Raw genomic sequence first — 72,089 nt, 5'->3', positions numbered from 1 at the left:
GTTGCCTCTTTATATAAAATATCTTGTTCACCAGATGCCTAGAGCAGTATTAAGATACCCTGGCACATTTAAATGTCTGTTGAGATGTTAATTTCAATCTTGTAAACATCAGCTTTAATCAGACAGCTTGGTATGTCATGTTTGTATTTTCCAGCAGTGGCACAGGCATTATAATTAAATACATTATTGGGCTCTTTGTACAACTGAACATTGTGAGCCTTCTTTGTTCTCAATGACTATATTACTTCATATGAGTGTGTCTGAGTAACAGTGAATGTTGTTTATAAAGTAGGCACTAATGTACACTCTCTCTTTAGGAGACCTTGTATCTTCATTTGACTTTAGATATCACCAATATGCCAATGGCATCCAGATATATTTAGACACCCCTTCACTAACTGCTGATGCTCAGACCCAGCTCACAGACTGCCTCATATCTATCTCCTCCTGGATGAACCATCTCAAGCTCAACTTGGCCAACACTGAGCTCACAGTCATTCCACTCAAACCTAGCCCATATCTTCTTTTCACCCTTACTATTAATAGCATGGGGTCATCTTTGATTAGTCTCTCTACTGCCAAAACGTTTTGCATCTTTCTCAACAATACAACCTTCTCTTTTAGAAACAACAGCCAAAACACAAATCCATGCCCTTATCCTATCCCTTTAAGACTATTGCAATTTCCTTCTAACCAGTCTTCCTGACTCCTGTCTCTCTTCCCTAAAATCAATCTTAAACTCCACTACCAAGATCCTCCTTCTCTCTCCTAAGAGGAAACCTGTTCAATCCCAACTAAAATCCTAAGCATGGCTGCCTGTTAAACAAAGGATAGCATATAAAATCCTTCTGCTAACATTCCCTCATCCTGCTTCTCACTAAATTTCTTCATTTGTCTCACTGTACGTTCTTGGTCATTTTCTCTGCTCCTCTCAGAGCCACCTTCTTTTCACACCGTCCCCATTAAATCGGCTCTTCTTTGGGGCAACTAATCTCCCCGAACTGCCTCCCGCTGGCTAGGCTAGAATCTAAATCGCCAACGGGATGGCACTTAATTTTACGAAGTCGCCCGAAATTTCCTCATGAGGCAACTGCGGGCAGCTTTGGAAATCAAATCACACCAATTGCAATCCCACCGGTGAATTACATTCTAGCCAGCGGGAGGCAGTTTGGGGAGATTAGTCGCCCCGAAGAAGAGAGCGTGTGTCTCTACCCTTAGGACTGCTCTCTCAAACCCTTCAAGAAAAAAAGTCTACTTTTTGGAGCACTAGAACAGCTAGTCCTGGTACCTATTGGACAATGCCTTTACCTTGTGCACTTTTTCCCTTCCAATTTGTGCCTGTATGTTAGCCACCTGCCCACTTAGACTGTAAGCTCAACGGGGTAGGGACCTCCTTCTCACTGTGTCTCTAACCACATAGCACTTAAGCTCTGTGTCTTTATATGAGCTCTATTAACTGTATATATTTATTATATTTATTGCATACTTTTATATATTGTACTTTTATTTATGTTTTATTTGTATGCATTGTACAATGATGTGGCTCCTTGACAGTGTTTTACAAATAAAGTTATACATACATGCATACAAAACAGTTGGAGCAAGACACATCATGTTGAGCTGCCCATACAATGGCCAATAAAAGTTGCAGATTGAGTTCCTTCAGCCTGAAGGATTATTAAACAGAAAATATACTCCCTTGGTACACTTAGTGATAGGTAATTGATTCAGAAAGACAATATAAGGTAGTATGAAGTACTCACACAACCAGTTTGGAGACAGGATGGACATTACAGTAATTTGGGATCCCATCCAGAGGAAGTCTCCAGGGTATAAGCAAGTAATAATTTCGTATTCAGCTAGGGTCCCTACACTAAGGGTGTCGACTGGGGAACTACTTTTTGATAGTGGAGCACAGGACTGCTCTTGCTCACTAGGCTTGACTATCTTACACCACTAGGGTATTGAAAGACACAACGCAAGTGTGTCACATGTTAACATCATTTATGTGGTCCCTGTACCCCCCTCTCTCTCTGTGTGCAATAGATACCTTAGGATCTGACCTCTTTTCCAAGAGAAGAAAAGAAGCACCACCCAATACATAAATAATAGCTATAATTTGAATTTCTAATTACTTTTACACTTAAGAAGCAATCAACATTTTCAGGAAAATGGAATAAGGGCTTTGTACAGTATGGGACCCTACAACTTACAGGACTCTGATGTTGAAATTAAACTTATAGCCCCACAGTAGGGTTGCAGTTTGCCAGTCCTCGCGTATGTACCAGAGACTGTATGCCACAGATGCACAGAATGATGGGTGCTATTTTAGTTATGGCTGTCCCTTCTTTATATCTCTAACTAAGCACAAGGATTCTTGTTATGGAAATACCAGGCTGGGTTTCTATCTAAGCCAGGGTAGGACAGTACTCTGCCCTAATAAAACTCTGATAAGTTCCACTTCAGGCAGCTGAGATATCAAGAGCTTCCATATTGGTCTACAAACTGAAGTTATTCCCAGGCCACAGTATTTTTAATTTGTCACGTATCACCCAGCATTCTCAAACTTTAGTCCCTAATAGCCTCCTGACCCATCAAATAGGAAAGTGCCATAAATAGCCTCAGTTTTAATTCCCAGACAAGGGTGTTATACAGATGCACAGCCAGCATATTTGTAACGTCAGTATAATATCAGAAGTGGGAAGTTTGTCAGACAGCGAATGGGTTAATTCCAACCCTTCTCAGTACAGGATGAGAGTATGAGGGGGAGAGACATACCAGAATGGTGAAGTCACAAGGCTGCCTGGGCATTGCCCTTTATTCTGGGATCCTGACACTGAAACAGAGCTGAACAAACATACTCACATCCCCCAACAAAGTCCTTTGTGCTGAGAAAATCACTCATACACTGTGTCCTACAGAGTTCTATTTTAAGCTGACACAGCTCCAACAGAAAAAAAGTTTGCACTTGGGGCAATGTATTAAAGGAGCTCTTAGTGAGCTGCCAGCCCTTGCACTGGCACAAACATAGCATTACAGATATTTTCCTTCCAGGGTTTCCACTTCTGCCTGTGCAACGTCTGCCTGATCAGCCCTTATTTGCATCCAGCTCTGGCAGGGTAAGGTAGACCCTCGGTTTATTCTCACTGATACAGAATGCAAGGTATTGTTCATGACACACGCACAGTGGGAGACCCAAACTCCTGCTGAACCAGCATGTGGGCAGCACTAAAAGCATCCAAGCCTCCAAGATACATACACATCTCCCACCACCATGGAATATATTCACCACAGCATTAAAATCATCAAAATAATATTGATCCATTCTTGGACTTTTTGCAACCTCTTCATACTAAATGGTAACAAAATCAGAGGGGTAATTTATCAAATTCCCTGGCACAAGGGCTTGGGCACTAAGGGGTGCAAAGTCTTGCTCGTTATTTCTCATTTGAGTTCTGCCTATACCTTGAACTGAATCAATTAAGCACCCACTAGCTTGCACATCACACACAAGTTAGGCCATACCTCCCCACAGTTATTTTGTGGGGCAATCTGGCATCAAGGACCCCAAGAGTTGAGGTGATGGGGTTGGTTAAAGCAGTGTCAGGACATAACTGATCATAGTCAGGGTGAAACAGGGGTTTCTTTGTTTGTATGTCAGATATGAGGCATATTAAAACTGACTGCACCCCTCAAATGCATGACTGTACTTCTCAGATGAACACTCAATTTTGTGGGTTCAGCCATGTATGTGATGTTAGGGATGCACTGAATCCAGGATTCGTTCAGGATTCGGCCTTTTTCAGCAGGATTCGGATTTCGTCTGAATCCTTCTGCCCGGCCGAACCCAGAGAGGGAAATTGTGTGACGTTTTGTCACAAAACAAGGAAGTAAAAAATGTTTTCCCCTTCCCACCCCTAATTTGCATATGCAAATTAGGATTCGGATTTGGCACATATTTTCCTTCCAGGGTTTAACTTCTGCCTGTGCAACGTCTGCCTGATCAGCCCTTATTTGCATCCAGCTCTGGCAGGGTAAGGTAGACCCTCGGTTTATTCTCACTGATACAGAATGCAAGGTATTGTTCATGACACACGCACAGTGGGAGACCCAAACTCCTGCTGAACCAGCACGTGGGCACCACTGAAAGCCTCCAAGCCTGGCAGATACACACACATCTCCCACTGCCATAGAATGTATTCACCACATGAATTCAGTGCATCCCTATTTGAGTTTTCCCTTCCCACCACTAATTTGCATATGCAAATTAGGATTCGGATTTGGCCGAATCTTTCACAAAATAGTGGATTCAGTGCATCACTAAACTCAATATACCCTAAGGCTTCTGGAGCCAAGTGCAAGGCACATTACATTCCTGTGGGGACACCGGTTATCTCTTTTTAGGCTCAATATATGCCTTCCCTTACTAGGTGTAGTGCTACTAAACCTCTCACACTGCTACAAAAAAAGAATACAGAGGGAGCCAGAGACTCTTGCAACAAAATAAAGATACAAAAAAGAAATTGCTGGCTCTAATCCCTCTCAAGACCAATTAAATATTATCAAAAAGCATCAAAATCTAATCTTGCTTATAAAACATTCAGTGACGGAAAGCCAGCCACTAGGTAGTTCTCACCGAGTGGAAAGGGTGATCTGGGTGTCCAAACCCCAGGTCCGTCACTTGAAAGATGAACAATTCAATTTCAATATTAAAAAAAGGTCAGCAGAGTTTACACTCACCGAATTGGCCAAATGGCCCGGGTGCCGTGCCCCGAACCCGTAGCTTAGGCAATGCAAATCATCCGAAATAAATGTGCACGCACTCCTGCAGCCAAGGCATTAAAGGTTAAAACTTGTAACTTTATTCCATCTTGTTAAAAGATATGCGTCCTAACGCGTTTCATATCAAACGATACATAATCATAGGCAGTTGATTACGTATCGTTTGATACGAAACGCGTTAGGACGCATATCTTTTAACAAGATGGAATAAAGTTACAAGTTTTAACCTCTAATGCCTTGGCTGCACATTTATTTCCAACAAAATAAAGAAACATCTATTAAACATCCACAGGGTTACTCACATTGAGGCCGTATATCAGGCACAGCAATTCAGAGACAGCACCATGTGACATCTCTATGAAGACAGCTTACAGCAGGCAGTTCCCAGGATTTTCTACCTGGGAGCAACAGATGTAAAAAAGAGTTGGGGAGCAACACAAGCATAATAAATGGGTAGTGAAAAATAAGTGCTTTGTTTTGCCATTTGATAACCCATATGTGATCTGGCTTTATTTGGCAGTACATTTGGTTTTTATGCAACTCCAAACCAGGAGTTCAAAAATAAGCACCTATTTGAGGACACTAGGAACAACATCGAAGGGATTGGTGAGCAACATGTTGGGAATGTTGGAAGCCACTGGCTGGGAATCACTCACAGGTTTCTAGTATATCTGGACAATGACCTAGATCACCACATGTTGGATCAGAAAATACACGAAACCTAAATCCCTATTCAGCTAAGTGATCCCTACACTACATGGCACTTTGCCTGAGGGGAGAGCTGCCCCCTTTCTATCCCTCCTGGCTGGAGCATAGGTTGCTCTTGATAACTAGTTTTATCTATCTCACTTTCCTTGAGAACTGCCCTGTCCAGAATACACCTTATTCAAGGGGTCTCTGCTCCTCAACTTCACCAAGGGCCTCACCACCCTTGGGCCTATTTTTTTAAGTGCCAGGCTTCTCAGCACCATCTATTCCCTCCTATAGTGGAACTTCAAAGAGAAAGCGCCACCCTCTGCCCAACACTATATTGAAGTGTGGCAGGAAGTGATCATCAGCCTCAGGGCCAGTAGCACTCTTATGCTAATAATCACAACTAGATAGGTTTCAACCCAGAAACTAGGGAATAAGGAAGTGTTGAGATTTAAAGCCATAGGTGCTATTTAACGTATGGATACCTATATTTTATATATATATATATATATATATATATATATATATATATATATATTGTGCCAGACTTCAATTCAATATGAATGGATATTACCTCTATACCCATTCAACTGGTACAAATATATTGGAAGGAAATACAAATGCCACCTCATCCCTTCTAAATATAGATGCATATTACTGTAACATTCTGCCTGGCTAATTAGCAATTAATTTACATGCATGCTGCAGCTGAAATGCTAATTAGCCATTTAGAATGTAGATGTAATATGTGTCAGGTTTTAAACAGGTGAAGTGGCAACTTTGGATGAAAATTACCTATAAAATTACCTATAAAATCTAATTTATTTGTAGTCATATAACAAACATATACATTGAAATATACATTGAAATGGTTAGTTATTGAAGCCTAAGGTTCTGAATCTCTGATTACTGCTCCGTACTGCGAAACCAAGAACAGCACTGAAATATTTAGCAATATAGATTGTTGTGCAAAGGCAGTTAGGTAAATTGGAATTATATATTAAACCTGATTAGGAGAATCCCGTGAGAGAATCTACTAGGCCTGAGCAATCATTGCAGCGTGCTACAAAATGTGATGTAAAGATGCCATCTGGTGGGGATTTCTGTCTCTGCGGGAAAGCAAGATCTAATGATCATCAGCGCTACTTGGGTAAGTAGCACAAATGATGCTATGGGGCAAATTCACTAAAGGACGAAGTGCCTAACGCTAGCGTTAATTCGCTAGCGTAGCGCATTTTCGTTAATTCGCCGATTCACTAACGGACGCTGGCGTAAATTCGCTAGTGTTACTTCGCACCCTTACGCCTGCCGAATTTGCGCAACGGACGTAACTACGCAAATTCACTGATGCGCAAATTTTTCAGAACGCTACCTTTTCCGCCAGACTTCCTTCGCCACCTCAGACCAGGCGAAGTGCAATAGAGTAGATAGGGATTGCTTCAAAAAAAGTTAACATTTTTTCTAAGTCCCAAAAAACTCGAAATTTTTTTGGGGCTACCCTCCTTCCCCCTTACATTTCCTAACTCATGGCACCTTAACTATACAGTGGGCACATGTGGAGGGCAAAATAAAAGTTTTATTTGCTGTTTTGAAGGTTTCCCAGGCTTGTGTAGTGCTGCTACATATACCTCCATTGTAACATCAATTTGGCGCCGCATGCAAATTAAGCATCGCTAGCGTAACTTCGCTTTGCCTGGCGAATTAACGCTAGCGCAACTTCGCAACCTTACGCTTCCCCTGAGCGCAACTTCAGATTTTAGTGAATTTGCGTAGCGCTGGCGAAAATACGCCTGGCAAAGTGCGTCAAAGCGGGCACTGGTGCAACTACGAATCTTAGTGAATTTGCCCCTATATGAGAAACACTGGATAGCATAATGAATAGAAAATGACACATGAAAAGAAATGGTCCTAGTGATTATTAGTTTTCTAATGATCTTTAATTATCCTTTATATTAGGTCTGTATAAAATGAAGTAGGTACAGGCATCCAGAAACCCGTTATCCAGAAAGCTCCAAATTACGGCAAGGCCATCTGCTATAGGTTCCATTTTAATCAATTAATTCAGATTTTTAAAAATTATTTCCTTTTTTCTCTTTCCTAATAGAGAAAATTGTACTTGGTCCAAACTAAGATATAATTAATCCTTATTGAAGGCAGTGCTGTCAACCTTGCAGAATGCGCCAGAAGGCCCGACAAATTTACCGGTATGTGATGTCAGCAGATGTGATGTTGTGTGCGTGTGCAGAACTACTCCTGAAATGTTCTGTGCATACAAACACTGGATTTTCCCTGAAAATCGTGGAGAATCATCAGAAGTCACCAGAAATTGGGGGAATGTGTTGGAGTGATGGGAGACCAGAGTACAGACAGCAAATTCTGGTAACTACTGAAAAAATCTGGGGGGATAACAACTCTATGAAGGCAAAACAAGTCTGTTGGGTTCAAATAATGTTTAAATATTTTAGAAGACTTTAAGAGGTGGTTATCCTTATAGTAAACTCTTAGTATGTTAAAGAATGGCCAATTCTAAGCAACTTTTCATTTGATTTTCATTATTTATTGTTAGTGATGGGCGAATTTATTCGCCAGGCTAAATTCGCAAATTTTTCTGCGAAACGCCCCAAATTTGCCCATCACTATTTATTGTTTGTAGTTTTTTTAAAATGATTTGCCTTCTATTTCCAGCTTTCAAATGTGGGTCACTGACCCCATCTAAAAAAACAAATGCTCTAAAAGACTACAAATGTATTGCAAATTATTACTTTCTGTGCAGGCCTCTCCTATTCATATTCCAGCCTCTTATTCAAATCAATGCATGGTTGCTAGGGTAGTTTGTACCCGAGAAATCAGATTGCTGAGATTGCAAACTGGAGAGCTGCTGGATAAAAAGCTAAATAACTCAACACAATTAATAAAAAATGAAAAACAATTGCAAATTGTCTCAGAATATATCTCGTTACATCACACTAAAAGTTCATTTAAAGGTGAACAACCCCTTTAAACATATGGAGATCCAATTACAGAAAGATCTGTTATATGGAAAACACTAGGTCCTGAGCATTCTGGATAACAGATCCCTTACCTGTACCTGCCCACAGAGCTCTAAAAGAGAGTAAATTTTTAACATATTACAAGGTCTGTTTAAGATAGAATCACACACTAGTTAAATATAAATGAATTATGAATAAGTCTGTTATCTCCCACTGGACTTGGCACTGTCATTTCCCAGATAAAAGGCATAGCTCTCCCCATTTTACAACTTACCTGAACAATGGGGTACACAATCCCTTTACACCTAGTTTCTGTGTAGCACTGAGTACATAGAATTACAAGGGCTTCTTTATTACAAAATGTCATTGTCAGAGCAACACGCATTGAGCAATTTTATGGCCTTTAATGACTAAAACGCGTAACTGGTCCTTTTTAAATGAGCCCTCAAAGGATCCTGCAGTCCACAAAGTGCAGCACAAACTGACAGTTGGAAGAGACATAGTAAGTAAGTAAGACATATTAAAGAGGACCTGTCACCCAGACATAAGAATCTGTATAATAAAAGCTTTCAAATTAAAGATGAAATCTAATTGTTGTTTTCATACATAATCAGCTGTCAATCATATATATTTTCATTTTCCATTATGCACTTCCTAGATATCACTGCACTCCCCCAAATGTTTTTTACTTGACTAACAGGATAAAATAGGATTTGGAAAAATGTTTTAGGGTAACAGGTCCCCTTTAATAGTTCTTCAAATGTGCTGATGTGTCCTGTAAGAGATGTTTTGAAATGACTGTGATTTTGTGTATTTCACCAGTATTCGACTGGATAACTCCAAGGGAAATGTATAGTACTGCAGCAAGCATGGCTATTAGATATTTGGATAAATGGGTGCTTGCAGAAAGGGTTGGACTGAGTCACTGAGCTGATGGGACACCAGGAAAAAACTCAGTGGGCCCCGGCTCTTTTGGGCCCCGCAGGCCCAGCCCTGCTCCCTGCACTCCCTCTACTTACCTCCCTCCCTTATAGGGTTGCCACCTCACCCCTTTAAAACCGCACACATATGGAATCTACAGCCTGCATGGTTAATTAGCAATTCATTTAGATGCATGCTGTAGGCTGAACTGATTTATGTACAGCCATGCATCATTCATCTAAAGCAGTGATCCCCAACCAGCAGCAGAGCATGTTGCTCTTCAACCCCTTGGATGTTGCTCCCAGTGGCTTCCAATCAGGTGCTTCTTTTTAAATTCCTTGTTTAAAGGCAAGCTTTAGTTGCATAAAAAAACATGTATAGAGCCTCCTGTTGGCTGCAAGTCCACATAGGGGCTACCAATACATAATCACAACCCTTATTTGGAAGCTCCAGAAACTTTTTGCATGCTTGTGTTGCTCTCCAACATTATTTTATAGTGCGGCTCATGGGTAAAAAAGGTTGGGGACGCCTGATCTAAAGATATGAGGTGGCAACCCTACTCCCTGACCCCATCACACTGACATGCTGGAAAAAGGTACGTGCACGCTTGCGGCGGGGAGTGTTGCCGGCAGAGAGGACTTTGCAGCTGGGGGGCCCCAGGGTAGGGTTGCCACCTGGTATTTTACCAGCCTTTCCGGTAAAAATGATGGTTAATCCCAATGTTATTAATATGGAAAAAAGATAGAAATATAGAAAGGCCGGTATTGGCATGGGGGGCCCCTGAAGCGGCAGGCCTGGTGGGCCCTGGTCCCCCTAGTCTGATGCTGCATGGAGTGAATGGAGGAGACCAAGGTGGGCTCTAAATTCCATACTCCATTTAGGAATTTGCAGTTGTCCAGATAGAGGTAGCTGTCTAATTAGGCTGCAGATGAGAAGCAGATAAAAGAGGTGTGGGACTGCACTTCAGAGACCTCTTTGTGCTGGAGGAGGGTGTGAGGCCCTGACCCTGTGGACACCTCCATGAGGTGGAGGAGAGTGTGTGTGAGTAATTGAGAAGTCTGTGTTTCCCCGTTAACTGTTATGGTCCCAGCTAACCTGAATGTCACAGTCCACAACTGCCCAGACCCCAGACTATTATATTTTCTGTGACTCTCTAAGGATGTGAAAGCTGGGTAATAAAGAATCGGAACAGGAAAGGTATTGGTGGTACAGTACTTGGGTGCTGGTGAAACCTTTTAGGGTTAGGCCACAATGGGCGTTTTGGGGAGAATTGGTCGCCTGGCAACTAATCGCCTCGTCTTTGCGGCGACCAGTCTCCCCAAACACCTTCCCTGACTCTATGCCGGCTAAAATGAAAAAACGCCGGCAATAATCACACGCGAAGTTTCCTCGTGTAACTGCGCTGGACAGAATCTGCACGGAGGGGTAAGCAAAGACTTAGGGGCATTTGCCCGGGGTAGCAGCTAGGTTGGGGGGAGGAGGGAGGGGGGGGTCTTTGTAGGGTAGGGGGTAGGGTTTTTTTTAACTTTAGGGTTTAGTTCTCCTTTTAGCCCTAAATGTTTTTTTTTTCAGTGCACTTAGATAATCTAATAAAGTAAAAAAAAAAGAAAAGTAAAACAGAGGGATACACAATTCCCTGATTGTTATTAAGGAAAACTACAGCTCTGTGTTGGCAGTTCAGGATTTCATGTTATTGAACAGGTTATGCCAGAGGCCACAGAGTAACATTTCTCATGGGGGGTTGTTGTCATTTGCTGTATAGATTAGCAGGTCATGCTGGTAGTTAGGCAACCTGCCCATGAAATAAAGGAATGTTGAGAAAACAAGGTCAAACCTATACTTTCAAGGACACACACTCTACTGCTTATGCACATGGTGAGATTTTCTACTTAAAGGGATACTGTCATGGGAAAAAAAATTTTTTTCAAGATGAATCAGTTAATAGTGCTGCTCCAGCAGAATTCTGCACTGAAATCCATTTCTCAAAAGAGCAAACTGATTTTTTTATATTCAATTTTGAAATCTGACATGGTGCTAGACATTTTGTCAATTTCCCAGCTGCCCCAAGTCATGTGACTTGTGCTCTGATAAACTTCAATCACTCTTTACTGCTGTACTGCAAGTTGGAGTGATATCACCCCCTCCCTTCCCCCCCCCCCAGCAGCCAAACAAAAGAACAATGGGAAGGTAACCAGATAGCAGCTCCCTAACACAAGATAACAGCTGCCTGGTAGATCTAAGAACAACACTCAATAGTAAAAACCCATGTCTCACTGAGACACATTCAGTTACATTGAGAATGAAAAACAGCAGCCTGCCAGAAAGCATTTCTCTCCTGAAGTGCAGGCACAAGTCACGTGACATGGGGCAGCTGGGTAATTGACAAAATGTCTAGCCCCATGTCAGATTTCAAAATTGAATATAAAAAAATCTGTTTGCTCTTTTTGAGAAATGGATTTCAGTGCAGAATTCTGCTGGAGTAGCACTATTAACTGATGTGTTTTGAAAAAATATTTTTTTCCCATGACAGTATCCCTTTAATGAAAATTCAAATTACTCCACACAGAATACTAACAGAGTATAAGAGGATTGAAGAGAAATATTTGTGTAACAAATTTTGATTGTGTGTGAAAATGTTAATATTGTGTGCAGTGTGGCAATATAGTTAATAAAGTAAGTTAGTTCTCAAAAAATAAACAATAGAAAGGTACCCCGTCTGTAACAATTAAATTAATATCTAGTGATAGATTAAATCCCTTCCAATAAGATAAGTGATTAACTTAAATTAAAGTGCAGTGCGTGCCTAATCATTTAGTTCATCAACAATTTTAAATAAAAACCAATCACTTCCCAAACCAATTAATTCCCAAGCTAATTCATAAATATTAAATATAAATATAAAGTGCCAATTAGTGCAAATATCCAATGACTGTTGCCCAATTAATAGTGACAATCAGTTCATTGACAATTCATGATTGGGCTTGAATAAATTAAATTAAAAATGACCAAAGTTCATTAGGAAGTGCCAATAGTTATAAACAAAGTGCTTATTAGTAAATTGATGTTCTAAAAAGAATCAAAATTATACTAGAATTGTAAAGTGCCAGGTATTTAAATATCTATTACTAGAGAGATAAGTTAAATAGGAAAGATATAAATCTAATTTAATTATGACCAAGGATTGGGCAAAGGCCAAACAAAGTGCTACGGTCTTACAGAAAAGTACAAGGATATAATGAAAAAATAGAGGGTGGAGCTGTCCCAAAGCTAGCTGCCTATTATTTTCTAAGACTGGGACACCACAAAGAAGAAGGCAGGACAGGGTAACCGAGACTGTGACCTTGTAAATTAAATTGCCCTGATCTTAATTGAGGCTATGTTAAACCTGAAAAGCCACAAATCACCGGCCTCTTAGAATGGGAATTGGTAGATATAAAGTCGACAGTAGCAACAATGGATGAACCCAACTCAATTAAAATGAACCAAAGATAAAAAAGTTTGTTAAAAACCAGAGGCAATAGCAACTCGCCAACACACGTTTCGCTTAAAAGCTTTATCAAGGCGAAAAGTAAGTTAGTTGTAGTACCTCACCCCAACCACTAGGGAGCAATACATGCACAAGCCTATAAAAGGGCAGCCACACCCAGAGTCAGTGTCTTCAATGGGAGGGAACAGCCAGCATTACTGGAGAAGGAGAAGAAGACCTGATGTTGTGGAGTAGCGACAGGCTAGAATAGGTAAGCGAAAAGTGCAGCAGTTACTAGGTGTCTAAGACAAGGTTATGTAGTATGGGTCGCCTATTGCGGCTTGCCCCAACGAGGAGTGTAGTGGAAATAGTGGATCATTCACAGAATAGGGACCCAAGTGAGAAGGATAAGCTAGTCAGAAGGTTAGATTTTTCTAATAATTTGTGTCTGCCAGTAAGAAAATTCCTGCTCAGAATAGCAAAGGGGCACCGAAGGGAGTGTCTGATTGCTGAGCCAGGAGGGGACAGGAGATCCCAGGACTGGAGACAATGGATGAAACGCAGCCTAGCTATCTGGAACTGGAATTGTAATCCTCTGGAGTGAGAGCTTTGTGTATGCACATGGAACATCTGCATGTATAGCCTGTGTAGATTGTTTAGCACATGAGCCTGTATGCATTGAACCTGGATGTACAAATAAAGTTGTGAGTTGCATGTTCATTCAGACGTCTCTGTGCCTTTCATGTGTGGATCCGAGTGCACTGTTGGTTACAAGAGTAAGGGATATGAGTAGAGATGGAGCAATTCTGGTGTATACATTCTACTCCATAAATAAGCTGTTCCACGAATTGCTATAAACAAGCGGTTTCTTCTATAGACATTGAACAATCACTTGGTAGCAGTCGCTCTGCTGCAGCTGTAGTTCAACTACATTGTGCCCATTATAACTGTAAAACAAGCACTTTCTTATTCTGGCAAAAGACAACCCTGAGGTTAAGAGTGAAAATTGCTAGACGGGCCCAGAACCGCTCTCCTGCTGCCAAATGGTTGCACATAATTCTATAGGAAACTTGGAGAAACATCTTACAGACTGCCTGAGCCTACAGTACCTTGAACTGCAGACCAAATTGTTAGTTTGAAATATGCTCCTTAACTGTGGGGCATAAAAGGCACGGATGGTATTTGTAGACAAAAGTGGTAATTGCATAACCGGTGCAAAACTTACTCCAGGAGGGAAATTCACAAAACTGACCCAAAAGAATCTGGAATTAAATTAGAGCACAATGTTCATTATTAAAGGACACAAAAATCTTTAAAGGACAATTGTCTAAATGCACTTATGCTTCCAACACCAAAATATTTTATTTTAAAGGACAAGATAGAGGGATTCACCAGGTTTAGCATTAAGTTAGACAGCTCCAGTGAATCAAATCAGAAACTTCTAGTAATACGGGGGGAAAATGTAGTGAATAAAATCACATAATATCCACCTTTCCTTGTCCTTTATGGGGTGCTGTTTCTCCCAAATACTGTAATAAAATCACCTGTGCGGCGGGGTCGCCCACCGCGCCATCGGTGGGGATGCCTGCCGCGTGGTTCTTAGGCTGGCGCCATCTTGGATCCTTAGGGAGCGCGCGGCGTGCCTGTGTGCCTCTTAAAGTTACAGGCGCGCTGGCGTGATTACGCCAGTGCGCATTGGCGCACGTTTTGGCGCAAATTTTGTCTGTATTTAAAGCCCATTCTGACCCCCAGCCAGTGCCCGTGATAGAACTCTGTTTCTAGTGGTTTCTGAGCCTGGTGCGTCTGATCCTGTTATTCTGTTTATCTTGATTATCCGTGTTTGACCCTGCCTGTATCCTGACTACTCTGAACTCTGTATCCTGACCCTTGCCTGCCTACGACAACTCTTCCTGCTTAACCCCTTGATTGACAACCCGGTTTGACCCTTGCCTGCCTGACGATTCTGATATCCACCTGCCTCGACCCAGCCTGTCTGACCATCCTTCTGCCTAATCCTTTTGTACCGTGACCTTCGGCCCAAAAGACTTTGCTAACAGCCGTGCCCCTTTGCCAGCCAGAACATCTCGCCTTGTACCCCTCGTTAATTCCAGGTGGCACCCAAGTAAGCTGAGGGCTCCTCCCGAAGCCCAACGGTGGTCACACTACTGGTGAAGCCGAGCCGAGACCAGGGTGCTTGGCACTTGTTCTGGTATTGGGTGCCAGTCGCGACAAATACATTCTGTATACAAAATTATCCCTAGCACAGAGAAATAATGTTTCACTTGGTATAAAAGTATTTGTGACCATATACACCGATAAAAAAATATACAAAAGACATTTCTATTAAAGAATGAGAATAAAATCTCATGTCATTGAGATGTCATTATATTACAAACTCCATTCTGTATATTTTAACATGCAATCTGTCTCACAAATGTATATTATTCACATAACAGACACACTTATGTGTAAAGTTACTTACAGAATTAACTATGTAAAAAACACTTGGACATAATATATAATAGTGTAACTAACTAGTGCATGTCAAGCAAGATTTTATTGACACGATTTTATAGTACAGGATTCATTCTTTCAACAAAATGAAAGCTCAGTTTCACAAAACAGAAAATATCCATTCTGTGAAGCAATACTGTCAGTCACAAGGCAACCTTTAATGTCCCCTCTGCTGCATAGTAATAAACATGAACACACATTTCCTCAAAGTGCTGCTGTTAAACACTACTGGTTTTTTATTGAAAGTTATTACAAATGGATAAGAAATATAATGCTACGCTGATAAGGATTCTATAGAAAGAAAAGTATTCCAAACATAAATATAATAATTTTAGGTGATGTGGCTATTCTTATTGTAGTAATCTGCTTATGTGGGCATTTTGGTTAAAGTATAAGTAAACCTTTAAAATAAATGAATGTAAAATTGATGAGAGTGCTATTCTAAGCACTTTTGCAAGGTACATTCATTATTTATTTTGTTTTTATTCCAAGATATTAAGGGATACATGTACTGTTAATATGAATGAATTTTGTTACAACAGCTCCACCTGCTGGTCAGTTTCCCACCAGTCTGACGACCAAGTAGTCAAGGAAATTGTCAGGAGAAATAAAGAGAAATAAAGAGGCTGCTCTGATGTTCTTCTGTCTAGGAAAACAATTTGAAACCTTTCTCACATCTTTCCTAAGCAGAAGAACATCAGAGCAGCCTTATTCTTTCTCCTGTTTTTCAGCAGTTTTCTCCTGATAGGAGCACCGGTCCGAGGGGGTCAGGTAAGTAAAAGCAATCACTTGAGGGTGCCTAACTTTTGTTAACAAGGCTTTCCTTCTCCTTTATTCCAGTTTTGAGAGGTCTAGTAACCCACAGAACCCAATTTGAGATCTCCTTCCAGCAAGCCAGTATATGTTACCAGTGAACTGGTTAGAGCCTAGAATGTATTATTCTTGTGTGTATATTCAACTAGGAAGTAAGATTAGATTTAAATCCTAGTGGACAATCCAGTATTAGCACAAACAAAATGTGGGGCATTTAAATGAGACTTTAAGCATACCTTTAAAGAACTTGATATCTAAAATAAATATCGGAATGCAATATATTACCTGGAATGCTTGGGATATGGAATATTCTCAATGAGAGGTCTGTAAGGGGCAAATCATGGGGCCCCTTGTTCCCTACTAAAGGTGTCCTGGATTTTGGAGATTTCTAGATGCATTATATGTAATAATATTATTCAATAATATTAAACAGCAATGTTTAACATGTTGATTGAGCATCCTTTTTGGCATAGTGAGCAGATAATCTGGGACAACACAGAAGGTGCAAAGCACTATTTATTGACTCTTGACATTATTTAGTATTTTCTCTTTTCCATTTCCCTGTTACATTTTCCATACACTTGTTCTTTTCTGGTCCTCTGAAAAATGTAAGGAAGGATTCAGGCTCAGCCCATGTTGGAATTCTCCCAAAAGGAAAAGGCAATAACTAAACTCCCCATTTAACTTTAATATACTTTAAATATTAGTGAGGCATTATATAATACCCTCTGTGACAATTCTATAGAGACGTCCTATTACATAGGTTACTGAGTAACTATATTATTAAACTTATAGATTTTTCCTTATTTTTATGTTTGGCTTAGTTACTTGTTACTTACAGGTCAATTTTTCAACAAACTGTTCTGTTAAGAAAAATGGAATAATCTACCCTGATGGAACAGAGATCAGATCAATCAGATCTGATCAATGACAGGAATGCTTAGTCTAATGGTACAAGGGACAGACCAGGCATTTTGCAAGTGGTAAATTTAAGAGCATGGCAAAAGAACCAAATTGATCTCAGCTTCATGCTATAAGGGCTCATTTACTGGGAGCAGGTGTTTAAGTGCTAGAGCGCTAAGGTGTGAAAAGTTATACCACTTAAGGGAGAACTAAAGCTTTACAAAGAAGTAAGACGTAAGTAAATATAAGTAAGCTGCACTTTATTTTTGGGGTTCTGTTCCAGCCCAAGACAACCACAGCCCTTTAGCAGTAAAGATCTGTGCCTCCAAATATGCCCTCCAGTCATCCCCATCTTTAGAACTGCACATGTTCTGGGCTGCTGTCAGTTATATAAGTGAAGGGACTGACTCACACTATATTGCCATAGGTGCCAGTAGTACTTGGCCTGGCTTTCACAGCAATTATAGACTGCATCCGTGCTTTACGCCAGATATTCTATCTATTCCTTCCTTTCTTGTCATGACTATCATGTGCCACAGGACAGAAACAACCTACCCATGTGTCACCCTTCTTGTATGCAGAGCCCATAGTTGCCAGCACATCAAACACAGAGAAGTGCAACACTTTGCACTCCATTAAGTTGTAGAAGCAATTGCAGGTATTGGATCCGTTATCCGGAAACGCATTATCCAGAAAGCTCCATATTATGGAAATTTCGTCTCCCATAGAATCTATTATAATTCAAAATGTTAAAACGTATTTCCTTTTTTTCTCTGTAATATCAAATTAGTACCTCAACTAACATATGATTAATCCTTATTGGGGGGGGGAAACAATCCTATTGGGTTTATTTAATGTTTAAATTATTTTTTAGCAAACTCAATGTATGAAGGTCCAAATTACGGAAAGATGTAGTTGCATCTAAGAGCTACAACTTGGGGATAGCTTCAATGTGGCCAAATAATATGCTGCTTTATACCTGTTTTGGCAATTTGCACATTGAGCCCTAAACCAAGTTAAATAAAAAGCCAATGAAAGTGTCAGCGCTTGCACTTGAAAGATGATCACTGCTTAAAAAGCTGTGTGTGTGATTTCAATCGTGAATGACAAGCGTTGGTGCTTAAGCTTTTGTGTGCCATATGCCTTAACCGTCCTCCATGGGATAATAATCCATCATATATACTTTGTAATAGCCATTGCTTGTGGAACTTAGTTTCATTTATGAGCAACCTCATGCCTCTTTTAAACTTATTGTATTTCTGAGATGACATATTATATTCCTTTACTCTCATACAGGAGCATTTACTATTTTTATACCAGCAGACAGTCATGACCTGATGGACTGCACATTGGAAGCAAAAATGATGTACCTATGGCATATATATCTGTACTGCATAACATAAATATGGGAATTTCTTCCTTGTAAAATGATCTTTGATCTGACGTTTAAGATTCAGGAGCTTTATCTGGCTAAAATGTGAAGTTATCATGTGCAAGAAGACAATAAAACATTATGGTGGTGTTGATAATATTATTTTATTACTGGATGTTGGGGACCTTTTACTCATATTTAAATGATTTGACTTTGAAGTCGCCTTTCACAGAGAGATAAGTCAGTTTGTCATAGCCGTGGCGGTTTGGGAAGGTGATATCATGTCCGTCGGGAAGCTTTACTTCAAAATTATCTCCATTGAACTTGATGGATATCTGGAAAAAAGGAATTTGATCACAGTTTCAATGGCAGTCCAAGTAAAGTGATTGAAAGAGAAGAACAAAGACATACACGTGGAAATCTGAATGTATAGAAATAATATGGGTTGTTGATGGAGCATCATTTTGTTCATTAAAGCTAAAGATTCCAATTAAGTATCAGTAGAGACTCACAAATTTATGTGAGGGGCCTAAGTGCACTCAGCCTGAGCAGTCAGCATAGGAAGGAAATATTCTGTGTGATTTTATAGAAGACATATTCAGACCCCACACAGGGAAAATAAATACATTTGTGGTTTATTATCAAAATGTACTTTCACATAGTAGTATTTTGCATTTTGTGTCGAAGTTAGCAATAATTCATAGGTCTTTGTCAGTTAGTGGGAAATGAACTAGGCCAAGAGTTAATTGCATCCTAAAGATGAACTTGATTATTGAGTTGCAGGACAGGCTGGAAAATCAGCGAGTGGTTTAAAAAGGTCAGTAAAAGAATGATGGTGTAAAATTTGGGAAGATGTAAAATCAAGGAAATGCATTATGCTTTATGTATGAGACCACAAAAAGCAGTGGAAAATGTGGAAAAATGTAAAGTCAGCATATGTAAAGCTGAGCTTTCACTGGTATAGGAAAGGTAAACCTGGTTTATAGATTTAGACTGAAAACAGTTTTATAGACTTTTTATGTGACGCGTACCCCAAACCTCATGCAAGTCAGTTTTACACATTTGTATTGATACTTTTGCTCCCAGTAGGCTTTCCTCTGTATATAACACTATTACACACATTAATACTAAACCAGTGATGGTTTAATTACTTTGATGCTCACCTTGGCCTCTGTTCCAGGTGTGAAGCACATGTGCCCTGACCTCTGTTCTGACTCCCAGTTGTTGCTGCGTTTGGAGTTGCACACAATTGTTTTCTCATGTAGGCGAGGGTTGAAATGTAACCCAACATCTGTTTCGCTGCGGCCTAAGTTGAAGGAGAAGCTGCAGGAAGTAGAGAAAGATGAGGCCCAGTTAACAAACAAGCATAAACCCAAAGTCACAAGCTCTGCTCATGAATTTTTTTTTTCTTTAAGGAGAACTAAAGCTTAACTAAAGACGTAGGTTAGATATGCTGTACATTATGTTTTGGGCTTCTGTACCAGCCCAAGGCAACCATAGCCTTTTAGCAGTAAATATACTGTATATGTCTCTGAAGATGTCCCAGTAGCTCCCCATCTTCTGCTGATTCACTGCACATACTCTGTGCTGCTGTCACTTACTGAGCTTAGGGACTGACTCACAATATACAGTACACATAGACTATAAATGTCACAATATAAGGCTTAATACAGATAATTACTACATGAAAGATTAGAAACCAGTGCAACTAGCATCAGAATTGAATAATCAGCACTGTTGCATCAGCCAGCGATCTTTCTAACTCACACTGTGGTGTTGACCAGCTGCTATAAACACCATTGTGCCAGCACTAGGTCTAACAACATTCTGGAGTTGACCAACTACTATAAATCAGTTTGCCTTTAAAAATAATTTAAAAAAATGAGGTATTAGTACCACACTTTGGCCAAAATATGTAAGCTTACGTGCCACGTCAAGGCCCCTCATTGTACATGAGCCCTACACGCACGTACTTAATTTGCGATGACCCTTAAGATGGCCATAGACTCAAAGATCCACTCGTTTGGCGACATCGGCAAACGAGCGGATCTTTCCCCGATATGGCATTAACGGCATGGCTATATCAGGGGTAATTCGAACGTTCGGCTGTATGGCCGAACGATCGAATTACGATACGCCAAGGGGCTCTGACAGGTCGGTCGGTTAAAAATCAAACCTTCCCGATCTATATCGTGGCCAGATATCGATCAGAAAGACCCGTCGTAAGCCCCCATATACGGGCAGATAAGCTGTCAAATTGGTCCAAACGACCGATATCGGCAGCTTTATCTGTCCGTGTATGGCCACCTTTAAGCGTAGCTTCTCAACAGCTGCTCAGAGTCCACTGAGAATGTGAGGGTCGCAGACATTTTCCAAGATGGTGACCCCCTGCGACAAGTTTGAAAGTTCTGGATCATTGCTGCTATTGAAATGCTGAAACTTTAGGCTGGTGCAATAAGTGCAGAATATAAAATATGGCATTGTTGGCCATATTCATTTATAAGGTTTAGTTCTCCTTTAAGAATAGATGCTTTTAAAGCTATGCACATATGAGCCCTATGATTTACAGAATTACTCATTCAGTAGGTAACGAGGCAGTCCCTCAATGTGACATCATCACATGAAGCTCTCATTTCCTTACATGAGCATACGCACTGCATTTTCCAGCAAGATCCAACATTTACAAGAAATCCCTGGATTATGCCTGTCATGAAAATAAACAGGTCGTTCTGGCAATATAAGTTGATTTAGACAATCTTATAGTATTAGTACTGTGATGTGAAAATGACTCACTTCTTAGCATCGCCTGCGAGTGTTCCCTTAATCTTCAAAGACTCTCCACGCTTCAGTTCCAGGTTTAGAAGCTCAAATTTCTCCTGTACGGATACAAAAGGTGAAATAATTTTCTCAAAATAAAGGATTTACCTGGCTGAAAAGCAGAGGACCTTGATAGGCTGTTTGGTATTATTTAAATGCTATTCATAACTCCTTTCTCCCCTCTCTTTGAGCCAAGGGAGAGAAAACACATTAAAGATACTCACACCAGATAATAACCTTTTTAATTATCTATCATAACTTTGTCTTTGCATACTATTTATAATTTTGCCATAAAAGTATTTGCCAGATGCTTTTACATTACCTTTCTTACCCCCATGTCCCTTTATGAGGGGGCTGCCATATTTGTGCAGCAGGAGTCCGTTAGCATAAGAAACTCTAACTGACAAGTTAAGAAGGGACAGTCAGGTTGGCAAAACCGTCAGGTTTAGGAACTTCAAGTGACAATTACTTACAAAAGCAGAACTGCTGAATCAGTGCAGAATCAGTGAAAAATCATCAACATGGCCTATAGGTAACCTTTAATGTAGATCAATATTTTGAAAACAAATTTTTTAGTGTCAGTATCACTTTAAATATGGTCAGATTCAAAAAAGTTAATAAAATCTAACTTTTAAGAGCTTTCCCAAATGAACAGTTATTTGTTCACATTTTTAAAAATAATTGCACTTTTCTCTGTAATAATAAAACAGTACCTTGAAATTGATCCCAGCTAAGATATAATTAATCCTTATCAGAGGCAAAACAAGTCCCATACTTGTAATTGATTCTGAGTTCTCCACCCTTCCTAAGCTTTCTGAAACCAATGAGCCTCTTTGAGTCTAATATGGCCTATAACGAAGGACGATAGCTTACAGGGAATGGGATTCAAAAAAAAAGGATTGCAAAGTTTTACATTCTAAGCACATATTTTTAATATTGCAAAACCCATTTTAGGTTAAATCTTTAGGTATAGTGGTGATTTTACTCAAAACCTTGTTTACGGACATTTAAAAGGAGGTTCAATGAATTTTCTCTACAATTCTTACCTTCTCCTCCCTAGCAGTATGTGTGCAAATAATGGAGAACAACTTGACATGGGATGACATAAAAACAATTGTTCTCAAGGAGAGAGCATGAAGATAATTATACACTGAATGGATCCCATATGCTCTCTGAGGCATGAAAATAATAGAGGGAGGCAATCATCTGCCAGCAAAACCCTGCTACAGTCACAGAGAGGAAAAGACAGAAGAACAAAAGAGGAGCTACAAAGTCATATACTGTATGAGGATGAAAGAGTGGAGAACTCATAGAAAGGGCCATAAGAGGTGTGGGGAATAAGTGGGTCACTGTGTGTTCAGTACAAATGGATATGGATGACATTGATGGGTACAGTTGAAAACTCAATAGCTGCCATTCTCAGTGGAAAATGGCAACTAAGATTAAAGTCAAAGATGGAGTTTTACCATCTTCTAAAAAGGTCCCTCTTCTACTAGAGTCTCTTGATGAATAAGGTTATCTGTTTTCAGTTTTATCACTTTTGGATTTGGCTAACACTGAATCCTAATTTGCACGTTCAGATATTAAAAAAAAATGCATTATTTCTGAACCATAACTGATGATTTAGCCTGATCTTTAAAGGCATGTGATTTTCTGAGATGAATTCAACGTAAAGAATCGGCTAAATCTGAACTCTTCAAAAATAGCTGTGATTCTTCTGCCGAATCCCAAACTAAAGTAAGACCTACTGTACGTGGGAGATGAATTGTTATGTATGGAACTAATTGGAGATTAAATCGTATGTACAGAACTAATACACCTCCTACTGTAATATATTTGGATAAGACAATCAGCATGGTAACATGTTCTGAGGATGAATACATTCTTATAATACACAAGGGAGTACATCTCCCAGCATGGGGATGCCCAATAATCAGGTTAGTACTGTATTAGTATAGTATTTATATCTATATTGAGAGACCTTAATAGCTACAATCCTACATGTCGATAAGAAGGCAAATGGCAACCGCTGCTTTAAAGAATCAGTTAATACCCATGTTCTAGATAGGTATAATAAACAGTCATTGTCTTGGGAATGATTCTGCCAGTTTTTCTTATTTAATCTATATCTCCAATTTTTCTGTTTTACTAAACAGCACAGAATAGGGAAACCAGAATTTAATTTTAATCTTGATCCCAACTCCTCTGTTCTTCAGAGCTATTATGGGAGAAGAATAAGGCAAGATATTCAGATTCTCTTTCCTGCACAATGAACTCCTTATCTGTAACGCTGAGACACGTTGAGCAATTTTGTGAAGGGAGGGACTGATTATACAGAGCTCTTTATCGGCCTTTAAACTAACTCTGCTGATTGTGGGTTAGGAGTTTAGTAAGAGCAAAGACAATGATTAATTAGCCTAAGACCAAATTAAATATATAGCTAGGATATGTACTGATCTTTTAAAACTTCATTCAGCTGTATGTTTAGTTTAAGGGCAATGACACACAGGTTGTACAGAGTCTAAAAATACTCTGCTATTGCTGCAGGTAGAACAGCAAATTGAGCAAACATGATTTCATTGACTTAACAAAAGTGAATTCCAACTTTGCCAATGGCACAGTATTCCAGACGTATTGACATAACAACCCATGTGTCATTGCCCTAAAGGTCTGACATCCATGACAACCAATCAGCAATCAGTTTTTACAAATCTACTACACATTAGAAAATGTAAGCAGTGATCGGATTTGCTGCTTTTAGTAACTGACCTAGTGCAGTTAACACTCGTGTCAGTAAAACTAAAAAAAATCTGTGTAAGGAAGAATTTACAGCTCTCTTATGGTTGTTTCCCTGACATCACTATATACTACTACTGCATCCAGTATTGAGCAAACAATTTTCTCTTAGGTGCTGTATCATAGGATCCAAAAATACTGGAATTTCAGGATTTCATTTTCCTTTATATGTACTTCACATAAATCATAGGCAGCTCCCCAAAGAGGACATCTACAGTATATCTTTATTTATTCTATCTATCAATCCTTCCTCTATCTGTCTGTCTATAAGTCCGTCATCTATCTGTCTGTCTATAAATCCATCATCTATCTATCCATCCTTTATCTATCTATCTATAAATCCATCATCTATCTATCCATAATCTGTCTATCATCTATCTATCAATCCATCATCTTTCTATCGGTCTATCAATCCATCATTTGTCTATCATTATATCTATCTATATATCATCATATATCATCTATCTATCAAGAGCTTTTCCCTAGAAATACTTTAAATAAAGTCGTGGTAGTTACAGCAGGGGTGCCTGCAATTATCGCATTGGGATCTAGCAAGATCTCAAGGGTTACACTAACGTTAAAAATGTAACTGGATTGCATTACACTGAGAGAGAGCAAACTGTGTTTCATTTCCATTTTACAAGTCACTATTTTTAAATATCTAATTCGGAAGCATAATTGAGATGTATATGGACAATATTGGTGTGCTGTGATCAAATGGTAATGGTAAATCCTGATGTACTTTTGGATGCTCCTGACATGCTATCTATTGTAGCAGAAATCAGTACAGTTAAAATGTAATAAGATTTCTACTTTCCATGAAAACTAGCTGTACGAGTTGATATTTGATATAATAGTGGTGAATGCTGACTTATTACATTATTTGTGTACACAAAATTTACATTTTGAACTTGACATAGTGATCTAGTAATCAGCTTACCAAACCAAAAAGGAATAGGCATGAGCCTTGCATTACTTACCGACATGGTGAAGAGTAGGTAGAACCAGCCCCAGGATAACTGCTGTTCAAATTAGCCCTGCTAGTTCACTGCCTATCATATATATATATATAATTATATAGCCCACCTATGCATAACTTCCACATTATCCAGGTTACATATTAACCACTATGGATCCAGGATGCTGTAAAACTCGGGACTTTGCACTGGTGATATCACCTGTCATTCTATGCAAATAGTATTTCACCATTAAGGGGATACTGTACTATGATTGCACAGTGGATGTATTCAACTATGAATGGGGTGAGGTTATTGGCATGAAGTGAGAGATAAAATGCTAAAATGCTAAAATGTCACTGTATATCTGAGTGCATATGTGGCTATCCATTTTTGCCCTACAAAATGCTAAAATTGACGCAAAACTGTGAATGCTTTGACATTAATAAAGGTACTTACCCAAAACTATAGCAGTGTCAGTGATCCCACCATCCCGTTCTGAAGAATTACACATAACTGCACCTACTGAGTCCAGTGAACTCTGGAATTACTGCCAGTTTGGATCTCTTGGTAGTTCTAGGGTTCAGTTAGCAAGTTGCATCAACAGGTAAGTGCCAGATAAATCAAATGCTAGTACCAGTATTAAGGTCACTAGCCCAAATTATTGCTATTCCAGCACAAATCTTGAGCATTTGAACACTCGCCTGAGTGCTTTCAAGCTCAGTGGTCAGGGGTGGCAAAATGCTCAATTTCCCATAGGCTTTCATGGTACTCATCTTGGCACTGCAGTGCAAATATGTGTCAGGCCTTATTGCACCAGAAAAGTCATGGAAATGAATGAAAGTAATGCTCACACTCGTGCCATTGCACAATCCAGACACAATGCACTTGTTCCTCTGCAAATGCAAAATGTGTAGAAGTGATGTGCGGTTGTTTGCTGAGACCTTACTCTGGCTTCCAATGGTCATCAGCCTCTAATTAAAGCCCCCCTTTTGTGATTTCCGAGATGGCCAGGTCAGGCACAGGTCTATAAATAGAGCTTCCACACCAGGTCAGGTAGGGTTCGAATTTGTCAAGGCACACACTTTACTACTGTTTGGACCTGCTATCTTACCCGACCTGCAAGTAACTTATCCACAACCCGGACTGTAACCAGCTGACCATCAAGAATCAGGAAGTGCTGTCATTGTAAACTGGAAGTGACATCATCGGAAGTAGGCGTGGTCAGAAAAAATGAGTAAAAATCGATATTAAGAAGACTCGCGGCCCAACCCGCAAACCTGCAGAACCGCCGACCCGTGTCTATACCTGCACCCAGATCTTCTACCCAGATCTTCTACCCCCAACCCGCAGGGTACCGCATGTTTTTGCGGGTCGGTCACTGCAGGACAAATGTAAACTGTGTTCTGTCATACCATAAATACAACAATGCTGGCAGGCATAATGAAACTTTCCGCTCAACTCAGGCGCTCAAAATCAGACGCGCACATTCAGAATCCGTTAGCGTGCTCCCTTTTTGCATAATCACCATCACCAGTAGGGCGATAAGATAGAGTAATTTTGCGATACTCATAATCGAGGAGATTACTAAAGCTAGGTATTCTGGATAAGAATACTCAGGGCACTATTACTTTATGACGTAAGTGTGAACTCATTTGCATTTTAGTGTCATAGTAAGGGCCCCCTCAATGAAAGAAACCGTTTTGGCAAAGTAAAGGATTTTTTAAAAAACTGCTGTTTTTTAATTTTTTGTACAAACGGACTTATGCATATATGCATTTATGTATACAACTGTAAAATCCAATAAAAGTTATTTAAAAAGAAAGAAAGTTGATGTGTCAAAAGCACAAAATAACTGCATAAAAATTAGAAAGCATTTTAACTGACTAAAAAAGCATTTTCTTGTAAAATTTACAGTTATTCCAACAAATTTACGCCAAATACTGTACATTTCAGCCATACTAAAAATTTTAATGACTGAAAACAGCAATTTTAAGCAAGTGTTAACTTACTGTGTGAATTATGTCCTCTTTAATTCATATCTATGGTAGTTTACAGATCAATAGTCTTATCTCCCATATTTGCCTGGTACTCCACTGCACAACTGTGGGGAAAATACCTAGAGCAGAGGAACTCTGCCAAGTGCTGTAAAACAGTTGCAATGAGCAACCGTCTACATTTTCTATTTCAAGATAATACTGTTACAGACACATTGGGGCACATTTACTAAGCTCGATTGAAGGATTCGAATGAAAAATACTTCGAATTTCGAAGGTTTTTTTGGGTACTTCAACCATCGAATAGGCTACTTCGACCTTCGTCTACGACTTCGATTCAAACAATTCGAACTAAAAATCGTTCGACTATTCGACTATTCGATAGTCGAAGTACTGTCTCTTTAAAAAAAACATTCGCCTACATACTTCGGCAGTTGTTAGCCTATGGGGACCTTCCCCATCACTTTTCTAATCTTTTTTTGATCGAAGAAAAATCCTTCGATCGATCACTTAAAATCGTTTTTGATCAAACGATTTTTATTCTATTTACTTCGAGGGTCGAATTCGAGAGTTTATTAACCTTCGATATTCGACCCTTAGTAAATGTGCCCCATAGAATCGCATATATATTTCTTGCTGATAAAGGTATTGTTCGGATATTATTTAAGATAATTTTTTAATGTTGTAGGAAACCCCCCAAGATATTACACAAAATGCATTAACTATGATGGGTTATTATATAGTAATGTTATATCTTGTAGGGTGATTTTTTTTTAACTTCTAGGAGCATGCAGCAACCCTTTCCTATCAGCACTATCAGCAATATATTTAACTTTGAGTAAAAAGTGTAGCCATGAGCCTGATTCTATAAAGGCACTATAACCATACTGGCTGGGATGTAGATACTGACTGAACGCTTACTACGCTACTCTACTGACCTGCTCCTCAACTCTTCTCTCATTACCTCCTCACACGCTCGCATTCAAGACTTTGCAAGGGCTGCACCCCTCCTCTGGATTTCTCTCCCACAGTCTGTCTGACTTTCTCCCAACCTTTCCCCCTTAAAACACAACAAGATCTCTTAAAACACACTTATCTAGAGAAGCCTACCCTCACTCTGTTTAGCTACCAAATGCAAGACCATATGCTACATCTCTCACCTGGGTACTGATTGTTATGTATGTAACTCTGTATGTTATATCTATGTAATTCATGTGATTTATTTGTATAAACACATTTATTTTACAGCGCTGCACAATATGTTGGCGCTCTAAAAATAAATTAATTATAATTATTCATAATAATAAGTTGCAGCACCCAATACCAAAGTTCTAAATGCCCCTTTAAAGCCAAGCCCCATCTTATGTCGTTCAAACCATCTATAATATACAAATCAGCTGTACTGTTATAACATCAAATAAAGGAGAAGCAGTTAATCAGTACCAACTAAGTAATCACCAGGGCTGCATACTGCACTTTTTTACACATCCCTTTTGTGTATTTGGGACTAGGGATGCACCGAATCCAGGATTTGGTTCGGGATTCAGGCAGGATTCTGCCTTTTTCAGCAGGATTTGGCCGAATCCTTCTGGCAGGCTGAACCGAATCCAAATCCTAATTTGCCTATGCAAATTAGGGGCGGGAGGAAAATTGCATTACTTTTTGTCACAAAACAAGCAAGTAAAAAATGTTTTTGCATATGCAAATTAGGATTCGGATTCGGTTCGGTATTCAGCCAAATCTTTCGCGAAGGATTCGGCCGAACACAAAATAATGTATTCGGTGCATCCCTACTTGGGACGCATTAACCATCCCACCTACTGTATTTCTGTTCTGTCAACTCCCAGCCACTGGGCTTATTAGCTCATGAACAGCAATACTCCCAGCCTGTAGAGATATTGGAATGAGACCTGAGAACAGAAAAGTAACAAACCAGTAGTAATATAAAGTGACCAAAAGAGGATTAGCATTCTACTATTGCCGATAATGTCTAGAATTTATTCACAAATTTAGGTATGTGCATGAAGGGTGAGGCCAGCAACATCGGGTCTGCAAAAGCACCACTGAATACTCTTTATTAAGGGTTTTAAATTAACTTTTAGTATGGTATGATAGAGTAATATTCTAAGGCATTTCACAGTCGGTTTTAATTTTTTTGTGTTTTATGATATTTAGCTTTTTATTCAGCAGTTCTCCAGGTTGCAATTTCAGCAATTTGGTTGCCAGGGTTATATAGTACACTGGCAACAATGCATTGATTTGATTAAGAAATTGGAATAGGAGAGACCTTACACAGAAAGATAAGTAATACAAAGTAGCAATAACAGTACATTTGTAGCCTTAAAGGGCATGTAAAGTCTAAAATAGAATGAGGCTAGAAATGCTGTCGTTTGTATACTAAATATAAACATGAACTTACTGAACCACGAGCCAAGGGGGTCATCATCTTGTAACTTTGTTAAACATCTTTGCAAGAGTATATTGGAGGTAGGTTTCTTTTTCATTAAAGAAAGTAAAAATGGGATTTTATTGTTTTGCCTTTACATGCCCTTTCAAGAGCATTTGTTTTTTGATGGGACCAGTGATCCTCATTTGAAAGCTAGAAACAATCAGAAGAAGAAGTCAAAAACAACTTTAAAAAAGAAAAAATGAAGGCCAATTGAAAAGTTGCTTAGAATTAGCCTTTCTATAACATACTAAAAGTTAACTTAAAGGCAAACCACTTCTTTAGCAAGTGAGAGAATACAGGGTTATGGAAGATAGCAGCAGCTCATAGTACAAACTGATACAGAGACTGGTTTGCCATCTTGGAGTCAGGAAGGAATTTTTTGCCCCTCTGAAGCAAATTTGAGAGGCTTCAAATGGGGTTTTTTTTGCCTTCCTCTGGATCAACTAGCAGTTAGGCAGGTTATATTCAGACATAAGGTTGAACTTGATGGACATGTGTCTTTTTTCATCCTAACTAATTCATGATGCACCAGGCCAGCAATTCTAGGATTCTCATGATGACTTGGGTCAAACTGACTGCCTATAGTGAGATCATTATTTCTCAAACAAGTAAAGTCAGATGTAGAAAACTGCAAGAGAACATTTCAGACAGCCCTTGGGTGGATAATGCATATATCATTCCTGAGTGGATGTACTGCTTATAGCAGAGATTACATTGTGGATTTCTGTACATTCATATTATTGGCGCACAGTTCTGGATATATTGTAAATTTACTAACTAGGGCATTCATTTGTGCACAATTGTACAGCAGTACAGTTTTCTACCTAATATATTGTGGGGCAAGTGCATTAACATGATTTGTACTAGTGCACAATGCATAGCAGTCAACAATTTCCATTTGAGTGGTGTAGTGCAGTAATTATATCAATAGGAAATATGATAAGCCACAGTGGGTTTATGGAACCATGCAAGCCCCTAGTGCACTGATGGAACATTTTCTAAATACATACATTATAGACTTTGCAAAAGACAATCAATAAACATACGTATAGCAATTCTGCTGTCTGCAATTAGTGCGTAATACCAGTGGTGTTATTGTACTCTGGGGCCCCTGTCCATGTCACAATACCATTACCCAACTATCCCCGTGGGCCCCCCAATGGTCACATGGTTTGCTAATAAGTAAAGTCACTGGTCTGTTATTACACAGTCTGCTCTAATATAATGAAGAGAAGCTACATTTAGCAGAAACATCACTCAGTAAGTGAAGATCTGCTTCTGCCCATAATATAATATAATATGCCCATTATAATGGCTTGATACAGAGTCAAAAAAGCACGACTTACACAATTTGTCACAATGAAACAGCATTAAAAATAACATATGTGTGCAGGGATAGGGCTGCCACCTGGCTGGTATTTTAACACCCTAGCCAATAAACATGATGCTTGATACCAATATTATTTATGGAAAAGTAGAATAAGACATATAAAGGCTCATTTACAATGCAGGGTGCAGTATGGGACAAAATAGGCATCAATTGGGCATTTCTCATTTACATAACAGTAGGCAAATTACAGACTAGGTTATTGCAAATTAAAATCTTTTTACTTTACTGAAACTCTTAAAAAGTTGGCCCCACCTTATTACAGGTTTTTGAACCCATTAATTCCTTACCTTTCTTTACCTAAACTTCTACAAATACAGTTCTATTTGTGAAACTACCAAGATGGTAAAGATACTGGGTCTCATATATAAATGTAGAGCAGAGCATATTTATTTGCATAGGATTATTTTGCTCTTGTTTTCCCCTAAAGTCTTAAATACTGCATTGCTGTGCCAATCTTTTTTTTGTGTGAATTACGATTAGCTGTGCATGGCGCACAAATATATACACAAATGACTTTAATAAGATGGATGTATGCATGAGCATAGCTGCTGTGTGGGGTTGTTGTTGTTGTGCATGAATATAGCATTAGTTGTAAATTTGTGTTTTCAAAAGTGCACTTTGCGCTTTGTGTATATTATATTAAACACAATTTATGCAAAACACTCAAAGTGCAAAGTACATGCAGAAAATATGTCTGTGTGCATACATTATGAATTTAAAAATTCCACATTTAAAAAGCTCTTAAGGACACTTGCAGTGCTAATACAAATACACAATTATATTTGCTCAATAAATACACCAATCTTAGCCAGGTTTAATCTTCCCAAGATGCACAACACAGGGCTCATTCTCTAAGACAGAGATAATGGATATATTTAAGGTTGCCACCCTTGCCAAGTTATAAACCCAGACCAAGGGCATTTGCAATGATATTGGCACCTCATGCGACCAGTGTCATTACACACACCACCATTATCATCATGCAGGAAGCAATGTGCTGATGTATAGGGTGAGCAAGATGACGTAAGGGGCCTCCAATTCCGGGGATTTATGCTTGGTTTTCAGAATGTTGAAATTGGGGCTGAATGTTTTGACTCAAACAGCTGGCTGGGTAAAAACTGAACAGGTGGCAACCCTAGATATATTGAACAGGGTTCTGTTATGTTTTGGGTAGCCGAGGATGAGTAGAGTATAACAGTGCTTTATTAGCAGAGTCATGCAGGCATTACACAACACTAACTTTCACTTTTAAGCTGACAGGAAGTATGCACAGTAACTCATGTAGACAGTGACACCTGCAGGCCATTTGTATAAACACCACAAAATTCAAATTTTTATGGCCATTAACCCTATCATGTACAGTGAGGCAAAGGGCACACAAGAGAAAATGGAGGCGGAGACAAGTCAGTGTGCTCCAATCCCCGCTCTGCTGTGTCTCTGCATTGATAGGCTCAACATGGGTGCAGAGCTGATATTGGAGCTAAAACACATTGTTTCTTTTCCATACGAATATCTGATCTTGCACAAAAGCCAATGCTCTGTCATTTTCTCCGCAGGCAGAGAGAAACAGAGGTTGTGTTCTATGTGCCCCTAGCCTGAGTAAGTCACTATAGCCTCAAGTCTTTCAAGCTCACCCACTGGCAAAGTAACCCAGGAAATTTACTACTTATTATCAGTTGTTTACTTTTAATTTCAGGCCCACTCCTATTGATCATTCTGACTTTCAGACTACTAGGTTGTTAGAGTAATAAAGTTACGTAAAATTAAGAGTAACGTATCTTAGAATTCTGCTGTGTACATAATACTAAGTTAATTTTAATGTACTGAAAAGGCTAATGCCAGACGGGGCTAAAATCGACATGCTGAAATATACCGGCTGAAAATCAGCCCCTACGTGGGCATTAGCCTGCTCTTCTGCCTGCACCCGGAACCATTCTGTTGACTTGGGTACAGATATACTAGGATATTTTGGCGCAAAAATGCAAACTTTTGTGTTTCTTCACTGAAATGCCTGCATCCAAGCCAACTCAACAGATCTGGATCCAAGCAGGAAAGGAGGCGAATGCCTGAGTAGGGGCTGATTTTCGGCCTGCATTATTTCAGCAGGCCAATTTCAGCCCCTGCCTTGCATTAGCCAAAGAGAACAACCCATTATACACTACTTACTCCTTTATCTGTTCCAGTGCAAAATATTGATAAAGGTGCAATTAACTAATGCTTATTGCTGTTTGCCATGGGAGGGTTCCTTGGGCAGTTGTTTAAAATTAAACTTACTTGGATGATAGTAGGTGAGATAGCAGATAATAAAGTTCAGATGTTGAGTAGTATAACAGTCCCTTTGCTCTTCCTTGCCTACAAATACAGGATCCTGAAATGTCTGTACCTAGGAGTCATTCACGTGATATAGTTCACCGTAGTAGTAAAACATTGGAAAAATAAGTGATGAAAGGCATGGCAAATCCTGTTGACTCTGTTCAAACAAAACCAGATGTGAATAAGTGTAGGAAATTTTCAGACCCAGTGGTTTAAAGCCACCCTTTGCTCTCTAAAACATATTTCACACCAGGAGTTGCAATTGACCCCTTATATTTCTCCACAATCAAAAATTCTGTGAATAGAGATACAGCTCTACATGTAGGCTTAGTAAAATTAAATGTTTTTTTTAATCGTGCTGATCCAAATGTTTCGCCTTCGGGCAAATGATCAAATCACATGGGTGCCTGTGCCTTCTTACTGGGAGAGGACACCACCTATGATCGTCATACAACATGATTTTCTAGCGTTTCTGACTTAATTTACATCCCAATAAGCTGCCAATTCAATCAACAGTAGACAAGTTGCCAATCACCATCAGACAAATAGGGCCATGAGTTGCCATCTAGTGATCAAGCTTGTAGTTTCACCTTTGCAGAAAATGGTAAACTATAGTGTGAAAGATATATATATAAATAGGAAATGCTATGAAGTATGGGGCTGTCATTCCATAACAAGTTCATCAAATTTCAAAACTTTTTTGTAATCTTAATAGGAAATGAGTCTTGAGGGGCTGATAAGCACCTATATCTTGATTGGTTGGTAATTGGCTCTTTCGCCTTGTAATCTAACACAATGGTGTACTTGAGGTAGAACCGTGCATGTACCATTCTTGGCTACAATTATGAAACTGGATCCAAAGTCCTCATTGTGAATCAATAGTCTGCCAGTGCTTTATACATTTCTGAACTGTTATATACAATAACTTACATTTTATTAAATAAATGGAGTCTATTTCATTGTAGAATACAAACCTACATTTAGATACACTGTAAAAAGGAACCATAGTAAAGATAAGCATTCTGAATAGTTCTGCATTGCCCAAGTGAGTGATGACTGAAAATGTATGTTGCAATATTCAGAAATGTAAGTAATTCCACTTGAAAGGCAGGAGGTAGGGGAGGGTGCGGAAAGAATTGGGTACAGGAGATATAGACACATACAGACAGCCATGCAGGGGCCGATCAGATGGAGAGCGCAGGAGAGGGTCACACGCAGTATGGACTCATTTCTATTCTTAAGAACATTAAGTGCACAAACGATCAAAAAGACAAGAGACTGCAGATTATTATCGCTTGCCAGACCCCCAAAATGAACAGTTGCGTAACCAAGGTTGGACTGGGCTGGTGGGCCACCGGGAAAAAACCCGGTGGGCCCCGGACCGATCCTGCCCTGCAGTCAGGACCGGATTTACGTAGTGGGCGCCCCTAGGCCCACTGCCGTCCATCGCCCCTGTGCACTCCCCTTTATTCGTGCAAATTTTCATCATCTGGACCGGAGCAATGGGGATTGGCGCATGGGATTTAAAAAATTATTGTATCTCCAGCACATCCCCAGTGTTTTTGAACCAATGTGGGTGAGGTTGGGCAGCATGCCGCCCCCCTAAAATCCTGCTGCCCTAGGCCCGGGCCTAGGTGGCCTTTCCACAAATCCGGGCCTGCCTGCAGTGGTGTGGGGGCCCCGTATTAGAAGTCCCGGTGGGCCTCTCACACCCCAGTCCGACCCTGGGCGTAACTAGAGTGCGCCGGGCCCCCCTGCAAAAAAATCTTCAGAGGGGCCCTGCATATTCTGATCCCCATCCTCCCACCCCGCTCCAACTCTGTTCACTCCCCCACCCTGACTCAGTGCCAACTTGCGCCACCATTCTTCGCCGCAGGTAAGAGAGCATTTAGGGAGGAGGGGTTTTCTTATTAGCTATAGGCAGGGCCGCCATCAGGGGGGCCCCCCTTGCGTCGCCGAAAGACAACAAAGCCCTTTTAAATGGCAAGTGACATAGCTGTGGCTGCTCTAGATTGTTGCTGCTCGTTGATACTGTGCGCACTAACCAGCTATACAAATAAAGTTGTGCTTGTTGTGTCTGGGCACGGGTTATGATGGGTAGGTCACAGGATTGGAGGACTCTATGTGCTGCAGATGGCAACAGGAAACTGGCGTGATATCCTGGGACTGAGACTGACCTCAGTTCCCTGTAGTTCATTGCTGCGTGAAATTACAGGCCGTGGCCTCAGCTCTGCGCTGCTAATGCACTAGTTTTGTTGCTTTGTGGGATTGAGTGTTTCAGGCTGCCTACATCTGTTCATTACTAATGTTATAAAGTGTGTACCTGCCAATAAAGCCACAAATCTACAGGGTGCACTTCAGCCTTCACCTTTTTTCACCTCCTTGAGTAGCCACAGATTTTGGAACTTTGCAGTTTTAACCCTTTCATTCTCACCTTGTAGTACATAGGACCAGGGGGCCCAGAAAATTTTGTTGTACGGGGCCCGTGATTTCTGATGGCGGCCCTGGCTATAGAGGAAGCAGACTGGGCCCCCTGTGCATATATGGCCACCTTAACACTCATATTCATCCAGAGGCGCGTAACTACAGAGAAAGCAGACCCTGCAGTTGCAGGGGGGGGAAGGATGTATAGGGGGGCCCATGAGGTCCTAATTAATGAGCAATTTCAACATATATTGGTCAAAAAGGACAACCTCTAGATATGTAAGGGGCCCTAAAATGAATTTGCTGTGGCGCCAAGTAACATCTAGTTGCACCACTGTATTCATCCAATGGTGAGCATGAAGTGATATGACTTGTGCATGAACAGCATACTAGCAGCTAAGTGTTATGTTGTTACCAGGCAAGTGCCAATAAAATTGTATACGTGTATAGGAGGATTACCCTGTACATCCGGACTTCACCTTACTGATAAAGAGCAAGATAAAATCTGCACGTTGCCTTGCAAGGGAAGCCATATAATGCAGGAGTTAAAAAAGATCTATGTAGGGCAGTGAGCATGTTATTCACTAAACCAAATAAAATGGACTATGGAAGGCAACATGGGAATGGTAGAGTTTCCATAGTTACAAACATTTACACCTTCTGCACAGAACAACCTATTATCCCATTTTTACAATATTTACACTATATAAGGAGTGTTTGTTTAAAATGGTTAGTGGTCCCCAACCAGTAGCCGTGAGCATGAACATGTTGCTCACCAACCCCTTGGCTGTTGCTCCCAGTGGCCTGAAAGCAGGTGCTTATTTTTGAATTCCTGGCTTGTATCGGGGTCCGACTGGGGGGCCCGGGCCCACCGGGACTGCTGTCCAGGGCCCCCCTCCGTCCCCCTACTGTGACACGCCCCCCCTCCATCCCCCTACTGTGACACGCCCCCTACTGTCATGCTCGGCGCACATGCAAGAAATATACGCTCTGCGCACATGCGCGAACGGCGCTGTGTGGTACAAAAAACATTTTGTAGAACCGAATATCAGGAGAGGGCGTCTGGCCCAGAGGGGGCCCATGAGGGTCGGGGCGACCAGGTTTTTTCCCGGTGTCCCACCGGGCCATTCCGACCCTGGCTTGGAGACAGGGCTGCTGTCCAGGGCCCTGTTCCACCCCTTACTTTTATGATGCGCTCGGCACGCATGCATGCGGTTGCGCATGCGCGAACAGCGCACTGAACGGTGCACTGAAAAATTTTTTTTTGGAAATCACAAACATCGGGAGAGGGGGTTCTGGCCCAGGTTTTTTTCCCAGTGTCCCGTCGAGCCAGTCCGACACTGCTTGGAGGCAAGCTTTGGTTTCATAAAAATCAGTTGTACTACCAAATAGAGTCTCCCGTAGGTAGGGTTGCCACCTTTTCTGGAAAAAAATACCGGCTTTCCAACAGATTTATCTTTTTTCCCGATTAATAACATTGGAATCAACCATCATTTTTACCGGCCAGGTGGCAACCCTACCTGTAGGGCCTAAACACGCAATGGGCCTGGAGAGAGCAAAAAAACAGGTAACTTTTGAGCGGGTAGGGGTGGCCGAGGGCCACCCAGCCGCATTATGGGGACGTGTGCGTCCCCATTCAATTACACCAGCAGCACCGGCGCTTTTTCGCCGGCGTGCTGGGAAGGGAAAGTGTAGGCGGGCGATAGGACCGTGCGGCCGCATGGTCGGACCGCGCGGCCTAGGGGCGGCTGGCAAACAAATCCGGCGCTGGGAGTATTACAAATTTACCGGCAGCTACATCGCCGGTAAATTTGTAATACCGGCCCAGGCCTTGCCAGGTGTTTTACCGGCTAGGCCGGTAAAATACCAGCCGGGTGGCAACCCTACCCATAGGCTGCCAGTCCACATAGGGCAGGGATCCCCAACCTTTTGAACCAGTGAGCAATGAACATTCAGAAGTAAAAGGAGTTGGAGAGCAACACAAGCATGAAAAAATGTTCTTGGGGTGCCCAATAAGGGCTGAGATTGGCCATTTGGTAGCCCCTATCTGGCTTGTCAACCTACATTGAGGCTCTCTTTGGCAGTACACCTGGTTTGTATGCAACCAAAACTTGCCTCCAAATATGAAATTCAAAAATAAGGACCAGCTTTGATGCCACTGAGAGCAACATCCAAGGGGTTGGGGATCACTGACATAGGGGCTACCACATAGCCAATCACAGCCCTTATATGGCACTCCAGGAACACTTTTCATGCTTGTGTTGTTCCCCAACTCTTTTTAAATGTGAATGTTGATGACGAGTAAAAAAAGGTTGTGGATCTACATCATACCAAAATTGAATTTAAAGGTGAAAACCCCCTTTAAAACAATAATAGTAACATCTTTGAACACAAGGGTGGCTGGGTCCAGTGACAGTGACCACCAATTATTTTTATCTGCAGGCTACAGGCAAGCATTAAGGGAACATTACTAATGGTGAAACTATACAAAGCCAGTTAAAAGATTTCTATAATCTATTCTATAACATACTAAACGTTCACATAAAGGCGAGCTTTCCCTTTAACGCACCCCACCAACAAAGGTGACGTTTTCTAACGTTGCTTTTGCTGATTTTGGTCAGATATGAACATACAAGACAGGCTTCCGATTTGGTTCTGTATTTTACAGTGTCACTTGTGAAGGGATGAATCAGATCAAACCATGTATTGGGCGTATTACTACTTATAAAAGCTGCCTCAGACCCATTCTGCAGCAATAAGGTTCACTGTTGAGTTGCATTTGCTCTTTAAATAGTCGGCGCGATTATTATCTAGAAGGCGTGGAAAGTAAACGCAAGGTGCCATTCTGGCGGAAGTGAGGTTCCAGCAGCGTTCGAACCTGGCGGAAGTAGCGTTCAGAAAGCCGGAAGTAGTGGGTGCTTGTCAGTTCTGAGGATGGAGGAAGAGAGTCTGGAGGTCCAGATTAGTGAGTGTCGGGTGCAAAGAAAATATAATGTTCTTTCGGGGGGCGTTGGTGTCTGTGAACCGTGCGGCGCCGCTCGGCTGCTTCGTAGAGCCACTTCCGCATTACATCAGTGACGTCAAAAAGGCTTCTTCCTTTATATCGATAATATTGACGTCACTTGTGTTGTCGACGTATTGCGTTGGAGTGTTTTTCTTGGCGTGTGACTATTTGGCTCACTTTAGTGTATTTTACATTTGTCCCGCTCGTAGCACCCGTTTGTTTTTGTAGGTTACGTTTTTGTGCCTTGTCACCATAACTTCGCCTTTCATATACTGGGCCAGTCACTATGATCAGTATGGCAGCTCCAGCTGGGAACAAAACATGCAATGGAACCTTCCTGCTGTTTCAGTGCATGGTTATCACGTGGTATCACATGACTTTTCGTGCTGCTATTTTTTGGCAGCAGTAATGATATAAATCTCCCTTTTTGCAGCCTGTATTCAGAAATACTGGGGGCGGCCCAGCCTAAAGCGAGTTAGGGTGAGAGTTATTAGGAGAATGACATTAAGCTCCCTTACTTTCATTTGGAATCTTACCTTTAAAGTTTAATTATAGTAAAGTTTGGGGTGAAAATTCCATGGAACTGTGAAAGATCAGATATGTTATTTCATTATCAAGTTGATCCAGGGACTAGTCCGATTGCCATTTTGGAGTCAGGAAGGAATTTTTCCCCCTCAGAGGCAAATTGTTAAGGCTTCAGATGGGGTTTTTGCCTTCCTCTGGATCAACTAGCAGTTAGGCAGGTTAAAGTAGAGTTCAAAGGTTGAACTTGATGGACGTGTGTCTTTTTTCAACCTAACTTACTATGTTACGTGTAACATCTGCAATATCAGTAACATTGTGATGATCCAGGGTGCCTTGACCAAAAAGTTGCACCTCAAAGTGCGACTGAAAATATACAGATCTACGGTATAGGTAGCCTAGTATGCTAGGCATTTGGATCACCGGTAGCCCTTGAGCTCTCCAGCCAGTGTTGCTGCAAATAATTCTGACGCATGAGTCAAAAATGTATTTATTACGATACACAGGATCTATTTGACATCACTAAATCACTGCACACTTAAAATGTATTTGTCCGTAGATCTATATGGGCACAAACAAAGTGCATCTACAGTCAGACATATATATATATATATATGTGTGTGTGTGTGTGTGTATATATATATATATATATATATATATATATATATATATATATATATATATATACATATATATATATATATATTGACTTCAATTCAAATTTAAAGGGGTTGTTCAACTTTAAACTGACTTAGTATGATGTAGAGAGTGATATCCTGAAACAATTGAAATTGATCTTTTATTTTTTGTTTTTAAGTTATTTAGCCTTTTATTCAGCAGCTCTCCAGTTTGCAATTTCAGCAATCTGGTTGCTGGGTCCAAATTACCCTAGCAACCATGCATTGATATGAATACGAGACTGGAATCTGAATAGGAGAGGCCTGAATAGGAAGATGAGTAAAATAAAGTAGCAATAACAATACATTTGTGGCCTTACAGAATATTTGTTTTTATATGGGGTCAGTGGCCCCTATTTGAAAACTGGAAAGAGTCAGAAGAAGACGAATAATTTAAAACATACTATACAAAAGGGAAAATTAAAACCAATTAGAAAGTTACTAAAAGTTAACATATAGTGAACCACCCCTTTTGTAAATTGTTGTGTTTATTACACTGGAGGGCATTATGGATTTAATGTAAGGCATGTTTACATTTCTGTGCTGCGCCTCAAAGGCAAATAGAATGTAAGGAAATGCCTGTCCACATAGACATGAACAGAACATCTAAGTGCTCAGAGTGACTCTCCAACTGCTTTTGAGCTGTAGTACCAAGTATCCAGTGATGTGTAGAATTCTGAATTTGTTTGTATTGCTTTGCAACAATATAGACGGGGTCTCGTGCATTATAGAACTTTAAGGCACTATGTGCTGCCTCCTGTTACTGGTCAGTAGTGAAGGGCAAATCTGACCAGTTTCACTTATGCGAAAATTCGCCGAAATAGAATTGAAGTCTATGACAAATTCTTTTGATGTGCAAAGCGGTGCAACCTTTTTTTTTTCACCCATTGGAGACTATGGGTATCATTTTGCGCCGACACTTGGTGAAATATTTAGATCCTACTCATCTTGTCAGTTCTCTGAATTGTGATTTCTAGAGGTCAACCAGCCCATGTTCTGTCCCCAGCAGCATGTGATTTTCTTCCTGTTTCAGTAACTGTCTGCTGGTGGTATGACTGTGCTTCCTTCTCTTTCAGACCGGGCCACAAACCCTCTTAATAAGGAACAGGATTGGGATGGTGTTCAGGCCTTTTGTGATCAGCTGAACCAAGAGCTTGAAGGGTAAGGATGCAGGAAAAACACAGACCATGTTAAATACACTGCAACATATTTTATTGCTATATGAATGAATGATTTTATATATTTATTTGTATGTCATATCATCTCAAACTTCTACATCGCCCTCTTTTATGGCTTCTTTATTATCAGTTCAGATGCATGCTGCAGACTTCTGTCTATGTACAGAACTTGACTAATCAGCTTTGAAGGAATTCTACACTTGCTGAGATATAAATATTTTATGCATGTTCTATATCTTGCTGTACACATCTAGTAAAAGTGGTAGCTCTTTATTGCACCATATTACGTTTTGGCCAAATAGAACCTTTAACAACTATGTGGCTCACAGTAGAATGCCCCAGTTTTCTTTTTATTTATTTTTTCCACTGATCAACAGAAAAACACTTTCATGACAATTGAAAACAGATTGCTGCATAGAGTTTAAAACACAAAATAAGTCATTGTTACTGTTTGGCTGCAGTCACATTGTTGAGTCTGTGCATATGTGCCGGTCCATATTTTTATATAGGGGGCCCGTGGCTAGGGTGTTTCCCCTCAGGTGCTTAAATCTGGCAGCAGAGCTGAGGTTGGGGGGGTTAACCCTTTCCTTCATGATGGACAATATGCAAACTTGGACTGCTTGCCACCCCCACTTCATGATCAGCGCATGTGCAGTAGAGGTTCAGTGCCTAGTGCGGACAGAAATACAGCTCTTCATATCTGGACGCTGTCATTTTCCCCCATTCTTCTTGCAAAACTGCTGAGGCCAGCAGCTCCAACCTTTTTTGCACTGCAGACCAGTTTCAAGTAAGACAATTTTTCCACAGACCGGTGATGAGTGGAGATGCGTGAGTGTATTTCAGGCTTACCAAAAAAGATTGTCCAAACAGTATTTTGGTCCTTGTCGTGATCAGTAGAGCGCTTCCTGGGCTTCATCATAGCTGTTGTCATAGCAATGGAGCACTAGGGATCTAGGATTGCAGGTTTTTGCTGCTATTATAGACTGCAGCCAGGATCAGACGCGTCCCGGTTCGGCATGGTCCACTACCGGTCCGCTGCCAGGTGGTTGGGGACCCCTGGCTTAGGTTGTCTCATAGTAGTTCATGCATAAATGTTTGCATAGAGTTTATGAAGGAACAACTTTTATTTCAAATCCAGCCACGCCTTCTCTTCAGGAAATCAGTATTGTTGTTTTTAAGCCATTCTTTTTTAGTTCTTGCACACTGCATTAGGTTGAATGAGGTTCGCAAGTGAACAGACTTTCTCAAGTCTGTCTCTGTTGCATTGTGATCTGGTTGGACTCTGACTATTTCAGGATGTTAACAGGATGTTCTCATTAAGCCATTCTTTGGCTTTATGCTTGGGCTCATTGTTTTCCCAAAGCTAAGGTTTCTTGGAGACTGAATCAGGCTTTCCTGCAGGATGGCACAGTTTTCTGCTGCATTAATTTTACCCTCTATCCACAATCCTTCTAGGGCTTGCAGTTTTCTACTCAACCTGTTTTGGCCAGTTGCATTGCCTGGCTGATTTACTTCAATGCTCAGCTCCTCTTTCCCAGCTTCGTCTCCACATTGCATGTAGAGAAGATGTTTTCATACAAAAGCCGATAGGATGGCATGCTGTGTTTGGGGGAAATGCACGGTCCTATTGGCATTTATAAATACAGTTACTTTAGTGCAGGAGGCGGTTGGAGAGGCATATATGGGGGGGGGGGGTTGAGTAGGTGAATATATAGAGACGAGATCAGAGATATAGGGTGGGGCAGAGTTATGAAGTGCTTTGACTGTCAGGGTCATTAATTAGAATTTTATTCTGAAAGGTAGTGGAAGCCAGTGCAGTGAGTGGCATGGCAGAGGAGGAGCGGTTTCTGAGGTTTATGAGCCTTGAGGCAGTGCTCATTATAGACTGGAGAGGTGACTGGAGGGGAAGGCCAATTTAAAGAGAGTTACAGTAGTCTAGACGTGATATGATGAGAGAGTGAATAAGAATTTTGGCAGCATCTTGGTGATCTTATTTTGGATATGTTCCCTAGCTGGAAGTGACATGATTTAATAACTGACTGGATATGAGGAGTGAAGGACAGGGCAGAATCTAGGATAACCCCAAGGCACTGGGCCTGGGGAGGTGGAATGATAGTGGAATTGTTAGCTATGATGGATACTTCCGGGATGTTAATGGTGTTTGAGGGAAGAGAACCATTTCTATTTTAGAGAGGTTTAATTTAAGGTAGCGTTGCGACATCCAAGTAGAGATAGCGGACAGGCAGGAGGAGACCAGAGTTAGGAGTTCTGGGTTGAGATCAGTAGAGGAGAGATAGATCTGAGTGTCATCAGCATAGAGGTGGTAGTGGAAACCATAAAAATTGATTAGTTTGCTGAGGGAGGGAGTAAAGAGGGTGAATAATAATAAGGGGCCCAGGACAGAGCCTTGATTGAACCCCAACAGAAAGAGGAAGGGGAGAACATGCTACAGGCCACAGTTGTAATCTTAGTCTCTTTAATCTCAGCCACTGAGGTTTGTAACTCCTATAGAGATGTCATAGGTCTCTTGTTGGCCTCCATTGCAATTCTCCTTCATGGATACTCACCTACTTCTAGTGGGTGGCCTGTTCTTAGCAGATTTACAGCTGTGCCATATTCTTTCCATTTCTTAACTTTCTTAACTTCTTAATCTGTACTGATTTACATCTCCTAGTTACATACGGTAGTTAAATTGGTTTGAAAAAAGAAAAGTTTATCCTCTCCAAGTGATCCCCTGTTCACATATATACACATATAGACCTAGCCATACATTAAGATATATATATATATAAACTATATATACCAGTACCAATTCTAGACTCCTGCAAGGGTCCAACTTGAAACCCAGGCTTGACCTGGTCCCACAGCCTTCATTTTTCCTGCTACCCAACCCACAAATGTCTCATAGTTTTATATCATCCATCCCTTCTATCAGTTTAGTTGCATATATCTGCACTCTCTCCAGCTCATTTATATTATCCATAAGGACTGAAGCCCAACACCACACTGCATACTCAAGGTACCTACAAATAGGCAAAATGATGTTTTCATCCATAGAGTTAATGCTCTTTTTATTAGTTGCCACTGAATGACACTGCCTAGAATTACACCATTTGTTATCCAGAATCCCCGGATCTTTCTTGATTAAGGATACCCACACACAAGTGCATAGCCTTCCACTTATCAACATTGAACCTGATTTGCCAAATTAGTGAAAATTCTTCCAATTTAGCCAAATCCCTTTGCAAAGTGGCAGCATCCTGATAGTTTAGTAAATGTAGTTAAAGTGTGCTTCAAAAGCGGATTAGGCTCCTTGCAGCCCCGGGTGCAAGCCGTACCCCCTGCCAGGGCAAAGTATACATGTATCAAATAAAGCAGCAGCACTCCGGTATCTTTGAAAAAATGAAAGGGCTTGACAAAGGGCCTGCGTAGCCCGAAACGTTGCATATGGCATTTGAGTAAAGTTATTCATTTTTTCAAAGATACCGGAGTGCTGCTGCTTTATTTGATACAGGCATCCTGATAGTTTTGCACAATTTATTTCCAGGGCAATATTCCTTAATCTAACACCTATAACCTTCTGTGCGGTACTGTATTAAAAGCTTTAGCAAAGTATAAGAAGATCACATCCACTGTCATCCACTGTTTTCTTACCACTGATGTTACACTAATAAGCCTCAGGCTCACAACAGGAATCCTTTTTAGTGGAAACACATTAGCAGTTCTCCAATCTCTTAGCAACATACAAGACCGCATAGAATCCTGAAAAATTAAGCAAAGGGTTTGACAGGAACTAAACGCTTTTTGTACCCTGGGATGAATACCATCCAGTTCTAGACCTCTGTTTACCTTTACATATTCTAGTTTTTTTATTTCCTCCAGAGTCAACCATTCATCAATAGTAATATTAAAAGAACTGGGTCTATTAAAAGGGAAGCTTTCATTAGCTGGTTCCTCAGTGGTAGAGACAGACAAAACAATAATGGTTAAGAATCTCTGCTTTCTCTCTCTTTTAATCAACAAACTTTGTTTTCCTGATAATAAGGTTCCCATCCCTTCCTGCTTAATTTTTTGTTTTTACTATTTACATGTTTAGAAAATAAATATGGATTAAGTTTAAGCCTCACTGCAGTATACTCTTTCATCTTCATTTTAGCTTATCTGAATCCATGCTTTATGGGCCCCCTTGTACCTGATAAACGTTTCCACTGTTCCAAATAACTTGAATGCCTTAAAAGCAAGTCTTTTATTACAAACCTCAGCACCAACACTTTTATTGAACCACAAAGCTACAACATTTCTTTCTTACAAGGGGAATATACTGACAAACATATATATTAACATCCCATTTTCCTTCTGTGTTTAACCCTGTAAAAAAGCCTTTGCCAATTAATATATTACATAGATACCCTTACACTGGTAAAGTTTGCACGTCTAAAATTTATTTAACTTACTCCCTTATAGAGTTGTCTCTGCAACATTTTGGAGACCATGTTATGATCACTATTCTCTAAACACAAACGCTAGAGATTAATTCAATGTTATATGTTATTATTAGATCCAAAAGAGATCATTATCTAGTAAGTTCCTGAATTACCTGCGATAAAAAGTTGTCATTTAGCATATTTACAAACCTGCTGGCTTTTATCAACTTGGACACCCCATTAATCCAGTCAATGTGTGACATATTGAAGTTACCCTGAAAACTTGCCTTAGTTGTAAAGCCTCTTCTGTTTGTAATTGTGTTTTTTGGCCAGTCAGAGAGCTATAAATCTAACAAGCTTACTCAGACTAGTCACTAACATTACATCCTACCTAGAGAAAAGCATGCTCGTTCTTTTTTTCGTGCCCATTATACTTGGGTGTTAATATACTTCCTCTTAAAAATGAGCATGCTAGAATTTAATTTGTGAACTCAGGAGCAGCCATTTCAATGTTTGACTTTATTTATTAGGACCTGTGACAGTCTGTTCTTGCTTGCATTTCATCAGACATCTAAAATTGTGTAATTCCAGTCCTTCAGGCATAATTTCTCCTCTTGACTTTTCCATCAGGCCACAGCTCGCTACTAGACTTTTAGCACACAAGATCCAGTCACCGCAAGAATGGGAGGCAATGCAAGCACTTACGGTAATATGTCATTATTTGATGCCTGGCACCTTTCTTTTAATACTTACAACGTGGAATTAACTGTACAAATATTATCTGTACTCTAGCTTTCAAATCTCTCTAGTCTTAAATGGGTATACGGTAATTGTTGTGTGCTTTTCTTGCTTTGTTTTTGTTTGATTGTTTGCTATGGCTGTGTTGTTAAATGAAATTCACTGTTTAGGCTAATGACCCTATGCTTTTCTCTGCTTTTTTGTGTGCACTGACTGGCTGGTTATGTGCCTGTCCATGCAAACACACATTAGTAGCCGGTTTTATCTGATTATGCCTTTTTGTTTTATTTAAAGCAACAATGTCTACTTTTACTAGACTCCTAGGTGACTAGGTTACTTCTATGTGGGGCCCAGCTCCCTTGTACATTATTGCTGCAGCTAAACTGTCATCGTGGCTCCTGCTGCGGCATCCATAACTTTTAGGTATTATAAGGGCAGTGCTAAGTGAGACAGACTTCCAAGTGGCAGCTTTCACTAGCAGGGCTACTGCTAACCAGGGCTGTTATTAGAAATGAAAGAATAGATGTAGTGCACAACACCAGTTTATTCATTGATTTACTAAGAATATCATAGTTTGCCTTGGCTATGATTAAAAAATGGTAAAGTAGTGGAACCTAATGGTGTTTGTGCTCCACCATGCAGAAATCAATTGTAGATGTTTGTAGTAAAGACCAAAATGGCAGTTGTGCTGTTTGGATCTTTACTACAAACCTTCAATGTGTTCATTGTTTTCCCTGTTTGCAGCTGTGCTGATAGGAAGACTGGTACCGTACATAATAAAAGGCAATGACTTTAGTTCAAAGTCAAAGCAGACTGCAGGCTCACTTTTTAAAATTATATAAAAATAATTTTCGGCATAAGGAAGTGGTTAACCCTGTTGCAGATAATATACTGCAAATACTAACATCCCTGCCTAGTGCTTATCATTGATGATGTCATACCACATTATCATTATATAAATGCATACAATATACATTTGACACAATAAAACACAGGTTTTTCTAGCGCACTAGGACATTTTTTTAATACCTTCAGAAAGGTCTCACATTCCCCCTCCTTCCTAACGCTCTGTAATTATTGCGCATGGGCATTAGGTCCCCAGTCTGGTGCATACACAAGATTTTGAGGTGATGCACAACTTTTCTCAATAACAGTGTCCACAAAATGGCTTCTGCCTGCTTGCTGTGACTGTGTAATTCCAAAACTGAAGGAAACAAAATGTAAATAATAAATGTACTGTAAGTACATTTTATTTTGCTCAACTAACGTGATAGAAAAGAATTTGGAAATATTTCTTAGGGTGACAGGTCCCCTTTAATATCTTTTCAACGTTTGACCAGATATTGGTCAGGATGTACTACATCAGTGTGTGTAGACAGTTTATCATAAGCTCTTTCATATGATCCAATTGTTGGCGTAAGGGCCAAAAGATTAGATCAGCCTGATTTGGCACTTTGTAAAATACAAGTTGAGATCTTATATAAGTATAAGAAGAGATTTGTAAGTGATAAGAGGCTTGAGGTGGAATAATAACAAAGGAAATATATGTCCAGGGACTCTTGATATAGAAAAGGTTAAACTTGCTCCTACACTTTTGCTTTAGAATAGGCTTACACTTGTGTTTTGCTAAAGCACTCATGTTGTCTCTGCAGTTTGTGTCTGAATTAGGCACACACATGTGGTGAAGGAGTAACAATAGCAAACCATAAGGCCAGTTCTGTCATGGGCAAATGTTTTATCTGTTACTTCTCAGTGTTTTATGTGAGTATGCTAAGGATTGAATGTCCGCTAGATGTCAAATCCTTGGGTAACTCAAGCTTAATTGTAGAAATGAGGGGCGATTGTACATAAGGGTGCTGGCACACTATAATATGTGTTTCCAATGTTTAGATGTGCATGGAAACAAATGTAGTAGTATAAAATTAAGATTTCCGCAAATAAAAGTTATTGCATACATCATCTGTCTGAATCGTGGAAAAATTTCAAGAAAGACAATAGTAATAGCAAGTAATCGGTTATAATAGCAAGTCATTTTTTTGAAATTAGTTTCCCGTGTTAGCACAGATCTGAGCAAAACAAATCTTGCCGCCTGCTCTCACCCTTATAAATGGCATTATTTTTTGCCATTAAAGAAGATGTCCACCCAGAAACTTTGAATAATAGAAGAAAATTAAATTTTCGTATTACTTATCTAACTTATAATTATATTGTTTACATATAAATTATACATTTACAAATAACTTTAAAACTGCTGACAGTAATTAATGCATTATGCATAGTTGCTTAGAATGACATTGGGGATCATTTATAAACACTGGGCAAATGTGCCCCTGGGCAGTAACCCATAGCAACCAGATGATTGCTTTCAGTGGTCGCCCTGCAGCTGATTGAAAAAATCTAATCACTGATTGGTTGCTATGGGTTACTGCCCAGGTGAAAATTTACCCACGGTTTATAAATGAGCACCATTATCTTCTGTTCTTCTGTACTCCAGACTAAAGGAATGAGCTGCCCACAATACAATGTAAACAAAACCCCCTTCAAGCTCCAGTAACAGAAGATAAGTACCCTTGGGGGCATTTAAATCAAAGTAATACTGACACTTTCTAGCCAATTATAGGAATGTGTCTGTATCACTTTAACATTTAAAATTAGATTTTATGTTTTAACTGTTTTTTTCAAATTTTAGTGACTCTACTGTTGTGCTGTTGACCTAGTATTCTGTATGCATGATGCCAGACATTCTTTTCCTTTGTTCATCTTATTTAGGTTCTGGAGGCATGTATGAAGAACTGTGGCAAACGTTTCCACAGCGAGGTTGGAAAGTTCCGTTTCCTCAACGAACTTATAAAAGTAGTTTCTCCTAAAGTAAGATATAGAATGTAAAATCTCGCTCTCCAAAGGGGCTGTTCACTTGAACTTTTAGTATGATGTAGAGAGTCATATTCTGAAACAATATGCAGTTGCTTTCATTTTTTATGATTTGTTGGTTTTGATTTATTTCGCTTGTTATTCAGCAGCTCTCCAGTTTGCAATTTCAGCAATCTGGCTGCTAGGGTCCTAATTACCCTAGCAACCATGCATTGATTTGAATAGGAGAGACTTGAATGGAAAGATGAGTAATAATAAAATGTGTAGCCTTACAGAGCACTTTTTTTAGATGAGGTCTGTGACCCCCTTTTGAAAGCTGGAAAAGAGATAGAAGCGGACACCAAATAATTATAAAACATAAATAATGCAGGCCGATTGAAAAGATGCTTAGAACTGGCCATTCTATAGCATACTAAAAGTGAACCACCCCTTTAAACCCATGTTTCTTCCTGTTTGTTTATGCACCAAACTTATTCATGAATAAAGCATATCTTAGCAAGTCCTATTTTATTTGAGAGGTTTTCATTTTGTATGTGTTGATTCATGCGTTAAATTTTCACCCCTATTTATTGTCAATTGAATAATAAAACTGTTGAAAAGTAACTGTTGCTTAGTAGCTTATTGATATAAAGCGTCTGAAGCATATATACGGTTGTGTTCAGTATAATAGCAGTCCAACATCATTAACTTGATAAATCACTGTTTTTGGTATAAATTATATTTCTACATTGCAAATAATTTTCTGTTAGGTCTAGTAGAGTAATAGAAAATCAACAGACTCAACAGTCATGACATGCATGCTGCTGATTCTTTGTAATTGAATCATTAATTGAGGCTTGTTCCAAATAATAGCAGTGTGTTCAATTAGTGAGGTCATTCATTCTGTGAAAAAAACAGCCCTTATTTAAGGAACGAAGGAGCAAATGTTGTGCTGCTGGTTATAGTGCATTTCTCTCTGAACATCTGAGTAAAATGGCACCTTCCAGATATTGTTCAGAAGAACAGCGTACTTTGATTAAAAAGTTGATTGGAGAAGGGAAAACATATAAAGAAGTGCAGTCATAGTCTGCTCAGCTAAAATGATCTCAGATGCTTAAAGCATGGCAAATGGCAACCAAAACCTGAAAGAGGTGGAAGAAAACTGAAAACCGAAAACTACCATTCGAATGGATAGATGAATAGCTAAAATGGCAAAGCCAATGATCAGCTCCAGGAAGATCAGAGAAGGTCTAAAGTTACCTGTGATATTGTTACAATTAGAAGACGCCTATGTGAAGCCAAGCTATCTTCAAGAAGCCCCTCAAAGTCCCATTGTTGGAAAAAAGACGTGCTGAAGAGCTTACAATTTGCCAAAGAATTCATTGACTTGCCTAAAAATGGTGCAATGTTTTGTGGATTGAAAGCAAATTATTCTTTTTGGGTCTAGGGGCTGCAGACCGTTTGTCAAATGACCCCAAACACTGAATTCAAGCCACAGTACAGTGTAAAGCTGGTGACACAAGCATCATGTTATGGGGATGTTTCTCATTCACTTTTTTTAAACACACTGCTATTATTCTGAACACAATTGTATATTTTTTCCAGGACAGGGTAACAATAAATTATATTTAAATACCTACAAAAACATTTTTAATGTCGCTATTACTGTCCCTTAAGGTATATTTGCATATATTATTCCGATTGAGTCTCCCTGGCAAGGATTCGGTCATTACAATGTTTCAGATTCCTGTCTGTTTCAGATGGGGCAGACTAGGATATGTGAAATGTGGGTAAAACAGCTGAACTCTACATTACCTATGTACCTATGCCAGTTATACACTACAGTATGCATGTGTATGTGGAGACCTCATCTAATGGAATTGGTAATGTAAGCAACATCATCCTTGCCAATATTGGTCCCACCACATCTTGTAGTGACATTCCTAACAATGCCACACTTGCTACGTTGTGGCAACAGTTTAGGGAAGGTTCTTTCCTGTTTCAGTAGTATAATAACCCCATGTCCAAAGTAAGGTCCATACAGAATAGGTTTGCTGAGATGGGTGTGAAAGGCAGGCCTTAACAGTGGAAAATCAAGTATAAAACCTACTTGAAAGAGTAGCGGACAAAGGCTAATTAAGAAGCAAATGAAGGGCCAACATCGTATTAACACCCTTGGTTTTAAAATGAGTTGTTGGACAGTAGGTGTCCATATATTTTTCATCCGTATAGTAAGAAATGAAAATACTCATTATACATTTACATTTAAAGTTTGTTTGACTTTTTAAAAATTTGCATTATTTGTAATATATTTTTATTTAAACATACTGTAATTTTGTTTTCCACATTAAGTTGTAAGCATTTTGAAGCAAGTGAAGTGAAGATATTGGGGTGTGACCCATGATAACTTACTTGATGGCCACTAAAACTAGCGTCAATTAAACTACCTAGTCTGTCCTTGGTAGGCCTGAGGACAGGTTTGAAAACCTATGAATTAGCTAGTCCAAACAATGTACTGATTTATTATACTGAGTCAGGATAAGATTTATGTTGTTTGTTCGCCTTTTTCTCTGCAGGCTACAATAATAATCCAATTATCCCTTCTTTCTTACAGCCAATTAGATTTGCAATTAGATTGGCAAGGTGTAGGAGTGCAAGACTAAATTTTTATCTAAATTAGCAACACACATCTCCGATCTATAGGGCTGTTTTATCTTCAAATGCAGTGATTTTGCTGAATTATTATGGCCAATTATTATTAACTCGTACATTTAAATCAATACTTTCTTTTTAATCAGTCCTTCTGATTAATAGCTACACAATGTTTTTTCCCCTATAAAGCCTACTTTATACAAACATTAATAATGCCTGTAAGTTTGCAGTAAATAATTTTTTCTGTTTTTGTGTCTGAATAGTATCTGGGCAGTCGCTCACCAGAGAAAGTGAAGCTAAAGATTCTAGAGCTTCTGTACAGCTGGACATTGGGACTTCCCAGTGAAGTTAAGATATCTGAGGCTTATCAGATGCTGAAAAAGCAAGGTGAGCCGGTACAGTTCGGGAACAAAGGCATGCATTTGTTAACCTTTATTATGATGTAGATAATCATATTCTAAGACAATTTGCCATGCTTTTGCATAGTTTTTATTTTTGGTCGTTTTTGAATTGTGTGTATATATATATATATATATATATATATATATATATATATATATATATATATATATATATATATATATATATATATATATATATATATATATATATATATATATATATATATATATATAATATATATATAATATATATATATAATTTTTTTTTCTAATTAAAATAATTTTTGGGGGGTGAACCATAAATAGTAGTGGAAAGGGACAGACAGAAAGTGGATAGAGAAATTAGGAAGAGAAGGAGGTCATGGCCAGAAGAATAGAGGTCAGATTTATTCATGTTACACAGTTAGTGAAAAATAGATAGTGGGGACTTTGGGAATGACTGCATTCAGCATTTGCATAGGTTGTTTCCGTCTTGATATGGACTGTGGATGGGAGGTTGTTTTTCTTCTTTCAACTCCTAGTTTTTTCTGGCATACATGGTAAGTAGTGCAATATGTTTTTGACATTGGGTGAGATTAACCCAAAACTGCTAATTTGGGAGTTAGAAACAAACCATAATTGATGACTTGAGTGATTATTTGGGTGGTTTAAGATCAAAGTTGCTTTGCTAGGGGCATGTCAACGAAGTGTAGAATAAAGCGCATATTCAAAAACTATAAGAATTGGAAAATGACAACTAATTGAAATGTGGCTAAGAAGAGGACATTCTATAACATACTAAAAGCTAATGCAAATGCCAATAACCCCTTTAATTGTAACTAATTGCTTCTTTGCAGGCATAGTAAAGGAAGATCCAGTACTACCACCAGATGCCCTGATTCCACCACCCCCACCAAGGGCCAAGAATGCAATTTTTGATGATGATGAAAAATCAAAGGTGAAGCATCTAATAAGCCGGTGCATTTAAATGAGAGATTCAGAGCTGTTCTCCCAGTTATCAGATTTAGCGAGTACTGTTCCTGTTATCCCGATTTCTAGGAATGATCCGAATCTAGGATTTAGTTTAGGATTCAGTTGAATCCGAGCTCCTTTTGCAGGATTGAATTAATTAAAATTCAAATGAATCCTTAGTTTTTAGCTGAAAATTAGTCACATGACTTAAAAGCACTGGGCAACTTCTGATTACTCAGAGTAAAAATAAAATGCACTGCTCTAAATACAATCAACCTACATCAGATCACCCCACCCCTTTTAAAATAATTGACTTATTGCTTTAAAGGAGAAGGGAAGGCATCCTGCACTTGGGGGTGCCAAATGTTAGGCACCTCCAAGTGATTGTATTGACTTACCTGAAACCCCAGGCTGGTGCTCCTATCAGCAGAAAACTGCACCGGCCCAGGATTATACCAGTGAGCACCACGGAGTGATCCTCTTCCGTCGTCTTCTTGCTTCAAATTTCCCAGGGCAAACCTCCTGCGCGAAGCAAGTGGAAAATGGAAAAGAAGCGCTCCGTGGTGCTCACTGGTATAACCCCGGGCCGGTGCAGTTTTCTGCTGATAGGAGCACCAGCCCAGGGTTTCAGGTAAGTCAATACAATCACTTGAGGGTGCCTAACATTTGGCAGCCCCAAGTGCAGGATGTATTTCCTTCTCCTTTAAAATAATATACTTAAACAGCAATGTCAAGGTCAAAGAGCAGCACAAACAAAACCCATGGCTGCACAGAGCTAAAAACCCAAAAACAACCCTAACATGTCCTATTCTTTATACATTCACATTGGAATTGTAGGTCATATTTGCAACCCAAGAATATTTAACACCATCTGTAATTTAGGAGGGGGGCAGAAGCCTTATTATAAGTTTCACTGAAGACACTGTATGCAACAAAGATATCCATATGCTATGTTCTTTCTAAGGTTCTGTACATTTTCTAATTGTTTACTTGAGGTTATTTGAGTAATTTAACAAAAACAATCTATTTCCTCTCTTTACCCTTCTCTGGAATCCTAGATGCTAGCTCGTCTGTTAAAGAGTACTCACCCAGAAGACCTTCGGGCTGCTAATAAACTCATTAAGGAGATGGTCCAGGAGGTAAAATAATCTAGACAAGGCATGGCTTTATGGCAAGTTAGTTGATAGGATGTCTTATTGAGAATGAATAATCTGCACTGACTGTCTTTGCAGAATAGGTCATGTGTTTAGAATGCAATTCTTTACTACTTGAGTGAAGATTAATAAGCAGATTTCATCAATGGCTGTTCCACACATACATGACAAAATAAGATAATGGTTTTGCAGGTGCTGCTATAAAGATTAGTATTCCCTTTAATTTTGTTTCATAGGTTTTGTCTTGTTGGATAACGGTCTTCATATCAGATAGCTGTCTTTTTCAACCTCAAAAAGCTTTTGCCAAAATAAATGTTAGCTTTTTGCACCACTTTTTCTTGTCTTTTAACTTCTTTCCCGCACTGACTTTCCCTTTTTTTGCTACTTATATTCACCCCTCTCTTGACTTTTCTCTAAGGACCAGAAGCGTATGGAGAAAATTTCCAAGCGTGTAAATGCCATAGAAGAAGTGAATAATAATGTGAGGCTCCTCAGTGATATGCTGAGCACATACAAAGATGGACAAACCTCAGAGGGCAGCGAGGACTTAATGAAGGTAAAAGCACTAATAAGTCAGGTTAGACTGCAGCATCATTGACTACAGGTTATATGGCCCAAAAGAAGCAACGTGTGTTGCTCTTTTTACTTTTGTAGGGAGTAGTTGGTACGCCTTTGTTGTGTGATTGTGTTCTAAAGATCCTTGTTCGATTCCTTGTGACAACTGCTTGTGACTCAGAGAAAGTTTCTTAAATGGGTTGTAAAGTCAAAAACAATCATTCTTGTGCATGTTATGTAGACCAAATAAAGAAAATTTACAATATACACTTATTAAAAAACTATTACAATTAGAATTGTTTGTTTTATTATTGCCTGACATCTCTTCTGCTCACAGCTACTCTAAACCTCTGCAGCCGGCAGCTGGCAGTTTCTTCTGTTCCTCCCAGCTGCCAATAGATTGAATGCAAGCATGCAGGTTTACGAAGAGAGTCACAAGATGCACGCTCATTGCTGACATAGGAATATCAAAATTCCCAAAAAACTTTTTTAAGCATACTCTATAGTTAAAAGCAATGTTTTTATTCAATCATATTAAAACATGAAAACAACCTGTTTTGATATTTTATTATGATGGAATAAATTGACTATACAGCATGCTTATGAAAGTTTTTTGGGAATTTTGATATACCTCAGTTTGGTCACTAGAGGTCTATAGCGTGCCACAAATTAACATTTACTAAATATAGCTCTGTATCCAAGGTTTTTCTATGTGACACAATAATATACCTTAAAGTTATCTTTAAGTGTGTTGTAAAATGGCCATTTCTAAGCAACTTTTCAATTGGTGTTCATTATTTATTTGTTATAGTTATTTATTATTTGCCTTTTTATTCTGAATCTTTCCAGCTTTTAATTGGGGTTCACTGACCCCATCTAAAAAAACAAATGTTATCTTAGGCTACACATTTATTGTCATTGCTACTTTTTATTACTCCTCTTTCTATTCAGGCCCACTCCTATTCATGTTCCAGTGTCTTATTCAAGTCAGTGCATGGTTGCTAGGATCATTGTACCCTAACAACCAGTTTGCTATAAAAACAAACGAGAGCTGCTGAATAAAAAGCTAAATAACTCAAAAACCACAATTATAAAAAAATTAAAACCAATTGCAAATTGTTTCCGAAAAAAACATTGTTTTGTTAGTTTAAAAAAAGCTTCATTAGTCACGCTGTAGGTAAGGCGATGTCCGTCAAAGGCATGAAATTAGTGTTAATGCAGAGACTGAAACATGCCCCCTCATCATTTGGCACAAGACGCTGCAGAGAAAAGAGCTCCCATTAGGTGTGTTTTTTTTTTAAGCTGTTTAAACTGCTTTGCCATCCAAAATTCTAAAAAAATAAAAAAAATGTTCTGAGCTTTTTTATGTCCGCTTTATATACTTTGACTTTAGATCCTCTTTAATCTCCTAGTGTTCTTGTACCTATCTCACTCTCAGAGGGGCAAATTCGCTAAAGGACGAAGCGCCTAACGCTAGCGTTAATTCGCTAGTGTAGCGCATTTTCTTTAATTCGCCGATTCACTAACGGACGCTGGTGTAAATTCGCTAGTGTTACTTCACACCCTTACGCCTGGTGAATTTGCGCAACAGACGTAACTATGCAAATTCAATAAAGTGCGCATTATTCTGAACGCTACCTTTTACGCCAGACTTCCTTTTGCCACCTTAGACCAGGCGAAGTGCAATAGAGTAGAAAGAGATTGCTTCCAAAAAAGTTAAAAAAAAATTTGAAATTTTTTTTGGGGCTACCCTCCTTCCCCCCTACATTTCCTAACTCATGGCACCTTAACTATACAGTGGACACATGTGTAGGGCAAAATAACAATTTTATTTGCTGTTTTGAAGGTTTCCCAGGCTTGTGTAGTGATGCTACATATACCTCCATTGTAACTTCAATTTGGCGCTGTATGCAAATTAAGCATCGCTAGCGTAACTTCGCTTTGCTTGGCGAATTAACGCTAGCGCAACTTCGCAACCTTACGCTTCCCCTGAGCGTAACTTCGGATTTTAGTGAATTTGCGTAGCGCTGGCGAAAATACACCTGGCGAAGTGCCGTGAAGCAGACGCTGGCGCAACTACGAATCTAAGTGAATTTGCCCCATAGTGCACCAATCATGGCTGCCTTGGTTGCTTTAAAGGAAAAAACAACTGTAAAGCATGCCAGGCCTCCAGATAGAAAAGCTCTATATAAATAATTCCGCCTTTCCCCTCCATCTGTATAATTAAATATGGATTTTTTCATTCTCATCCCTACAGGAGCTGTATCAGCGATGTGAAAAAATGAGACCCACTCTGTTCCGGCTTGCCAGTGACACAGATGACAATGATGAGGCCCTAGGTAAAGGAGTGGCCAATTGTTTCTATATATCAGTTATTAGAAAGTTCTGCCTTTTCTAAGCGGAACTGATTACTCAAGTTTGGAATGCTGATTTTATTTCCCGCTATGCTAAGCTGTGGATCCCACAGGATTTATATGGTGCAGAATTCATGATTCATTAATTTTTTTTAACACTTTTGTTTACAGTAAGGTTGAGATGCATTTATTTTTAATTAAAGCCAAAATAAAATAACTGATTTGCAATGATACAGCTATTGGTGTTCTTCAACTTCTGTATAGTTCCCTCAATAGACTTACACACTGTTAATATAGAACAAAAATGACCATTACCTATCAATGAGTGGAATCTTGGCCAATAATGTATTGGATATAAGCTTAATTGTAGAGTAATTAAACCCTTTTTAATTAATATTAATGTTATCATGCACCAATAATGTTGAAATGCTGTAACATGCATTGCTTATCTATATCTGAAACATGAACATTTTTTTCATATACTTGCCAATACATTATTGTCGATACATTGCCTCTGAAACCATTTTTTAATTTTTTACCTCCTCCATAGTTTTTTTACCTGCAATTATGAACTAGCATAAACCATATTCTTACCTCCTCTGCAGCGGAAATTCTGCAGGCCAACGATAGTTTGACACAGGTCATCAACCAATATCGGCAGGTGGTCAAAGGAGAGGAGGTCAATGGTGAGGCTGCATCCTCCAGTTTGCCAGGTAAGATAAGTCACACACATCCCCAAACGATGAAAGAATTTATATGTTTGTATTTTTTACCTCTTGCATGTTGGGCAGTTTGGGTTGAAATATTTAGGGTTTGGGTGGGTGGGTCAGACTGGGGAAGTGCACTACACCTCTGCTTCTAAAGATTATCTACCAGAGGTGGATACAGAAACAGTGTACGGTGTAGGATGCTGTGGGTACAGATTGGGAGTGGGTGAATTTTTCCTGACCTGCACATTACTAGCATGGATCATTTATTCTGTGATCTTTTAATCCCATTTAGCCAGCTCATCAGCTTTGCTAGACCTCTCGGGTTTGGACATGACACCGGCTGCAACACCTCTGTACCCTTCAGCACCAGCCCAGCCCCTGCAGTCCGACTTTGGCCCTACTGCACAGGCCTCCAACTCCATATCGCTGCTAGATGATGAACTCATGTCACTAGGTGAGTGAATCTCCAGTCTCTGCATTTTTTAAACATTAGCATGCAGTGCACTCTATTTGAGTACATCAATTATATATTTGATGTTGCCCTTTTCTTTTGAGTAGGTAATTGCATTAAAATAACTGAATGGTTATTGAAAAACTGTATCATCATATGTGGGGCTTACAAACTGGAAGGAGAACATATTCTAGGAATGTTAATTTATAGAAGGAACTGGAGGTTGGAAGGAGAGCACAGAGTTATGAGCAGCAGGTTTAAAGGTTTTGTTTGAAATACGTCTTTGAACTCTCTGTCCTAAGCTGCAGGCACCCAGTGGCTAGTTGGTAAACACAGTTTGCTTATAATATATGTTTATATATAATTTTCCTTTCCACAGTGAGAGCTTTGTTCACTTTAGACTGGATACATTTGTTACAGGCTAAAGTTGCATACATTTTTTTGGGTGAGGGTACAAAACATTAAATATACAGAGGATCTACTTGATCTACTTTATTCCCACAATGATAATTAACATTTGTTACTTGTGTCATACTACAGAGAAAGTAGGTATTTGTAGCTCAACTGTTTTTTGAAAGCTTTGGGATATGAAAGCTTCAGATTGATGTACTCTTTATGCACCAGCCCTTTGAGTAGCAGATTTGCAAGAATTATGATAATGATAGGGTTGAAATTTAGGCATAATAGGCTATCTGGGTACAGACATGATTTTGAAAAACAGAACCAACTGCAAAGTGGCACAATAGTGGCATCTTGTCAGACAGAGTAAGCCTTCATTATCTTGAAGATCCATATTCATTAATTCCTTTCTATGTGGTCAATCCACTCCATTTCACTCTTCTTGTCAGGTTTTCCTTTCTATTCGAGGTTTCTGCTTCCACACATATATGACTATTTTGTTTAGGGATGCACCAAATCCACTATTTTGGATTCGGCCGACCCCCCGAATCCTTTGCGAAAGATTCGGCCAAATACCAAACCGAATCCGAACCATAATTTGCATATGCAAATTAGGGGTGGAAGGGGAAAACATTTTTTACTTCCTTGTTTTGTGACAAAAAGTCAAGCAATTTCCCTCCCCGCCCCTAATTTGCATATGCAAATTCGGTTCGGCCAAATCCTGCTGAAAAAGACCGAATTCTGGATTCGGTGCATCCCTAATTTTGTTAGGACCAAATTACGCTGTTTTTGACAATACTATCCAGGAGGCGTATGCATGAAAATGAGTAGTAGAACTGATACAGATGATATAATCGCCTAGTTTTCTCTGTCGATCATTTTCTTGCAGGTTTAAATGATCCAGTAGCCTCCGCACAGCCCTTAGAATCCTCTGCGTGGAACAACTTCCAGGTAATTTACTTTCACTGGTGTTTCCCATAATGGGTCGAGATTAGAAGTCACGTACCCTTGAACAACAACCAAAGGCCTCTATCTTTGTCAGTGTCCAGCAACCATCATATAAGGTTGTGTCCTATGCACACTGATGTATGTAGGGGATGCAACCAATGGGATTTGCAAGCTTTCTACCAATACATTTGAAGGAATTTGATAGATATTCAAATCTGGGTGTAGATGAGAGGGCGGTGGGCCGGCTAGACCCTGGAATGCCCCCTGTCTCTCCCTAATGGAGACCCTCTTCTCATACACAGAGATCAGAAAACAAGGATTTTACCTGGTTAGTGAGTAGATCCATTCTGATGAAGAGTTCACAGTGATTGTTTTGTAATAGTTCTATATATTTTAAAGGTATCATTTATGCCATTCATGACTTTTTTTTTTGTGCAAAAACATGTTTATTCCATAGATACATACTGACATCTGCTGGATGTCACTGATCTTGTAATCATACTGCTAGTTTTGAACAAGTATTCTGGACACCTATAGGCTGATTTGTTACATCACACTAGTCAGGAAGCAAATTGCAAGTACAAAAATAAAATACCAATAATTCAACTTTCCATTTTATGTAATGCAGTAAGTTTTCTAATTATTCAACATTCTGGAAGTCGAAAAATTGTTCTGGCACTGCTTTTACTTCCTCTATTAAGTATTCAGAAAATTTCCCTTTCTCTTCCCCTCTCCAATTGTGTAATTTAACCCTTACAATACAGCCTCCAGAAACCATGACCCCTGCTTCAAATGAGAAAGTAGCTTCCTCCCACCCTCAGCCTCCTCTCACCCAAGGTAGCAAAGCACTTGAAGACCTTGATATCCTAGGAAAGACACTTCTTCAGCAGTCTCTGCCACCCACTGTGCATCAAGTACGATGGTGAGAATATATTAGTCTGGTCATTTTTAAACTTTATTTCACAAATTATTTCAGATAATAAATGAAAGTCACTGTTATAGGCATCGTAAATAATTCAACTAGGGATGCACCGAATCCAGGATTCAGTTCGGGATTTGGCCTTTTTCAGCAGGATTCGGATTCGGCCAAATCCTTCTGGCCAGTGGCGGAACTACCGGGGGGAGCAGGGGGTGCAATTGGGCCAGGGCCCCCCGGCAGCTCGCGCACAGACGATTTCCGGCCGCAATGGCCGATTTCATGTAAAATAATCAGATACGGAGGGGGGGGCGGGGGCCCGGCGGCATGTCCCGCACCGGGGCATGCCCCCCTCCAGTTACGTTACTGCTTCTGGCAGGCCAAACCGAATCCAGGGAGGGAAATCGCATGACTTTTTGTCACAAAACAAGGAAATAAAAAATATTTTCCCCTTCCCACCCCAAATTTGAATATGCAAATTAGGATTCGGCTCGGTATCTTTCGTGAAGGATTCGGGGTTTGGCTGAATCCAAAATAGTAGATTCGGTGCATCCCTAAATTCAACCAACTGAAAACCTTTTGTATTGTAAAGTGTCACCTTGTCCTTTTAACTTGTAGAGAGGTCCCTTCCCCTTGTTAGCCTAGGGTTCTCTTTCTGGTGATTCCCTTCCCATGCATAATTAATGCAATACGAATTGAGGATTTTTAGGTCTACTGTTTGTTTATTTTACTATTTAGACTGTGTTATCATGAAATACATGTGTCTATGTATTACCCTGACTTTACGTTGCATCAATATTGTAACGTTTTCCTTTTGGGTAACATAACAGCTGTTGCTTTGTTATGAATAGTAAGAGCTTGCTTGGTTTTATGCTGGGTATGGACTAGCAGCCTCTGCAGAATCAGTGCTGGTATGGAAGGCAAGCTCTTTTTGATTGGAACTGTTTCTAGCTTATCTGTCCCTGATAAGACTTGCTCATGGGGCCATAATCAGCTGGTATGGCCCAACTGTTTCTAGTATTTGGTAATTGGTTCATGGTAGATCCAGTCATTTAGGTCCATACGCATGTATAGTTGCACATGTACTTTGCTGCACAGAGGGGACATTAAAACATTGCTTGATGAATGTAAAGCCATGGTGTTTTTTGCCTTCTCGAGACCACAATGGGCATACAAATTGTTTTGTTAATCTATTTTATCTTGAATTTCAGAAAGAATTATATCATGCTGTCCCAGCTATTTTGATTGTTTTGAGATGGTACAGTTTTTAATAATTTGCTCAGTATATTGTTGCAATGTGCCATCAGCACAAAAAAAAACAAATAGGTACCACATCACCAATATTTCAGATTAATATACATAGGACGGTGACTTTTTTTATATGTATGCAAGTATTCTTGCCATGACATCTAGATGCTAGATTTAGTTCCAATGCATGTTTGCTACTCTTCCGAAATATATTTTGTTTGCATGTGCCAGTTAGCCAAAGAACTCCGCTTAGCTCTACTTATCCAGACTGTAATTTTAGAATGCTTTATTAACAGAGGGGTTAAACTGAATTGAGTCGCCTCTATAAGTATGAGGAACTTGTGTTTTCTGTATTTTATTTCTTTTACTTTGTTTTCGGTTTTTACCTTCTTTGGGACTTTTATTATACCATTACCATTTGGGTTTAAATTTCTACACTAATATTTTTGGATATTCTATGTTTTGATTGGAAGCATTTTGACATTACTTACAACTTACTTGTTTCTTTTTATGCATATTTTTTTTTTTTTTACAGGGAAAAACCCAGTCACAAGCCAACGTTGCGTGATCTCCAAACCAAAAACCCTCCTATTGCACATGCCTCACAGTCTGTAGTTGGTCAGTCTGTTGGCGGGGAACAGCCTGCTCGGTCTCCTGAGAAAACAGAAATCTCCCTTGCAAATGTCAACGTGCTCTTGGAGTCCATTAGACCAAGTAAGTGGAATACAATTTGTCAACAACAACAACATGAATCTTTCACCTGTTTGCCTTCCAACCTGCCTTTCAAAGCCTCACTTTTATTTTTATGTTCTTCCTCATCTCTGCAGGTTGTATCCTCCCTGTCATAGTGTATGACCAACAAAGTTTTCGAGTGTTGCTTCATTTCGCCAAAGATCCCCCTCCTGGAAGGCCGGATGTCCTTGTAGTTGTGATTTCCATGCTGAGTACTGCCCCCCTCCCCGTTACTGGAATCAGCTTTCAGGCCGCTGTGCCTAAGGTAACAACTCTTCCCTTGCTGTTGTGATTCCTAATTTATTTAAAGGAAAGTAAAGCTAGTGTGGGTTCCATTTTCTTTAAATGTCATGCAAAGTTATATTTGCTGGGGCATTCCAATGTAGTTTTTTTATTTATTTTTTTTGAATGTTTTATTTTTCAATTTTCCAAAAAAAAAAAAAATGTTTACAGTAACAAAAAGAGGAAAACTAAAGAAAACGGAAGGGAGAGAAGAAAGAAGATAGAGCGAGGCTAGGGTTCCAGTTATTTTGTGCCTAGATAGTACCTGAGTTTCATCAAATATTTTGCAGGTCTAGCCAGGTGTCCCATATAGCTTTAAACTTCTCCAGGCAGCCTCTCACCAAGTAAGTGAGTTTCTGGTGTGGAAGAGAATCGTTCACCAGTTTCCTCCATTGCTGCAGGGAAGGGGGGATCAAGGTATTTCCAACACATTAGGATTGCCTTTTTGCATAATGAAGCAATTGTAGGTAGCACAGTCTAGTGTACGACAAGAGCTGTAGGTCCCCTGTTAGAATTCATAGATTTTTGCTAAGCGGTAGGGGGTGAAATATGCCCTGTTTAAAAACTTGATTTGCATATATCATAGAAATAGACAACTCTGGGACTAACTTAAGAGCATTTTTTCCTCATCTAGCTCAGGGATATCCCTATGCCATTTCACCCTGTTTTGGTTTGGTCAGGTCTCCTCTATGCAATTATACCTCTAGTGTTGTTTCCGCTAAGTTTACGGGCCTTGTGGGGAATTGTACAGAGAAGGCATGTCGTATCTGCAGATATCGTAGCCTCTGGAGGGGGGTGAAGCTCTTGTTGTAATGCTTCGTAGCTGTTACATTCTCCACCAGAGGTAATATCCCCTAGGGTTTTGATTCCCATGTGGGCCCATCTAGAAATATCTGGTATGGAATGGAAGTGTGGGAGATGGTTATTGCCCCACAATGGAGTTCGGGGAGACCAGGCATCAGAGAAGCCTCAGACTAACTTCTGAGACTTGCAAAAGGCATGTACGACCGTTTTTATAGCAGGAGTAACATCATAATGAGAGGAGGCTCTACGGCAGTGATCCCCAACCAGTAGCTCGTGAGCAACATGTTGCTCTCCAACCCCTTGGATGTTGCTCCCAGTGGCCTCAAAGCAGGTGCTTATTTTTGAATTCCAGGCTTGAAGGCAAGTTTTGGTTGTATAAAAAGCAGGTGTACTGCCAAACAGAACCTCAATGTAGGTTGACAATCCACATAGGGGCTACTAATTGGTCAATCACAGAACTTATCTGGCACCCCAGGAACATTTTTAATGCTTGTGTTGCTCCCCAACTCCTTTTACTTCTGAATGTTGCTCATGGGTTCTAAAGGTTGGGGATCCCTGCTCTACGGTAAAGGAGTTTTGCAAGAGCTTCAAAGGAACCTACTACTGCAGCCTCAAGGACCACAGATGGGTTATCTGCTCTGGGAACCAGACGCCAATGGGCGTATACTAGTTGAGCAGCGAGAAAATACAATCTGAGACCACAACCAGAGGCCAGCGTCTGAAGTTCTTTAAAGTTTAACAGTGGATGCTCTCCTGCCAACAAGAAGCCCCTAATTATTCTTTCTTTTCCAGCAAACCACTGTGCCTGAGGGGTAATGGGAGAGTTGTGCAAGGCATATAAGAACTTTGGCAGGAAGATCATCTTAAATATATTTATCCTGCCAGGAGTAAGTGGCAGATCTTGCCAGATTGAAACCTTATTACTTAGTGCCCGCTCAACAGGGCTTACGTTTAGGTGTTCGTATCTGTCAAGGTCCCTATGGATAGTTATGCCCAGATTTTAAATAATGGTACTACCTTGAGCTGCAAGAGAGTGTCCGGGGTACCGCAGGGAAGGGGATCAATGGGGAAAATGACCGATTTGGATTGATTAATTTTGAGTCCCGAATATTGACCAAATTCAGCCGCCACTTTAAGGAGGTTCTCTAGGGCCTGGTGTGGGTTAGCTAAATATAGCAGCATGTCATCAGCATAGAGGGATATTTTTGTGACTACATTCCCTATTCTTAGGCCCTCGATTCCAGGATTGCCCCTAGCCTGATTGGCCAGGAGCTCAATAGCCAAGGCAAAGAGCATAGGGGAGAGTGGGCATTCCAATGTCTTTAAAAGAGTTGGAAAGTTCTAATTACTGAGGAATTGCAAATGTAAGGCGTCCCAAGTAAGTAAATTTGTTTACCTGAAACCCTGGCCCATTGCTCCTTTTACCTGAAAACTGCACTGGCCTGGGGTAGTTTTGTAGGAGCACCACATTGAGATCTTCCACTTCTTCATTCTTCTCTACAACCATTAGGGAAAGTGAAAAGCTGTATTTTTTTCTTAAGTTCAGCTTTTTTTCTCAACAGAGATAAGATTCAGAAAAAAGATGGTGACATGGTGCTTCTGCAGTAGTACCCCAGGCTAGTGCAGTATTCAGCTAACCAGAACATTTTGACACCCTTCATTGATGATATTTTTAAAGTAGAAGGAAAGGTATAAACTGCTTTTCTGTATTACACTACACCCCACCCAACAGTCAGATGAGTTTATACTGGGCTTTCCTCATTTATTGTATAAAGCATGATTTGTGTGTGTCATTGTCCCTGTATTAGGCTTCAATTCTTGCAAATCAAAGCCATTTCAGCAGTATAAACATTACATGCATAAAACAGTATTAAACAAATGATGAGAAACACAGTTTTTTTGTTTTGGAAACCTTAAATTAAAATCATATTTACATTTGTTTCTCCTACTTGTGTCTACATTTTGTATATGTTATGCTCTACTTTTTATAATTCTTATTTTGTTGTGTGCTTCCATGTTTCACACATAACAGACAATGAAAGTGAAATTGCAGCCTGCGACAGGAAGTGAGCTCCCACCATTTAACCCCATCCTGCCTCCGTCTTCTGTCACTCAGGTGCTGCTGCTAGCCAACCCCACCCAGGTAAGAAGTCCGTTCACAGTAAATGCACTGAAAAAGTGGGGTCTCGTATATGCATTCAGGAAAATATTGGATAATGTAGAACAATGATTCCCAACCAGAAGCTCATGAGTAGCATGTTGCTTACTGACCCCTTGTGTGTTGCTCCCAGTGGTTTTAAAGCAGGTGCTTATTTTTAGAATTCCTGGTTTGAAAACAAGCTTCAGTTGCATAAAAACCATGTGTACTGCCAAACAGAGCCTCCTGTAGGCTGCCAGTTAAGCAATCTCAATCCTTATTTGGCACTCCAGGAACTTTATTAATGCTTGTGTTGCTCCACAACTCTTTTTAGAATTGAATGTGTCTCACAGGTAAAAAAAGGTTGTGGGTCCCTGGTATAGATGAACTAATGTAGTGTTGTTTTCCACTTACCAAGGGATGGAGTGTGCGGTGAGTTTTTATTTACATAGTCTTACTTACTACTCTGTTCCTTGCTTATATTAATTATCATCTTCGCACTTGCTCACAGGACAAGGTTCGCCTACGATACAGGCTGACATATATCCAAGGGGACCAGCATTTTGATGAAATGGGAGATGTGGAAGACTTCCCTCCTGTGGAGAAGTGGGGGAATCTCTAGGACATAAACAGAAGGTGGAATCAAAGTGGGGGCAAAAGGTTACGGGTAAAGAGTGCGGTGACCTTTCTGCTATGTGACAGCAGTGTGGCAGAGGATATGGCAAACAGAGGCCCTGGACTGCACTAGATATCATATTCTAAATGCAGAGGCTGTTGCTTAGTGCGAGGTTTTAACCAAAGCCCTTTTACCCACTGCTGTATGGATCTTTCCAGAGGGATGATGTGTGTTGGCCCTGGCACCTTTTGCTGTGGGAAGAGGACCCTTACATCTCAAATTAGATTTTTATTCCTGTCTTTTTTTTTTTTTTTTTTCTAAAGATCTGCTTAACTTTTGTCTTTACTGAATGGGTCTAAAATACAATTTGTTCTGAAGGAGGGGGAGCAAGGTCTTTTGTTCCTAGTCGCTTTCTTTCACCCACTACAGAGAGATGCGTATTTATGTATTGTGTCAGAGGAAGATGGCTGCTACTTTTGCACATAAGTGTGATATTTTATTCTGTGGTCTCTTTGGCCTTGAAACAGCACTTTTCCCATAGTTACCATATCGATATAATGTGCACAGTTTCCCTCTCAGGCTGATGATCTGGTCATGGTCACAGACACACACTCTGCATCATGTGTTTTACAGACAGAATGTTCTATTCAGATACAAGAGACACACTCAGGATGCAGTTACTGTCTTATGTTCACCTAATACTCTTCCAAATATATCCACATGTAAAAATGTCACTTCTCCATTCCTTTTCTAGTAAACAAAAATTGTTCAGACAGTTTTTACCAGTTGGTAGGTGCAAATGTTGATTCATACTCATCCTTGAGTAGAAAAGGAGCTGCTGAATCAAAAAAGTGTTTTATTTATAGAAGTTCCAGCGTTTCACCTCCACACAGTCAGTCTCTCTCTCTCTCTCTCTCTCTCTCTCTCTCTCTCTCTCTCTCTCTCTCTCTCTCTCTCTCTCTCATATGTCAACTGCATTTTTGCAATAAATGTTAATTGTAATGGTCACTGTACCCTGCATTAAATATAGTTTCTTTTTTGCAGAAACACAAATGTATGCCTGGCAGCTTTCCCACCACACAAAGCATCCTGTACAAACCCAAGCCCTGATCAAACAGATATTGTGTTTGTAAAGACATCATACACTTATGTGCTGAGCACAGCTTACGTCTATGCAAGCTTTACCCAGCACTAAAAGGAGCCTTAACCATACTGATGCCTGGGGGTATTAAACCGTAGTTTCATTCTGCACACAAATGCACATCCTACTGAACCTAGTGCAGACTTCATATGATACAAACAGTATATATTTTGGCAATCCAGTGAAATTAAAAACCTGCTAGAACATGATGACCGCTTCCCTTTTTCTTATAAGTCACAGATCTGCTGACCCCTCCCATATTTAGGAAACTCCATAGGCATTTTCACTGCTCTTCTTGCTGTTATTTGGCTGTATTCAATGGCCTTAATCTGCACTAAAAAAGTTAAAGGTCGACCATCTGAATATCTGATGGGAAGCTTTTTAATAAACCGGGTTTGGCACAAACAAAACAGTGATTTCTCCCTGTTCTCGTCATGGCCTTCACTGTGAATATTTTATTTTAAACAGATCTCACCTCCGCTCTAGGATCCTTCATGCCCGCATATATGACTGGGCTGCATTATTTTAACGGAAAGCTTGTGGAAGAAGTTTCACCTGCAGTTAAGAGGGAAAAACCTTATGCTTGGTGTCTAGAATATATACATTTGTTCATATTAGACTGATGTATTAAGTAATGAATTCTTGCCTTTCTTATTGTTACTTCCAATAAAACAAAACGATAAAGGTTCAGAATGTGTAATTATGTATTGCACATCAGTGACATCAGAGATGAAGCAAGTTACAGCTCTGGCACCTACTACTGCATATGTCACATCAGTGCATCTGCCAGGACTGCTTCCATATTAAGTCCCTCCTTTGCCCTTTGTACCCTTAGAGGGACATGGGAGCACTGTTATTTCTCTGCTCCTGTATTTTTGATCAAGGTTAGTGACCCAGCAACATTAATTTTTTTATTCTTATAAAATGTTCTAATCGTATTTATTTCTAAATCAGACTTCTTTTATTAGGCTAAGACTTCCCTCTGCTTCTCTCTGATGAACTGTTCTTTTTTGCTCAGTAGGAAGCTTTATTGAAACAAGCTTTTAACATGTTAACTTAGCCAGGTTCAACCTGTTGAATGTAAGTACATTCATGGACATTTATACATTCTATACATTGCCACAGTTCTGGATTAAAAAATGTAGAGCTGCCTCCCCCTGGCCCTTGGTGCCTATTTTACCAGTGCCCCCCCCCCCTCCCCTTTAACACCTAGGTTAGGCTACTTGTTAGGCAGGGACACTTGAGACCATAACGTTCTTCCAATGGCACCAGATTTGGATGTATTTGAGCACCTGTCCTCTTTTGTTTAGTACAGTATAATCCGTTCTAGGGTTGCCAAGTCCTCCATATCTTTTTTCCATTCCTGGAATGAGGGTGGTGTTAAGTCTTTCCAATGTAGTGTGAGCAGTCGCCTTGCCTAGAACAAAGCTTTGATAATGAACTGCTTTGTATGAATATCCAAAGTGTCACCCAGGTTAATTGTTAGCAAGCGGTTCCTGGCATCCCCTTTCCCCCACTCTGGAACAGCTGTAGACAGCCAAGAGGTGACGTGCTTCCAGTATTGTTTCACTCTAGGGCACCCCCACAGTGTGTGGAGTAGAGTAGCTGTCTCTACTTTGCACCTTGGGCACAGGGGGGAAGGCAGTATTTTGGAAACTGTTCTTTTAAAAGCAGCACTGATTTCAGCTCATTTACTTTTCTCCGCCTCGTTAATATTTATTGGGAGGAGAAAAGTGGAGGAAATGCTTGTGTGCCCTCAGCCTTATGTCTGGTTACTATGGTAAGTAGGACCTAAGGACTAAATTAATATTTAGAAAAACACCTCTCCTGGTCCCTGCTGCTAATAATATTACATGAAAGAGACCTATTGGACACCTCTGGAGTGGTGACAGATTTACCTCTGCTCCATAATTCTCAGGTGAGCGTTTTGTCATTAAGGTTTGACTGTCCCTTCTGGCCCAGTAGTGTGCTTTACATTTACTTTAGTATTGGCGACAGTGATAGGCGGCGGTTTCTGATTTATGGAAGCCGTAGATAAAATGCTTTCTTTGACAATGGCTTAAAAAAATCTAAGCCAAGAGAAACAATATAATTTCCTAAAGAGTGCTATCTGTTGACACACACAGAGGAACATACAACTGAATAGCTAAATAAGAAGGAAGGCATTTTTAGACATGTTTCAATAGGGCGATTGCCTTTTTTAAATTATTTACGGAGCTAGACCACCTACCTGTACACCAGTCAGAATAGAAGAATATTAACATTTTTCCAGAGCTTAATACCAACTCTAAAGGGCAGCAACACAATCTGTGTAATGCACCAGTAAGCGTTCTGCAACACTGAGTGACCCAAAAACTTGCCAGGTGCCTTACTGACTGAAGTTGGATAAGTGCAACATTTTGATTGGCTGTTGTCAGAATACTCTTAGGGGCTGATTTATCAGAGTGATTTAACCTCTTAATATTTAAGATTTAATAATTTATTACACCTCAGAAACAAGCAGTTGACCATATTTGTTTATTATTAGTGCAGTTTATGTAAGTCACGTGTGGGGATTAGTCAGACAAATTGAAACATTATCCTTCAATGCTAAATGTGCCAATTTGTTGAAAGCAATGGTTGATAAACCTGAAAACCAACTGAACTGCTGGGAATCCATATAAATCTGCCTCTAAGTCATTTTTGGCATTCAACCTCTAAAGTTACCTTTAGCGTGTCTGTCAAACTTTTTTTCTCTTAATGTGAATACTGGAACTGCTGCTGATACTGTGCTCTGGTGTGACTGATGGGGAAGCCACAATTGTTCCACTTCTCTAACCTCAACAAAACTGCGCTTTCTGAAACACCTAACAACACAAACTAGGAAGTGCTCCTGTTTGAAGGGAACCTCATCTGTTTACTCATAGTTAAAACATGCTCTGCTGTTACTCCATTTATATCCTTAAAGGAGAACTAAAGCTTAACTAAAGAAGTAGCTAGAAATATTGTAAATTATGTTTTTGGCTTCTGTGTCAGCCCGAGGGAACCACAACCCCTTAGCAGTAAAGATCTGTGTCTCCAAAGATGCTCCATTAGCTCCCCATCTTCTTTTCTGCTGATTCACTGCACATGCTCTGTGCTGCTGTCACTTACTGAGCTTAGGGACCCACTCACAATATACAGTACACATACAATATAAATGTCAAAATAAAAGCTTCTCAACAGCTGTCGCAGACACTTTCCAAGACGGTGACCCCCCTGTGAAAAGTTTGAAGTCCTGGATCATTGCTGCTATTGCGAAGCTGAAACTTTAGGCTGATGCAATAAGTTAAGTGTGTATATACAGTGTATATATATATATATATATATATATATATATATATATATATATATATAAATTTTTAGGGTTTAGTTCTCCTTTAAGCTCTCTAGCAGTATGATGTTTGCAGTTTATTCAGCATCCAATGAAATCTTTCCTTCACTGATTTGTGCCACCTCTGTCAATGAGTGACAGTTTTCAAAATGTTACAATGGTTGGTACTTGATGGTACAATGGTACTTGAAACTGTGCAACAGATTTCTAAAAAATATGAACACAGATGAGAAGATACATGCTGAAGTATCTCTGGCCCCCTTTGTAGTCCAATTGTTTTATGATCTGTTTGTTTGGTAAGGTTGGCGATCTGATAGCTGCAAAAAAAAAACAACAACTTTTTGTGCCCCAAATTGTACGAAATTGTGGGTCATCTGTGCCCCCTCCTCTTTAGCTTCAGTCAGTGTAGACCTGTTGTTGGGGAAGTATTTATATGTAAGTTGTATATGGCCCACTGTTCTTTTAGGAATGTAAGCTCAGAATATGTTTGATTTATATACAGTAGCAGGTGATTTTAACAGTAGATTCATGTTCGTGCCCATTTTCTAGAAGCCATGGTTAAACTTTATGCCTCCTAATTAATTAAACTGCACAAATCATCCTTCTCAAACTGATGTACTGGACCAAACCTTTCTCTTATCTGCTGTCAAATTACACGTTTGTGCTTTTTTTTCCTGTTTATTCATCTTTAGTTGATATCAGTGTTTTAAAAGCACAAAAAAACAGAAGATTCTATTTTATAGGGTTTAACAGAAGTGTCCCTTTTGCTTTCCTTCATTTTTTTTCTTTTACTTCCACTTTTATCTTTGTACTGCCAGCTAAGTCCAATAACTGTTTTTCCTCCCAACTGTTGTCTTTGATACAAATTGTGTGTGTGTGTGTGTGTGTGTGTGTGTTACAGGTGCCGGGCCGGCAACACAATGAGTTATGTAATTTCGGGAAAAATAAAAGCTTTATATCAGACATTGGTATGTGTGTAAATGATTTAGCATACTCTCGTTCCTGGTAGTGCTATGCACCCTATCTCTTGACTGGGTAGTGTTTACTTGTATCACTGAGTATGGGGTGGGGTGTTATTACTAAATCATCTGATGTTACTCTCAAATTTCAAAATCTAGATGGCAAAACAGTTTTTTTTTTTTTGCATTTTTTCCAGCCACTGCTGCACTTCCATATTCTTTTATTGCAGGTTTTAGGTGTTCTTTCCACATTCTTCCTTTTCTCCCCAACACATATTCCTTTTACAAATTTGTTCAAGGAGGTGATGAACAGGCTCATTTTAAGCCAGTTTAAGTCT

At 39.7% G+C, this 72,089-nt stretch overlaps 2 protein-coding genes across 3 annotated transcripts; one reads left to right on the top strand and one right to left on the bottom strand.

Annotated features, from left to right (window-relative positions):
- Positions 1 to 18,599: 18,599 nt before the first annotated feature.
- On the bottom strand, positions 18,600 to 25,145 carry LOC108715023 (galectin-2). Its single transcript, XM_018259877.2, has 4 exons — positions 25,048 to 25,145; positions 21,248 to 21,330; positions 19,618 to 19,777; positions 18,600 to 18,789 (listed from the first exon to the last, which is right to left on the bottom strand). Exons 1-4 carry the CDS (start codon positions 25,051 to 25,053, stop codon positions 18,643 to 18,645), a joined length of 396 nt encoding a protein of 131 aa, XP_018115366.1. The 5' UTR covers positions 25,054 to 25,145; the 3' UTR covers positions 18,600 to 18,642.
- A 13,257-nt stretch (positions 25,146 to 38,402) lies between these two features.
- gga1.S (golgi-associated, gamma adaptin ear containing, ARF binding protein 1 S homeolog) lies at positions 38,403 to 68,128 on the top strand. Of its 2 annotated transcripts, XM_018259579.2 has the most exons (17): positions 38,403 to 38,561; positions 40,876 to 40,960; positions 46,032 to 46,107; positions 48,909 to 49,007; positions 51,905 to 52,028; positions 52,879 to 52,979; positions 54,052 to 54,132; positions 54,566 to 54,703; positions 56,960 to 57,041; positions 57,662 to 57,769; positions 58,059 to 58,220; positions 59,506 to 59,567; positions 60,329 to 60,486; positions 62,264 to 62,442; positions 62,556 to 62,725; positions 65,579 to 65,689; positions 66,195 to 68,128. In XM_018259579.2, the coding sequence occupies exons 1-17, from the start codon at positions 38,531 to 38,533 to the stop codon at positions 66,303 to 66,305; spliced, it is 1,878 nt and encodes a 625-aa protein (XP_018115068.1). In that variant the 5' UTR covers positions 38,403 to 38,530; the 3' UTR covers positions 66,306 to 68,128. The 2 variants fall into 2 exon arrangements, with proteins under 2 accessions (XP_018115068.1, XP_018115070.1); XM_018259581.2 differs by lacking the exon at positions 48,909 to 49,007.
- The last annotated feature ends 3,961 nt before the right edge of the window (positions 68,129 to 72,089 follow it).

Source organism: Xenopus laevis, chromosome 4S (genome assembly GCF_017654675.1).
Source record: "Xenopus laevis strain J_2021 chromosome 4S, Xenopus_laevis_v10.1, whole genome shotgun sequence".
Lineage (NCBI taxonomy): Eukaryota > Metazoa > Chordata > Amphibia > Anura > Pipidae > Xenopus > Xenopus laevis.
The sequence above is the reverse complement of the archived record's forward strand: the minus strand, read 5'-3'. Positions and strand labels throughout refer to the sequence as shown.

Bases quoted from the DNA above. Each gene is read 5' to 3' on its own strand.
- LOC108715023 (XM_018259877.2), bottom strand. The intron at 19,778-21,247 runs GTGAGTCATTTT...TACTTCCTGCAG, and splicing joins CTCGCAGGCGATGCTAAGAA to CTTCTCCTTCAACTTAGGCC. The intron at 18,790-19,617 runs GTGAGCATCAAA...CCTTTTTTCCAG, and splicing joins CACCTGGAACAGAGGCCAAG to ATATCCATCAAGTTCAATGG.
- gga1.S (XM_018259579.2), top strand. From the start codon at position 38,531: ATGGAGGAAGAGAGTCTGGAGGTCCAGATTA. The intron at 54,133-54,565 runs GTAAAATAATCT...CTTTTCTCTAAG, and splicing joins TTAAGGAGATGGTCCAGGAG to GACCAGAAGCGTATGGAGAA. The intron at 58,221-59,505 runs GTGAGTGAATCT...ATTTTCTTGCAG, and splicing joins TGATGAACTCATGTCACTAG to GTTTAAATGATCCAGTAGCC.